The sequence below is a fragment of the Sinocyclocheilus grahami genome, unplaced genomic scaffold, assembly GCF_001515645.1.
Source record: "Sinocyclocheilus grahami isolate Dianchi unplaced genomic scaffold, SAMN03320097.WGS_v1.1 scaffold285.1, whole genome shotgun sequence".
Classification (NCBI taxonomy): domain Eukaryota; kingdom Metazoa; phylum Chordata; class Actinopteri; order Cypriniformes; family Cyprinidae; genus Sinocyclocheilus; species Sinocyclocheilus grahami.
This window is the reverse complement of record NW_015505464.1, coordinates 829967-902055: the sequence shown is the minus strand read 5'-3', so window position 1 is coordinate 902055 and position 72089 is coordinate 829967. Positions and strand designations below refer to the sequence as shown.

At 38.0% G+C, this 72089-nt stretch overlaps 1 protein-coding gene across 1 annotated transcript; it reads right to left on the bottom strand.

Annotated features, from left to right (window-relative positions):
• Window positions 1-13423: 13423 nt before the first annotated feature.
• On the bottom strand, window positions 13424-40007 carry LOC107600510 (uncharacterized). The gene is made up of 2 exons (XM_016292443.1): window positions 39114-40007; window positions 13424-13922 (listed from the first exon to the last, which is right to left on the bottom strand). Exons 1-2 carry the CDS (start codon window positions 39805-39807, stop codon window positions 13837-13839), a joined length of 780 nt encoding a protein of 259 aa, XP_016147929.1. The 5' UTR covers window positions 39808-40007; the 3' UTR covers window positions 13424-13836.
• Window positions 40008-72089: the final 32082 nt, after the last annotated feature.

Below are 72089 nucleotides of genomic sequence, written 5' to 3'. Positions count from 1 at the left end.
CTGGCCTGGATTCACCCCTCTGCAGGAAGGTGAGGAGCTTTTATGCTGCTCCTGTCAGTCTGTGGAGCCTCTCTGTCCTGTTTAGCCACAGCAGATCTCTCATCTCCCAGTCATGGATATTAACCTCCAGCTTCACGCCTATTTCTCACCCTAAAGAGTGAGTGACGTCCTGGGGCTGGAGGCTTTCAGTGCCCGGACTCAGACAGTCAGATCAATGATGGAGAGCAGAAAAGAGGGAAAAGAAAATAGTAAGGCTAATGGAATGCTGTTTAAGGGCCTGAGAAGGTGGACAGAAAGAGATGGATGGAAAAAGCTTGAGTCGGTTGCATCTGAAAATAAACAATCTGCTTTCTTTAATTAATTTATCAAAAGCAGAACAGGAAAGCGTGTTGTTAAATGACCCTACATGTTATAGGCATGCGTGTAATCCTGCAAGAATAACACTTTCGGTCCATCTGCTGTGATTCCAGACCAGCTGTGTGGCACATTGATGGGCAAGAGATTTTAAAGCAAATCCCAGAGGTGCCAGCCTCACCCTGGCAAACCGGATTACAGAGATTTGATTGGATTTGCCCTCATCCTGTTGAAACACCATTAATGCAACTCCAGATTTAATTCACCCCCTCTCAAATTAGACAAGGTTTTCATCTAAAGCCTTCCTGCTTACTAAAAAGCCAAAACTGGATATCCACAACAGCAATCTGTAGCTTTCTTTTGCGAGAATATATTACAATGATTATCTCACTACGTGCCTTTCTCCTGCTTTGACAGTTTGTTTACAGATATTCCACTGCTCGATATTATTCGGTTCCACACGCATCAATGTCTGAAGCAGACGAGAATATATTGGAATCGTCTGTCCCGAATACATTTCGCTGCCTATTTCAATAACAGCTCTCGCTGACGGCTTTTTTTCCCCTCTCTCTGCCGAGTGTTTGCTAAAAAGATCAATTTAACAGTCACTTGAAAGAATATTTTATCTAATTTAAAGCAGATTGCAGACCCATGCTTGTCTGTGCTTATTGATCTGAGTAAAAAGAAAGCGGCAAGGTGGAAAAGGCAACAAACATGCTCAGCTACACAGAATGTGACGTTACAATAATGTATTCACAAGGCTTTCCTTTTAAGTATACTTCACAAAGTTGTATTTATGTTACCTTGAAGGTGGTGCTGCATTCATTTATAGTGGCTAATTTAAAAACTCCTATTAACTGTAAAATTAGCTTAATGAATGGCAAAATGAAGCATTTATATAACAAAAATACATATATAAAATATAACAAAATATATGTATACATATACAAGTATAGCTAAATGAAAAGGTTATTTTATAAGCTAAAAATATATTAATATAAAAGCTTCATATATATATAATTTTTTTTTTTCTTTTTTTTAAAGCAACTTCCCAACACGGGTGCTATGAATAATGGGATTTTCTAAGGAAGCTGAAGCAGGATGGCATCCCGATAGAAAATGGTCATCAGCATGTTCTGTACTTACACATATACACACACAACATCAAGTGTTCAAGGAGAGAGAGAGAGAGAGAGAGAGAGAGAGAGAGAGAGAGAGAAGGATGGAAGTAAGGAAGGACAATAGTAGAGTGAATACCAGGACCAGAGCCCATAATGAGACATGGCCGTTAACCTGATTACTGTTATCAGCAATAAGACTAATTATTTCCTCTACCTCTTAAACATACAGAGTTAATCCTGTTACAAGGCCTGGTATTTTGGGTCTCAGCTTAATTGTCACTGGAAGGGGGTTACCAAACAGCAGCTGTAATTATTTAGGACAGTATTTATTTATTTATTTTCCCCCCTGGAGCAGATAGCGGAAGAGCATAAGCAGCTTTCCTCCCTAATTTTCGGTATTAAATCAATTAAACATGCAATCATAAATCCTTGTGTTTCAATGACACATGCTGCTGTGGTTAACAGGGGGTGCTGACTCGTGCTAGACATGTTTTTAGAGGAGAGAGAGACTAGTTTTGTTTGTTCAGGCTTTTTTGGCAATTTTTTGGCAGCATAATTGAATTCAAGCTTACGGATGGTTTATCAAATACACTGACTGTCTCTCTCTCTTGATGGAAAGGTCTGCCAAAAAATATGGGTTGAGGGGGTGAATAAAAGAAGGAAAGAAGCTCTACACAGGCAACATCTTAAATGAAACAGAACCTCAACTAAATTTAAAATTCAATTTCATCAGCAACCTCATGTGCAACACAAATAGCAAGACTTCACTCACAATTGATTTTTCCATTATCATATCACTAAAACAACGATACTCTCGTAAGTTTAAAAATACACTCCACAGATCAATAATGAATATGAGAGCTAGAAATTGAAGTAGATTTTACTATTCTTTATCTAACTATCACTATTTTAGACTACATATTTCTTTTGCATGATGCTTTTATAATAAAATGTAATATCTTAATACTTTTTAAAAACAATGTGTCCCAAAATGATAAAAAATTTAAAAGAAAAAGAAATACTAACTTCAAAAAATATTTTTAAAGTGTACATTCAAATACATTTTGTCCTAAAATCTTGATGTTGATTTAAAAAAAATACAAAAAATACATAGTGTCAATTACATTGCAATAGAATTCTGCCAAACAAGTAATCTTAAAAGACAACATGACATGTGGAACAGCTTACTTATAATGCCTTAAAATACTGTCTAGGTATGCAACTTTCCAGGTTTTGGAACAGACCCAGAAAGAGAATAATTTTTGAAGGTTCGTTTGTTTTCCCAACTCTCTGGTGGCAGCAGTGGCAGTCGCATCTCATTTTAATGAAGCCCTCTGTTTTCCTCATGGGGTCAGTCTCCTGAGTGCACTAACACTATAGCACACCTGGCTTTAACTTCCGGACACACACACACACACACACACACATTTCACCCGACTGACTGCTCTCTACCCTAAGGGCTTGACCACAGTCCTGATCTCATACCCTTTCTTCTCTTACTGGTCTCAAATAACAAACACGGCTTTGAGAGGCTTCTGATAATTAAAGCAGGGCTCTCTAATAAAGTTCACATGGCAGTTAATGTCCCCTCAGCGGGATGCAGGCGGCGACCGTCTGCCCGCTCTACTGATGTGTGCACGTGTGTATATGTAAGAGGATTGGATCAGACACTCTTTGGCCTTTGCTTGCGTTAGTTTGACTCTGTGATGTTAAAGGGGTCATATGATGCGATTTCAATTTTTCCTTTCTCTTTGGAGTGTTACAAGCTCTTGATGCATAAAGAAGATCTGTAAAGTTGCAAAGACTAAAGTCTCAAATCCAAAGAGATATTCTTTATAAAAGTTAAGAGTCAGCCACGCCTACCTAAAACGGCTCGTTCTAACACGCCCCCACATGTCTACGTCACTATGTGGGAATATTTGCATAACGCCGCCCAAATGTTCACGCAAAGAAAGGCGGCGTAACTTTTATTCTCGCTGTTGTATTGTTGTTGCCGTGTGTTTCGTTGTGAAAGGGAAAGAGCCTTTCAAAAGAGGACGATATAAGCTGAGTCCAGCCCGGAGTCGTCACATGTTGTTGCCGCAAGCCCTCCGGACGCTCCTTCGTCGAATCCGCCGGCCGCGCCATTCTCAAGCCCGCCGCCTCTGCTCACTCAAGGCCGCCGTGTGTGACGCTCTTTCTCGTTGTGAAAGCGAAACTACTTTGTATGGCCTTCCAAAAATGGACACGACTAGAAATCAGTGGTTAAGTTGTATTTACAACTCTGTTCCAACTATCGCTCCGGCCGGACAGGGCATCATCACAGTATGGTAGGGGCGTAACATTTCTGCCACACGCTTGAGGTATTCGGCCGATCATAACGCACTGGATAGCTGGCCAATCACAGCACACCTTGCTTTTCAGACCGATGAGATTTGTAAAAATCGATACATTTCAGAAAGGCAGGGCATAGAGGAGAAACAATAATGTACAGTATGTGGAAAATAATGTGTTTTTTTAACCTTAAACCGCATAAACACATTTCATTACACCAAATACACAAAATAATGTTATTTTTAGCAGCATCATATGACCCCTTTAAAACAGGAGCCCAGCTGCAAATCAGTAGATTTGAGCTAAACAGAAAGGTGAGCGAGATGGGTCAGAGCTGTGATGTCCAACTGTGCAACTTCAGATGGATCAGTTTCGGGTTTTATTTCACTTTTTATTATGCTTCTGTTGCATGTTTTAGGGATTTCTGATTGACTAGTGTCCTAAATCTGTCTGCTGAGGATGGCTGATCCTCGTGTAGATCAGGAATCGAAACACATGAAGTTTCAGCTTAAGTAAACCTCTCTAACAGGACAGATTGTTCTGAGGGAACTGGGTTGAAAGCTGAAGTGTGTAATCTTTTCTCCTATTTTAGCTTAATATACAAAGATAACTTTAAAGCAAGTCTTCTGTAGACTTACACTGTGGTTCTGTATAGAAAAAATTAGCAGAGCAACCCGACCAGTCTGACACAGCAACATTGGCATGAGTCTGTTTGTCTGGCCAATGGCAGGTCAGGATGTGTGTTTGGGACACCTGTTTAAAACCATCATTTTCCCCTCAGCACCACTTGTTAGCCAAAGTTAGGTCCTAAATTACCTCAACTAAATGCATAAAATAAATAAAAAAATTATGCCAAGTTGATTAAAAGGAGCAGACATATTGTACTTAAATATGAGAATGTGTTCATAGCTGTGACTTTAGTAAAACACAACTGCAACCTTTTTAAAAAAAAATATATATATATATATATATTAATTAATACTTTCATTGAGCAGAAATGCATTAAAATGATCAAATGTCAGTAAAGATGTAATATAACTATTTCTACAACTTTGGGAAAATTTTAACTATTTATTCAAATCAATTTGCTTATATAGAATAAATGTAATCAATTTTCAATGTATAAATAAAAAAGTAAATGTTGATGGAAAGTTCTCTCCATCATAAAAAAGAAAGATGTGTGGACCTGCGTATGTGGATGTGTATAGTGCTTGTGATAATGCTCTCGTGTTTGCATTGTCACAACAGCGTAAATTTTCGATTCTGAGAATCTGATTGGGTGAGACAGGAGCCACATTATGATGGCATGCACATTCTGGCTTGGCTTGACTAAAGAAAACATGCATGACATAAACACAATGTTGGAAGTGTGTAGCAGACGTCTGAAGTCTCTGTGAGGGTAAATGAAGGCTGTGTCAGTGGACACAGAAAGATCATGCTTTGATCATATAGAGTTCAATCCAAATTTAAATCATTTCAAATTCAGTCCCATTCATCCCTCATATGGCTCTCCTTCCCAACTCAATGTCTTTGTGTGTGTGTGTGTGTGTGTGTGTGTGTGTGTTAGCATTTGACCTCTAACTCTCTATGTCTGTTCCTTTCTTTTTCTCTCCATGCTCCAGTGTGTGTCCAGGCCCTGCAGTGCATCATGGGAGGTGGCAGAAACAGCACAGAATCTGAAAGAGCCTGTTAGGCCATAACATGTGTGTGTGCCTGTGTAAAAATGAGAGCAGAAAGTGTGTTTCTTCAAGGTCTCCATCGGTGTGTGCAAGTCTCTCTGGGCGGCACAACGGCCATGCCAGCTGGCCTCAAGTTCAGAGCGTATGGAACGCTCCAGATGCCTCTACACTGAGAGACAAGCCACAGCTCCAGGGAAGGAGAGAACGGGACCTCCATCATCCCCAAAAACCACACACACCAACACATACTTCAAACATGCATTGTGCATTCCTGCCTTCAGACATCAATCTAACACACACACACACACACACACACACACACACACACACACACACAAAGACATTGAGTTGGGAAGGAGAGCCATATGAGGGATGAATGGGACTGAATTTGAAATGATTTAAATTTGGATTGAACTCTATATGATCAAAGCATGATCTTTCTGTGTCCACTGACACAGCCTTCATTTACCCTCACAGAGACTTCAGACGTCTGCTACACACTTCCAACATTGTGTTTATGTCATGCATGTTTTCTTTAGTCAAGCCAAGCCAGAAGTGTCTACAGTGCAAAACAAACTTCAGTGGAAAACGTTCCTACCACTGTGAATTGAGGTTTAACGTCACATGCTTAGAACATGATGCAGACTTTGATCTTTCAGCATCCTGTCATGTGTCCCACTTCACACACATTTTGACACCAACAAACACAATCGGTGCTCAAAACCACCTCACCCAGATGCTGAGAGATGGGAAGTAGCCATACACACCTGTGAAACACAGCTGTCGATCATATTAAAAAAAAATCTGGACTGTTAAGTCATGGACTGACCTTCACTGATCCATTAAAGCCTGCCTTTAAACAGAACAGAAACTAGAATTTTAGATTCTTCTGAAGAAAAGTAACAGTATTTCTCTTCTCAACAAGCCACATGATTTGAGGTTTGCTTAATTTTAGGAGTAGAGTTTTTCTAAGGAATTATTCGCATTTACTTTAAATTAAAATCTAGTCCCATTCACACACAAAAGCAGAGCAGGATTTAGATCTCTATTCACAAACTGAAACGCATTTTAACTCCCTGCTGGAACGGTTTCAGACCAGAGATGAGACACATCATGGTTTTATTTCTCTAGAAAGGAGGCTTTGATTTTTCCACACTGTTCTGATGACAGCTCCAATCTCTGTTTGTTTAGCTCTCTGAACAAAGCCTGAGTGTCCTTCATCCTGGCTGCCAGCACCTGCGGTTTCTATGCCGCCTCTGTTTACTTAGCCTGGGAAATGGACTTCTCTGAATACCACACACAAATTCCTATGATGCATGTTCCTGACGACTGGCTTTCCGTAGCATATTGCCAAGGTTGGTTGGGTTGGTGCAATTTTTGGTTGAGAAGTTCGAGTTAAAGAATCATTCATGGTATCATTCATACAAAATATCAAAAGAAACTGTGAAAGAAATGCATTTTCATGGTATTTATAATAGAAGCCAATTGTACGTTTTGTTTCAAAGCTTTTTAAAATCCTACATTTAAAACTTAAAAACTGAATGGTAAAAATATTGTGTTCTATGGAAACAAGTCTTGATATCTTATTAAAAATGCTGAAATAAAGAATGTATATTTAGATGTCTGAATTTCAAGGGCTGTGCAAATGTAGACTGAGAAAGAGCGATTACTATCAACCATTGGCAAGGACAGAACAGGCTGTCATTTGTCCTTTGTTCACCCTCTTTGTTCTCCTTGTTTTAACAATGCATCCATATTTCAAGAGACATGGTATACAATGACATTAATAATAAGTAGCTTGCCACTTTTGATGCCTGTTCACAGCCAGCGTTTCTGTGCCCTTGCACCCTTGGAACAAATACCCACTTGTTCATATCTTCTTTCCAACTCTGATTCGATCTTGTCCCTTCTTCTCTTTCCATTTTTTTTTTTAAAAAGCTGACATGCTCAGTTGTTACATCCAGACCGGCAAAGCTGTCGCACCGCCTCAGTGCAACCCAGGTTATAACGCTACCGCCACTGGAGTCAGCAAGGCTAAAACGCATTAGCTCCAACAATAGGTCACTGCCGTGAAGGGATGCCCCCCTGAGGGGTGGCAGGTCAGGTGGAAGGAGGGCGACGCTGGTTACCGATCACCTGACAGTGGGAGCACAATGCACCTTGCCCTGTCTCACCCCTCTGAGGTTTTCTTGTCTACCTGTCAGTGAAGATTTGGGCCTGTCACCTGCCATCTCACACCCGCTTTCATACTCGACCACTGTTGCCCCCCGGGGGGACATCAGCGCTTGTCGGTGCACTGTGGAGTACCAGATAAAGTCCAAAACTTAACCAGAACGGGCAGTGGCTTTCAGACGTAAAAAGAAAGCCTCCAAAATTGCCTAGATCTACATTATGAGAGAAAAAAACAGGAGGTGAATTTGCTTGTAAAGCACAGACCTGCAAGAAATAGCTGACAGAGGGGAAAATACACAACTTAAATCTTTGAGAGAAAAGGAACGGATAGGACGAAAGGATGCAACCGAATGTCAGAGTGAAATATGACATCAATTAGCACAGCTTGGCGCGTAATAGGAGTCAAAATGGCGAACTCGGAGAACAAGAGCGGCTTCGAAGAAGGACGATTATGATAAATGCTGTGGTCTTTAAAGTGCTGACGACATCAACGGTCAAGACGAGAGGCTTGGGGAAGCTTGGTCCAAAAATCAGGGCATCTGAAATCACATGCTCTCTGAACAGGTACTGCATTTGACTAAGTATTTACCTTGCGACCATTAAAAAAAGTATGTTCTATGTAGTCTGAATGAGTGTAGTATGAATGCAATTTGGACATACTACATTAGTCATGTTGTCATTATCATGTGACCAACTAGTAAGTAGCTTCGCTTCACTTCACTGCCATTCAAAACTCAAAAAGGAAGCGTACTTGATGCTGGACTCAGATTCAAGTACGGACTTGAGTCCAATTATGAATGAACTCGGACTTGTTACTTGCTTGGGTAAATTTGTACTAAAACTTGACACGGACTCAGACATTTTGGACTCTAAGGAAATTTTATAATACAGTCGAGTCCATGTCACGTGATAACATAAAAAACAACAAAAAAAACATAAAATTAAGACAAGAAGGTATTAATAAATGACTCCCACTCAAACTTGATTGGTTAAGGAATTAAACCCAACTCGGACTTGAAAGTGGACTCGGACCTTGCACTACTATATAGCAGGGAATTATGTGATTTTGGACACAGCCCAGGCCTTTAAAACAACTTGTTTGGGATGAGATGTGCTGAAAGCGGATTGGTATCACTCAGCGCCACAGAGAATAGAGCTCATTCACACATACCCAGCCTGCCTCTAAAGTGCTTTGCTTTACAAGCAGATGGGTGACCCTGTTGACCCTTGGCTCGGGTGCTGATATGGGGCCCTCTTTGAAGAACAAGCACACATCCCATCCCTCCTTTTTTCATTATCCTCCCGGTTTCAGCTCAGTCAAGTGTGGTACAGCGTGTAAAAAAAAAAAAAAAACAAGAGCGGGATGGAATGAGAGCGGCTGGCAACTCTGTGTAATTTAATGAAGCCGAGAGAGAATGTTTACTCCACTCACTCAGAATGTCCTTTCACCGCTCTTTATAATTACAGATGAAATAAGCTGCCTCAAATAAGGAATTTCTTTTACTTCAGGGTTATTTTGCTATGCATTAAAAAAGGTGTTCCGCTGTATTATCTTCTGGAACGAAGAATGCAGAGAGAAAGATAATTGAGGGGATTGAGGTTAGAGTGACAAGAGGCGAAAGCAAATGAAAAATAGTGATTGAATGAGGAAGTAAATGAATGAGATGCTACTTTATGCAAATAAATGCAAGTGCTTTTGTTTGCATGAAGAATGTGTACACATTAGTGTGTGTTTGTGACACTGTGGGCACATGAAGTCGCTGTAAAGCGATCAGTGTATCCAGCAGTGAGAGAGGCTCTGTATTTGGTCAGAGCGTATCTCTGTCTCATCAAGGGAGTGCAACCACCCAACACACATACTCAGGGAAGGCACAGAGACCAAAGCTTCCTTGCTTTCTTTAGGACAGGGCTATAATGCAACCCTACCAAATTCCCCAATCTTAAGACGTACACAATCAACACTCTCTTTTCATATGCTGCTCATATTTCTCAAAAGAAATAAATCCATCTTGCTAAAAAGATTAGCATGGTTATGCTCACATCCAATTAAATGTTTGATGACTGATGAGGTGATATCCTGTCAACAAAAGTAATTCGATTTTTTATTCATGTCTAGATGTTTATCCCATGTAAATTCACTGTATTGTATTATATACTATAGGCACAACTGAAATGACACAAAAATAAATAAATAAATAAAAACCGGGAGGGGAAAAAACTTTAAAAGGGCATTCTGTAAGTTTCATGAATATTATAATGCACGTATTCTTCTAAACGCATTTGAAGTATCTAAAATGATTTATTTTAGCTTTTAGTGTTTTATTTATTTAGATAAAATAGTATGGAATTTTAATATCTGATATTTATCAGTTATTGGTTATAATATTGAAATATTATTGACTTACTGGTATCAGCCATAATATTGGTACATCCTGGTGCCTAATTTTCTGATGCCTAAATTTACTTACAGCACTTTTTAATCTGATTAGACAAAATAAAACTGAATTTAAATATTGGCAATAACATGAATGAAACATCAGGTTATCATATCAGCCACAATTTTAATATTAAAGATAATATGTGAAGATAGACATATAAAGTTAATGGAGAGTTTGTACATTTCTCTGTATTTTCACATTGTATTTCTTTGTATAGATGATGGTAAATGACAATGCTGATTAATGACACAATCCTGATGTGTTAGATTGCATCAATTGTTGTGACTTCATTTAAAGGATTGAGTAATTGAGTTAACTGAATTTAGAGCTTTAGAGCCAATTTATGGACACCTGAGAACACTAGCAAGCAACAAATAAATAGGGCCAAATGGGAAGTGATGCATCCAAACCTCAACACATACTGGTCTTTTTCAGCGAGGCTGCTAATTTATTCTCAAGTAAAACTTTAGAATGCAACTCTGCACTTAAGTGGAGCTGCATGGTTCAATGTTTAACACAAAACCCAAAGGACCCAATTTCATACTCGACCACAGTTGCCCCCCGGGGGAACATCAGCACTTGTCGGTGCGCCACGGCATGTAGTACTGGATAAAGTCCAAAGCTTAACCAGAATGGGCAGTGGCTTTCAGACATAATCGGGAGGCCTCCAAAATTGCCTAGATCTACATTATGGGGGGAAAAAACAGGTGAATTTGCTTGAAAAGCACAGACCTGCAGGAAATAGCTGACAAAGGGGAAAACACACAATTTAATGTTAAACTCACAATTTTGAGAGAAAAGGAACTGATAGGACGAAAGGATGCAACCGAATGTCAGAGTGAAATATGACATCAATTAGCACAGCGTGGCGCGTAATAGGAGTCGAAATGGTGAAATCTGAGAACAACAGTGGCTTCGAAGTAGGACAATTATGATAAATGCTGTGGTCTTTAAAGTGTTGACGAGATCTATGGATGAGATCAGACGAAAAGCTTGGGGAAGCTCAGTCCAGAAACCAGAGCTGCATCCGAAATCACATACTATCTAAATAGGTACTGCTTTTGGCTAAGCATTTACTTTGAGACCATTAAAAAGTATGATCTATATCAAGATTTTATTTTGCATTTGTGGTTAAAAAGTATATACATTTTTATTTTTTTTAAAGAAAATGACTGATCATTTCATTTAAAGAAAATGACTGAAAACCTTAATTTCTTTGCGACTGAAGACAGAAAGACATAAACATCTTGGATGACAAGGGGATGAGTAAATTATCAGGAAATTTTTATTCTGGAAGTGAACTAATCCTTTAAACTCTAGTCAACCTTGACACGGACCCAGACATTCTGGATTCTGATTAAATTTTTCCTCCGTGTGCAGTTGAATCCACATCATGCATAACATGAAAGATAAAAATATAAATAACAAAATTAAGATAACAAGAAGTTAAATTCAAACTCTATTGGTTAAGGACTTGAAATCAACTCAGACTCAACAAATGGACATGGACCCAACACTACTATATAGTAAGGAAGTATGTGATTTTGGATGTAGCCCAGGCTACAAATGGGAAACAACATGTTTGGGATGAGTTGTGCTGAGAGCGGATTCATATCACTCAGCGCCAGAGAGAATAGAGCTCATTCACACATACCCAGCCTGCCTCTAAAGTGCTTTGCTTTACAAGCAGATGGGTGACCCTGTTGACCCTTGGCTCGGGTGCTGATATGGGGCCCTCTTTGAAGAACAAGCACACATCCCATCCCTCCTTTTTTCATTATCCTCCCGGTTTCAGCTCAGTCAAGTGTGGTACAGCGTGTAAAAAAAAAAAAAAAACAAGAGCGGGATGGAATGAGAGCGGCTGGCAACTCTGTGTAATTTAATGAAGCCGAGAGAGAATGTTTACTCCACTCACTCAGAATGTCCTTTCACCGCTCTTTATAATTACAGATGAAATAAGCTGCCTCAAATAAGGAATTTCTTTTACTTCAGGGTTATTTTGCTATGCATTAAAAAAGGTGTTCCGCTGTATTATCTTCTGGAACGAAGAATGCAGAGAGAAAGATAATTGAGGGGATTGAGGTTAGAGTGACAAGAGGCGAAAGCAAATGAAAAATAGTGATTGAATGAGGAAGTAAATGAATGAGATGCTACTTTATGCAAATAAATGCAAGTGCTTTTGTTTGCATGAAGAATGTGTACACATTAGTGTGTGTTTGTGACACTGTGGGCACATGAAGTCGCTGTAAAGCGATCAGTGTATCCAGCAGTGAGAGAGGCTCTGTATTTGGTCAGAGCGTATCTCTGTCTCATCAAGGGAGTGCAACCACCCAACACACATACTCAGGGAAGGCACAGAGACCAAAGCTTCCTTGCTTTCTTTAGGACAGGGCTATAATGCAACCCTACCAAATTCCCCAATCTTAAGACGTACACAATCAACACTCTCTTTTCATATGCTGCTCATATTTCTCAAAAGAAATAAATCCATCTTGCTAAAAAGATTAGCATGGTTATGCTCACATCCAATTAAATGTTTGATGACTGATGAGGTGATATCCTGTCAACAAAAGTAATTCGATTTTTTATTCATGTCTAGATGTTTATCCCATGTAAATTCACTGTATTGTATTATATACTATAGGCACAACTGAAATGACACAAAAATAAATAAATAAATAAAAACCGGGAGGGGAAAAAACTTTAAAAGGGCATTCTGTAAGTTTCATGAATATTATAATGCACGTATTCTTCTAAACGCATTTGAAGTATCTAAAATGATTTATTTTAGCTTTTAGTGTTTTATTTATTTAGATAAAATAGTATGGAATTTTCATATCTGATATTTATCAGTTATTGGTTATAATATTGAAATATTATTGACTTACTGGTATCAGCCATAATATTGGTACATCCTGGTGCCTAATTTTCTGATGCCTAAATTTACTTACAGCACTTTTTAATCTGATTAGACAAAATAAAACTGAATTTAAATATTGGCAATAACATGAATGAAACATCAGGTTATCATATCAGCCACAATTTTAATATTAAAGATAATATGTGAAGATAGACATATAAAGTTAATGGAGAGTTTGTACATTTCTCTGTATTTTCACATTGTATTTCTTTGTATAGATGATGGTAAATGACAATGCTGATTAATGACACAATCCTGATGTGTTAGATTGCATCAATTGTTGTGACTTCATTTAAAGGATTGAGTAATTGAGTTAACTGAATTTAGAGCTGTCTGTTGGTTTACTATTAATTATGGACACCTGAGAACACTAGCAAGCAACAAATAAATAGGGCCAAATGGGAAGTGATGCATCCAAACCTCAACACATACTGGTCTTTTTCAGCGAGGCTGCTAATTTATTCTCAAGTAAAACTTTAGAATGCAACTCTGCACTTAAGTGGAGCTGCATGGTTCAATGTTTAACACAAAACCCAAAGGAAAGGAGACAGGAAGCAGGCATGAAGTTTTCCGTGAGGCCTGACACTACACTGAATGGAAGCATTAGGAGACACAGTGAGATGACGGAGCCTCCCAGGCCAGAACCTGTCTGATTCGACTCGCTCACTGAAGAGCAGATGCGAGATGGGAGCTGTCACGGGCTGACAAGGGCAGCGTGTTGTTCGGCAGGTTTTGGGGAGGGGGCGCTCGAGGGCCTTCGCTCTCTCTGCTGTGACGGTAATTTTGGAGCGCTTTTTAGAAGTATGGAGAAGGGTTTTGATCTGCCAGCTCTTTGGACACTACCCAAGTACTGACTGACGAGTCGTCCTGTAAAATGGAGATGTGCGAGCGAGTGCCCCTCGCTCTGTTGTTGCTGGGGTGTGCTCTGTCAGAACAAGAGAAAAGCATATACAAGTCTCTATAGCAGTGGTTCCCAACCAAGTTCCTGAAGCCCCCTCAACACAGTACATTTTGCATGTCTGACACATTCATTTCAGGTCTTGGAGTCTCTACTAATGAGTTGATGACCTGAATCAGGTGTGGTTGATTAAGGAGGCATGCAAAATGGGCAATTTTGAGGGGGCTCCAGGTAGTTGGGAATCACTGCTCTATAGTATGGGATAATTTGTGAGAATGAATGAGAGCAGCACAAACCCTACTTTCTACAATATCCATAAAACAACATACATGTTGCATGCGCCATCAACCCAAAACCTGAAAACCATTTCTCACACAAGGACATGACAAACCGGTCACATCCCATGTTCACTGAAATAGCCTGCTCATAAGAGTCGGTAAGTGCTCGGACCAATTAATTCAGTGGCACATTCATTAGACTGATTCAATCCAACTTCTGAATTTGTTAGTCATTTGGAACGATTAATTCAAAGAATCTGCTCATGTGATCAATAACTTCTCTGAATGATTTACTTGAAGGATTTGTAATACTAATTTAATGTGACTCTTCAGTTCATGAATGAATGAATCAATAAAAGGATTGGTCAGAGCAGATACTGAGCATGTGACTCATATGAGTTGGTCCACTGAACTGAAAACTCAAGAGTTAACCATTTGAACAAATTCTAACAAATTCATCACAGAATGAATAATTTAGAGTGGTTATTGAATTTTATGAGCAGCTTCTTTTAATTAATTTTTCATAAAGACTCACACAAAGTAATTATTGAATCAACATTTCAATTTGAAGTTTTTGATTTTGCAAACTTGCTGCAGTTTGGAACAGTTTCAAGCATTCCAGTCCTGCATGATGGGGACAATCAAATTCAGTATCTACTTAATGAAAAACTACCAAGTGCAAAAGTGAAAACACTAAATAGAAACTATGGTCATGGTTAAGTTGAAAGACAGCAGTCTGAAGGGTATAAGAAGGTGAGCACAATGGGAGCACTGGACTCCCTGGCCTGGCAGACTCTGGACGAACTCCATACAGCCCAGATGAAGGCAGCTGGATGCCCGGGCTGAGGCCCAGGGAGAACTCGCTCCAGCCTCATCCTCTTCCCATCACAGGGCTAGAGAGTCCAGATGGACTCCGGCGAGGGAAATCAGTGCTTCATCTGCTTTGGACGCAACTAGAAAAACCTCTGTCATAAACAGCGCCCCACGGGAAGACCGCCCAGTACAGAATCCAAAAGCCAATCCAAACTCCAGTTGCATTTCACTAGGACATTGAGGACATGCATTCTCTATAAAGTTTCATATAAAATGCTCTAAATTTATGGAAAAAGCAAGGACATTTTTTCTACCGGTGTGACATATTTACCAGAGTTTATGAGCCAGACAAAGTAGAGAGAGTGATAACTTGAGTTGGAGCCACTCTGGAATCAGTACTGAAAAGCTGTAAAGAATAGACAGACAGCTAAAGACAAAGAGACTCAGAACATGTAAGTGATTGCAAGGACTTCTCAATCCAGAAGATATGCTTTAAAAAACTAATTTGAAGTAGCATTTCTGACGTTCCTTTATTATGGGGGTAAAATCGTTGCATAATTCCAAATAAATACATTATGATCCACAAATAAATGTAAAGAGATTAACAAAAATAAAATGTATTGATAAATAAATAGAATGAGATCCACAAATAAATCTTAGAGTTTCACAAACAAGAATTAAATTCACACAAAAAATAAAATGAGATTTGCAAATAAAAATCATATTCACAGATATATTTTTATGTCACAAACACAACTTTGACTGGCATTCATTTGTGAATCGAGTCCTGTGCATTTGTAGATCGCTGCATGCATTTGTGGATAGCTCCCTGTGCATTTGTAAATCGTTGCGCTTATTTGTGGATTTTGAGACATTTCAAGCGTCAAGAGGCAAACCAATCCACAAATGGATGGACTCCACCCCCCTTCTACTTAAGCCAATCAGATACCGGTCACGTGGCGCCGACCAATCGTAGCGTGTTCTCGCTCCAACCAATCACGTTTTGCCTTACAATCAGTGTGGGTCCAGGCACCAAACACACTATTCTGGCTAATTAACCGCTTCAAAATGGACAATCAGGACAGTTTAAGACAGGTAAGTGGTGTTAAATTAACAACAATGAGCAAAAATTGAACATGGTTGTTGCTATGCTCATATTTATGGTGATGGCGAGGGGACCTGTTCGGTTCACTTAATTTTGTCGTGGCCACGTCATATTAACTCGTGGGAACATCATCATTTTGATCACAATGAACGAGATCATTTTGTCCAGGTAATCCTTATGTCGTGGCCACGAGATGCTATGTTGAGGGAACGAGATATTTTTCTCGTGGCCATGAGTTTAATGCGTAAACAAACCTGCATGACCATAGTAACCCGGGATTATCAGGTATGTATTTATTAATATTTTATTTGAAATTAATAAATTATTATATTATAGAAATTAATACATTATTAAAAGATTATATTAACAATAGGCGATGCTGTCTACGTGAATGTCTATGCGCGATGTAAACAGCATTCGAAAGAAGTTCATCAAATAAAATAGGCCTACAAGACACATGTTTATCCATCCCACAGTCTTGTAAGTCTATTAACTGAACGTTTTTTTTCCTGTATTATTATTATTGTTATTATTAGCCTGTTATTGATTATATTTCTATTTTCGTTTATTCGTTTTTTTCCTCTTCAATTTGATCACTTTACTCAACGTTCTATGATACTGTAAATGCTCGACATATGCTATATGACTGGGATTTTTACTGGAATGCAATTTAAAGGATGAATTTAACACATATTTTATTTTATTTCACTATCCACAAATGCATGCAGCGATCTACAAATGCACAGGACTCGATTCACAAATGAATGCCAGGCAAAGTTGAGTTTGTGACATAAAAATATATCTGTGAATATGTTTTTTATTTGCAAATCTCATTTTATTTTTTGTGTGAATTTAATTCTTGTTTGTGAAACTAAGATTTATTTGTGGATCTCATTCTATTTATTTATCAATACATTTTATTTTTGTTAATCTCTTTACATTTATTTGTGGATCATAATGTATTTATTTGGAATTATGCAACGATTCTACCCCCATACTTTATGCAGGTGGAGCGTCAGTAAGAAGACAAAGCGCATTCTATGCTGAGGGATCCAGGGACTTGGAGTAAACAAACCGAGATATAGGCCTATTAAACACGAGTGGAGTGCAAACCATATGACGAAACCCTGCATCTCCCCTACACCCAACGATGTTGGCCCACACTCCTACACTTCCTGTTTAGCCTGCTGTGACAGACAGCTGGTAGATTGACTTATTTAATCTAGAATGCTACATTTAATGAGCACATAACTAATGACTCATTGTGTTCTCACAGTCCAAAAATAAATTCTGCCAATATTAAGTGAACTGAGGAAATTTGCCAGCTATAAACATTTCTCAAAAGCCATGAAACCGCAATGTTTCATTAAGAAAAAAAAACTAGGCTTATGGGTGGACAATATTGAAATTCTGAATTATTACCAATATTCTAAAAAATAAACAAATAGACAGAAATAGTTAAATAACCAATTATCGGACAATGCATACTTAACACTGGCTGATACAGTGTATATATGTGACCCTGGACCACAAAACCAGTCTTAAGTCGCTGAGGTATATTTGTAGCAATAGCCAAAAATACATTGTATGGGTCAAAATTATTGATTTTTATTTTATGCCAAAAATCATTAGGATATTAAGTAAAGATCATGTTCCATGAAGATATTTTGTAAATTTCCTACTGTAAATATATTAAAACTTAATTTTTCAAGTTCCTAGTCGTCTGCAAACTTCAGGAGCTTGACAGAGGGGTCTTTAGATGTGCAGTCGTTGGTGTACAGGGAGAAGAGCAGTGGGGAGAGAACACAACCCTGAGGAGCTCCAGTGCTGATCGTATGGGTGCTGGATGTGTATTTTCCCAGCCTCACTAGCTGCTGCCTGTCTGTCAGGAAGCTGTTGATCCACTGACAGACGGAGGTGGGCACGGAGAGATCAAATATTTTGATTTTTAAATATTTGTATCTCGGCCAAATATAGTCCTATCCTAACAAACCATACACCAATGGAAAGATTATTTACTCAGCTTTCAGGTGATGTATAAATCTCAATTTCAAAAAATTGACCCTTATGACTGGTTTTGTGGTCCAGGGTCACATATAATAATAAAAAAAACTGCAGATTTAAACCCTTCACTATGTTCCAATTCCTACTGGCCAGTATTTTTAATTTACATGTCAAAACCAATTTTTACTCACATCTCATGCATGTCGAGTGTAAATTTTAGACTCTGTGAATAATGCTTTCAAGTTGTTTATTCAAGCATAATGGCTGAACAAATCTCTTGCTAACCGTGATACATCCGCACCTTAGCACCTCTCTCCCCGAAGGAGGTTGAGTTATTATCAAAGCAGTCTGGAAAAAAGGCAGGGATCATCTGAGAAGAGAATAAACGAGTTGAAAAAAAAGAAAAAAAGATTTGTGGGGTGATCTTTAGAGCTTTCTCACCCATCAAAGTAAAGAGTTGGACACGGTGGGTGTAGCGTTCCCCGGTTCAAGAGTTCAACTGTGTAAAATTCAGTCCTGGGAACCTCCATCTCATGCTACAGTGGGCACAGTCACAAAGTTCCCTGGCAATTTAATCCTGTCTTGCTGAACAGGAGGGTTTCGAAGATCAGCCAAAGTCAGGGAGACATGTCACACATCATTCAACCTAAATTTATGACTAAGAGGGACAAACCGTGACATAATCACTTGGAGTCATGGAAAAACAGAGAACGTAAAATGGTCTTTTGGCCGTTTCTCTCTCTCTCTCGCTGTCTTTTTGCCACCCTGCTTGTTCACCCTGCCACCAATTTCTATAGTCCTTAACTAAGTGAGGCATTTGCTAACTGTGTAAGATGACACAGTCTTTTATGTGAGCCCTTAGAGGCCAGGTAGTATCTGCAGATTCTCCGTCTCGCTCTCTTTCTGTCTCTGTCAGGACTCTCCCAGCAGAAACACACCAGGCAGAAAACATCAAAGGAGTCCCTCACACTCGCTAGGAGCACAACTTCAAAGCTTGGACTTGTTACTCACTGCAAATATGTGTGTTCAGCTAAAGCTCGCCCAAGATAACAGCCCCAAATACACTGTGGCAATTTCATACTGGATTCAAGCACCACTGCAACCTGAGAATTGACTTCTGTGGCATAATTAAAAGTGAACGTTTGGGACGGGGGAGGAAATTGTTTCACATATACAGTCTCCTTTGAGTTGCATCCTCATTGAAATGCACCTGGAGAAATTTGAGTTACTACTGAATGCTTCTGGAGAACTTTTGATTCATGCGAGTCTTGCAAAAAACACAACCGGTATTTACATTCGCACAGTGAACTAAATAGGGACCGGTCCCTGTTTACACCTGTATTCAGTGAGAGACCAAGTGAAACACATGCATCCAAAGTTCTTTAGATAATAAAATGTTCTTCATACTAGGAAATAAATGGTTATTTTAAGAACTGTTCACTGACAGGTTCTTTGGGGAACCCAAAATTAGGGCTGTCGCAATAACCGCTATATCGCAATACCGCGCTATTGATGAGCAAACCGCAGAGGAATGCAAGAACCGCAGCAACCGCGGTTTTTGCGTTTTCTTTTTTCATAGGGTTATGCCCTTCTCGTTTTACACTTTGTGCATGTGTACTGAATATTAAATAAGTTAATAATGATAACATAATGTGTACCATGCTGATTTGTACTGAGGCTCCATAGATTTGCTCTTAACAAGCCTAAACAGACAACGAATGAGAGAGAGATCGACTGAGCGCGTGCGATTACTTGCGAGTCATATATATTTGTGAAAATAGGTAGTCATGTCCAACGAAAGCCAAATCTCTGTTTTAGCATCGACGCATTGGTCAGCTGAGCCTTCTAACGTGCCGCTCAAAAGTTAAAATGATTTCAACAGCATTTTTCATTTTGTCTCTCTTTGAATGAATCAGCGTGAATGAACGGTTTAAAGACTCACTCAAACACAGTCCCTTTCCACCACCTTGTGGCACAACACTGTAACTGCACTGACAGCCTTCTAGAATGCGCGCAGGTATAAATATCAATAGAAAGTCTCTTGTCCAGTCAGATTCGAGGATCAGAACGAACTGTTATACATATAGGCTAACAATTGCCTAACAATCTTATTGTCAGGTTTATGTTCTGTTATGTGGATCGTTATTTTGTCATTCTCTTCTGTTTACTTCACTTCCTGTTTCAACGCTATTTGGTTTCGGTTTCATTGGTTTCTGAATATGACCTCGTTATATCGTAACACATACACACACATATATAAATACACAGGGGTGCACATACGTTTTTCAGCCTGGTTCTCATATGAGAACCTGGAGATTTGGTTTGGTCCTCACACGGCGGCACATGGTGTGACCCATCAAATATAACTATAAAAATAAATTAATAATAGTGATAATATTATTGCACTTTATTTAGTTTTCTTAAAGTTTTTTTCAATAAAATAATAAACTTAATAATAAAGTGTGATAATACCATTTTATTTTAAAATAAAAAGGGAGTATTAAATAATAATAAAAATTATTTTATAGTAAACGCTAATATTTTTATTATTTTAATTTGAACCTTAATTATTATTTTTTATTTGAATTATTGTAATTTTTCATTTTCAAACTTAAAATAAGCAAGCTTTTATTTTGGCGGGTTGCCGGCAAGTAAGTATATGCGCTTCCGGGTTTAGCGATGCTGATTGTAGTGATGGGAAGTTCGGATCATTTTACAGACTCGGACCTTTGAGTCTCGTTCAGCAAAATGAACGAATCTTTTTTCGAGTCATTTCGTTCATTATAAGTGGAAAATAAATGACCCTTTTCTTTCTACTATTATTAATAAGGGCCGGTATTAATACGTTTCTGTTACCTAACAAGATGAAAGAACTTTACTATAAGATTCTTCACATGTACTATCTCTGTAATTCTTTACTCAAAATTCTCAAAATTTAAGTTGGACATCTCTTCACAATGCACATTCTGTAATTCTAATTTGGAAACAATATCACACTTATTTTTTAATGTGAGTATGCAAACATGCATGAGTATGCAAGCGACAGCTCTTCTCTTTTGAAGCTACTTGACTTCATCATCATAAAATAAAGATCTCTCTTCATTTATTCCTTCTCTCTCTAGCTTGTACTTATTTGAACAATGTCTAGAAACTTGGTATTACAAGCACTTCCTGTATCGGTTTGCCTCTTTAAGAAGAATCGCTAAATGTATCCCACAATTGTAAGTCGCTTTGGATAAAAGCATCTGCAAAATGACTAAATGTAAATGTAAACGCAAAGGATTTTTGGAAAGAAATATCTTGGCTTGTTTTTTAGCTTACAACAAACTTTTTAGTTTTGAGGTAATTAATGCACTATTTTTAATTTGGGATTCAGGATCAAAGGAGCTGGATGATATCTTAAAACTGTTAACTCTTTTTGGCCTATTTCATCTTCACAAATGTAAAGTTACTGATTGTATGCCCAATTTTAGGATTTTTTTGTATTGTATTTAGGATTTTTTGTATCTTTCTGCTCATCACTTAATAAGAAAGCTGCTAAAACTACTGTACTGATGGAAAAAATATGTTTAAGTGGTGTGAGAGCGCAACGATGCTCTAAATGTGTTGGCATAGCAACGTGATACTTCCGGTTTCCTTTTCCACCCATCCTACGAAGGCCGTCTCGTTTAATTCTTGGTTGAGGACACTTCGTACATGCATCCTACAGAGGATGCGACCTCCAGAGGATTCGACCTCCGGAGGGTGCAGCCTTCTAAATGAGACACAGCTACAGTCACGCGAGTGACTCGAAAAACCCAAAAACTCGAGTTGAACTAATCAATTCTCTTTCCGGCTCAGACTGCATTGGTTAAAGCGTATGGGGCTGTCACGTGATGAACGAGTGACTCGGAAAAACCCGAAGACTCGAACCAGGTGAACTACTCGACTAATTCCAGTGCAGAACCTATATGATGTTGCGCATGCGCGACTGAACGAATCACCCCCCGAGACGACTCGTTCCTCCCGAGTCACATTAAAGACTCATTCAAAATGAACGAATCGTTCAAGAACGACCCAACACTAGCTGATTGTAGAGCGTCAGTGAATGAAATGTCACAGTTTTGCATTGTGCTTTGAAAACGTTAGCCTAGATTTATGCTTTCAGTTTGAATAGAAATCTTATACAGTACAGTTTGTCAATCTAAAATGGTAATTGTGCATTAACAGCTGTCAACCATGGCTGCGTTTCCCAAAAGCATCGTAAGCCTAAATTGATAGTAGCTCCATAGGTGGCAATGGGTCTATGATGTACTTAGGCTTACGATGATTTTGGGAAACACAGCCCATGTCGGTACGCAAACGCGCGCACTCATTTACACAGCGCATTTCTTATTTTGGTTGCGCATGCGGACCACTTATGTGCACCCCTGTATGTATATATGTATATATATATGGCGATAATACCACATACCGCGCTATTGAGCCACTCAAAATTACTGCAAGGGAAATTCCTTCACCACGACAGCCCTACCCAAAATCAATATCAGAGTTCAAAGAGTTCAATATCATATACAGTCTCCCACAGAATCATAATGTGCCAAAAATCTAAGATTGTCAAAAAAGTAAAAAAGAGGAGGATGTTGCACTAAGTTCCATTCACATCTAGCATGATTTCAAGTCAATAATAGAATTCACCAAAGAGCAAAAAACTAAATTCTTGAAATTATTTTGTTATGTATCCAAATAAAAGGATTACATGGCAAGATTCTAGCAATCTTTTTTATTCCTATAAAGTGCTAAAAGGTGCTCAGTGCATGTTAAAATAAACAGACATTTCAGTCATGCATGACCTTCCTCCACTGAGCTCTTTGGTGGATTCTAAAAATGTAAGATTGCACACTATTTAAATTTTGACCAATACTGCTATAATTCTTTTGGCTGACATTATAAATCTATGCTACTTTGTTTAAAAAAAAAAGTAAAACACTAAAGATTAAAAGAAATGTTTCAGCTACATAAAGTGCCTACAAATGATAAAATCTTTAAATCTTGAAGACAGACAGACTGTCTTGATTCTATCCACTGGGAATTAATTGGATTGTGAAAAGTACTTAAATGGAGCTGAAAAAGGAAGGTTGTACAAACAAAGACTACAAAGACATTGTTTAGAATAACATGCAACGATGAATCATTCACAACATACTTTAAGGTCAGTTTTGATTTCATGTTGGCTTAGGTGTAAAAACGAAAGACACAAAGAAAGGATGTTTTGATAAGGAATACACTGAAATCAGTGCCATTCATCAGGCCTTTGTATGCCGCCTTTTCTCTTTTTCGTGTCTTGGTACCACAGCAGTGTGAAAAGTTGTTTGGGGCTGAAAATAAGCATAGCAGATATTTCTGACTCCAGCACGCCAGCACCTCTTTGTTCCCTTTCTCTCTCTGATCCCAGACAAAAAACAACAAGACAGACGTGCGACGCACAGCACAATTTACACATCCACATCAGTGCACACAGCAGGGGCAAACACAGGCACACTGCTTAAACAGAGCATCGCTTTTAACCCTTCAGGGTGTGCATGTGTGTGTTTGTGGGGTAGAAGACACACACACACATGATTACACAGATGTTCATCACGTCACATACAAACGTTATATTTATACAGAGCAAGTATGTGTGTGTGTTAAATGGGTGAAGGTTTCTTAAGCAGACAGCTTAAACACCTTGCAATGCTGGGTTTACAGTCTACCACCTCATTACAAAAACAATCGCAGTCTCGACCCGCTACACTCTGCACCGACACACTGTGAAATGTTTTGCTCTTTCCTCACCCTCTTAAAATACTAAAAACATTTCATTTTCAAACCATCCACACCTTTTAATGGAGGTTGACGTACTACACCCTAGAGAACAGAGGTGAGACATCCAAAAACTCTCACATTCTCAGCTTCAGAAGATCCATTTTTTTTAACTTTTTCTCTCATCACAGGTAATAAATAGATGACTGGAGTCTTGCCCAGCATTGCTATAGAGGTTGCCATGGGGCTCTGAGTTTTCTTAATGTGCTATAGGTGGTTGCTAGGGTCTTCTGGGTGGTTGCTGGTTCAAAAGTGATGAATGCAATCTAATGTAGGTCGCTTTTGCAATGTATAACATAGAAAAATCTTTTGATGTGACCATGCATCTGTGATCTCTGTGTCATCTTGGTTTGTTACTGTCACATTCTATGTCATTATGGGATTCTCAAGGATTCTCCTTTGAGCAGTCCATCATTGGGCTCTTATTTTTTACAGTATAATCTGTTGAGTTAGAGGAGTGCATTAAATCCAAGACTTATGGAAGTAGGTCTCTGTATCCCATGGTGGGCACAGAGTGCAGGATCTGGAAACACTGGCTGGATGCTCTCCACATGTCCACTGTCTGTTTGAGACTGCTTGTCACTGACCTCTGGGTCAGAGCATCTGGGGGGAAGGGGACAGTGGGTGTCAGAGATGCAACGGTTCACCCTTCCTGCAGGGAAAATCTGAAACACATGTCTCTTTAGGAGCTGTGGGGTCATTTCTTTATCTGTAGGTCTATATATATATATATATATATATATATATATATATATATATATATATATATATATATATATATATACACATACATATAATATAATAAATATTATGCAATATTATTTTATTTACTTATTTGTTTTTGATGGGGCCAGTGAAAAAATTGGCAAAGCTAGTAAAAATTTCCAAACTACTGGCTTGACTAGGCCTGCCGAACAAAGTGAACTGCTTTTTTTTTTTAATTAAAAACGGTGCTTCTTTCCAAATAATAAAAATGTGAGGTGCTCTGTATGACAAAGATTTCAACAAACTGAACAAATCATACAAGGGAGAAGTGAAATTAGTGGTCGACCGATATATCGCCATGGCTGATATATCGGCCGATAAGTTTTCCTGTTTGGCCGATGCATTTGATGCGGGACTTTTATTTTGACGGCACTGAGAACAGCAGCCTGAGCACACAGGGCTCACATTCTCCCTCTTGTTCGCTGTTGTCCTTAACAGTTCTGTCTAAATACGGATAGAAGTCTATCTAATAATCAGATAGAACGGTTAAACAAAGGAATTAAAATGTATACAAAAACTATTATAACGATTGCTTTTATATTATTAGTAATAGAAAGGCAAACATTATAATCCTTTCTTGTTTGCCGTTTGCCGTCAGCATTCAGCAAATACACATTTATATAATTTAAACAAATCTTTGAATGACTAATGAACATTTAATTTCACAAACTTTGCAAACTTAGTCGAATCCAGCTGTGAGATCTTGTGAAGTGTGCAAATGTCATTTCCACTGTGTGCTGTATGTAAAATGAGTGCTACCATGGCTTTATTTGAAAAAATGTGATTAATGCACAAACTTCCCAGAATACTGAGTGCCCTGTTGGTTACAGTGTTTACTTCCTTTTTAATTATATATTTACTTATTTGTGAAAAATACTTTGTCATCTAAAGTATAAGTATGTTTATTTAACACATTTATTTTTTTAATCCATTTTCAAATTATTTTAAATGTCTTATATATAAATTAAAATACATAAAATTATATCGGCTTAATATCGGCCACCCTGCTTTCCAAGATATCGGCATCAGAAGTCAAAAAAACAATATCGGTCGACATTTGTGGCATAAGTGAAATGCCACAAATTAACATGCTCAAAAAGATATCTCCTGTAGTCGCTTTCCTCTCCTTCTCACTTTATCAGGGCTAAGAAAGAAAACCTGCTGGTCCGGTCACACTGATAGAGGGTTTAGAGAAGCCGTACTATGCAAATTAGCCTCTAGCCTGGGCAACACAAAAGGTAAACAGGTCACGGGGAACTCCTGTGAAGCTCAAGTGAGGACAGAACCTTCCCTGATATTCTAAGCACGGGAGAAAGACGGTTAAAACTTCACACAGTCTGCTCATTAAGAGGACCTTCTGTTTAACTGAGTTTCCTCTGCCTGTTCATAAATCAACAAACACTCCACAAGCTGCAGCTAAAGCCTTAATACCCTGTGTGGTGAACAGGCATCTTAAATAGCCTATAAGACTCACACAAAACAGACCCCTGTAGTCACCTCCATTAATCTTTGAAAATCGCATCTGCTCAGTGCAAAATATGTGCATACATGTTTCCAACGACAGGGTGTTGGTGCCCGACCTGGAACCAAGTCAAGTTTTCAAAGCAACAAATCAGTCTAGCAAGACTGATGCAATTTTATTCTTTTTAACTTCTGACTGCTGCATTATAAGCAGGTTGTGGTATCATAAAGATTGTAATTAATTACTCTGGATGTTAAATATGTTTTCAGAACTTATGAAAGAACCAGTGCCATTTTGTAGGGAAAAGTGCCATAGGATCTTCTGACATAAAGCCACTTAAATTTAGACTGAATGCTGTTGGTCTTCAGTGCTTTGTTTTAAGCAGTAAGCTGGAACGTGTTGTTTAAGATCATAAATAGTACATGAGATCAAACCTTTAATAATTAATTCCATCTGCTAAGGTGCTGGACTGTAAAATGATGTAACAACAGCATCAAATAGAGAAATTAGGCAGCCAAAACTAGCAAGACAGTGTGATATAATTAGGAACAGCCTTTGGTTATGTTTTTGTTGCGCGATATTTGCCCGTGGATGCGGAAATGCCTTGTGGACATGTTGCCCTCGTTTCTGGAGGAGCGTTTGGTTCTGACTGTCGTTTGGACTCGGCTTTGAATCTGACATGGCTCAGGGCAACACAATGCAGCTTTCATGTTTCCAATCACATCCTGGTTATGCAATCTGGCTCCACGGGACGTGCCGGAGAACGGGTGCACATAAAATGTCAACATGCTGACCGGACAGGCCTAATTTTCTGGTTAGGGTAGCTCTTCCTGTCTGTGCTGGGCAGATTTCATGAGCTGATTGAAGCGGGATGCTGTTGTTAGCACTCCATTATGGAGAGATGATTGGAGAAACATCTGTTTTGTAAGGGAAAAAAGAGACTTCTTCCAAAGTGGCTTCAAAGTTTTAAGCTGTGTGGTTTGGTAAAACAGCATAAAAGCACACAACCCCTCTTAAGAAATAAAATATGATCAGCCAAATCACATCAAGAATCAGGCTTCATGGGCATATGGAGAGAGAACGAAGAAACAATGTCAGACACTGTCGCCAGACAGTGAAATGAACTGAAAATTTTAAGACTAGAGAAAAAATGAAGGTCTACAAGAATGAGTATTGTAAACTGTGCCTGTCAACAACCTAAACGCAAATTCAGTTTAAAGTAGGTGCAATTTATATTATATTATAAGAAGCCCAGTTATGGGAAAAGAATAGAGTATCCTCAAAAATCAAATATCACTTGACCCCATACATGATCAGGACCTACAGTTGCACACATCATATTTAACTAAACATTTTAGATCTGAATCTCTCTTATTTTGCAGTTCAAAACCTGTTCCAAATTAAAACGCCAGTTTTTTTCCTAAAATAAAGTCAACAGACAAGATGTTCTTTAAAATGTGGCCCTAGGGTTAACTGCCCTCCATTAAGTTTTCACCTGACGGGAATGTCAGAGGTAAATTACCTGTCTTCCCACACAGTGAAGATAGTTTTAGCTTCCAACAGCACTGACCTACTGGGCCTCAGAGCATAAAGTGTGGCAAAACAGAGTAGTGTAGTCTTCCAAAGCTTTAACGTGAGAAACTCCGCTTATGTACAGTATTTCCTTATTGACAGGGAAACTAAACACAATGATTGATGTCATTACTGATATCATTGTCTATTGAGGCAAGCATCACTGTTGCTCATACCAAGGGTTATGCTTATGAACAAACCCCTAACCTAAAATATTAAACCCTAAGCGCATAACTTGCTATTGTCATTTGTGTGTGATTGGTCTTACAGTTTTGCACTTGTGGACAATATGACTAGCAAAAAATATTCTCATATATATATACAGTATAATCAGGGGGGAAAAAATCTAGTTTTCATTCACTTTTCTTGCCTTTTAATTTTTATTGCCACTGAGACCCATTTGTAATAAAAAAAAAAAAAACTGGAGCATATTCTGTGTTTTAAGTCAATCTTGGAATAAAATGCTTTGCTTTCTAAAATCGCTCATTTGGGTGCGACTTTTGATATACGTTTCCTGTTAAGATATTAAACCAGAAAAAAATATCAAACATTTCAGTTTATTTATCTTCTTCTCAGTTTCCTATAATGACATCTGTGTGCCAAAAACAAAAACCAAACGAATCCCAGGAATACAGCTCAATGTGCGCAATCAATAGTTCACCCCTTAAATCCTACGTAGGTATTTATTTTCCCCCACACAGTCATTTTTTACTCAGATTCATGCAGTCAACAAACCTGTCATATGAAATTGAATAAATAATGCCTTTTGAGAGTCACACCTCACCAAGTGAGCAATAGTTCTATAAAACTATACCCATGGGGCCGAGCATCAGTGCTGAAGGGTATGTGTTTATTTCACAAGGCTAGTTTACTCGCAGACGTCTCAGAGACGGCCTCCAATTGAACACGAAATCTTAAACTAACTGTGTTTGTTTGTTGATTTTCTGCTGTGTACAGACCTACGAAATCTTTGCGTATTTGCTTAATTGATTTCTGCAGCTTTTAAATCTTTAAACGAGTCCCTCTTTCTGTCAGTTTATTTTTGCTCTTTGAAGTTGGCATTTCAAAAGAGGGAGCTGCAAAGCAATATGCAAATGATGATCCAGGACTGCGGCGCGGCCCCGTATGAAATCGACAGTAACACTGGAGAGATTTTCGACTGTGTGCTTACATAATATTGATTTCCCATCACAGTTTATTGGCTCATGGACCTTCAAACACATGTTGATGTGTTTTCCTCATCAAAATGATCTGTCTCCTCTGACAACCAGAGCAGAACATACAGCTACATGCTTCCACTAGCTTTACTCCAAGAACACAGGCCAGGAACAGCTGGTGTCGGACTGCTTGAGACTATGGGATGAGCAAGTGTGTGGCACAGGTGTTCCTCCAGTTGTGGGCTAAAAGCCTCGCAGGCCCAGGTGTTCATTCACAACATGCTGCATATTTGGGTCATAGTACTGCGACAGGGAGAAAGAGAGGAATACAGATCAGGATAATTCTTTGCCACCAGGTCTCAAGACCAAATGCAAGCCAAGCTTGAACATATTGAATGATCTAATTAGGTCTCCATGTACTTAAAGGCACAGTTCACCAAAAATTAACATTCTGTCATCATTTATCCATCCATCCTTTCTCCAAACCACTTGTCCTCTGTAGGGTCATGGGTGTCATTATTTACTCACCCTAATTTAGTTCCAAATCTGTATGAGGGGAACATTTTAATAGCTTAAATGTGAAAATGATGACAGAATTTTAATTTTTGAGTGAAATATTCTTTTAACCATGTATGAAATGGGTCCGTTTTCCTTCAGTTTGTGTTCTAGCGGTGACATCAGACAATTGCCAAGATTCAGCAGACGCAGGCAAACCGTAGAAATAAGAGAGGGAGAGAGAGAGAGAGAGAGAGAGAGAGAGAGAGAGACAGATGCTCGCCACAAACAGAGTTCACATAATTACTGTGTGTCAGGGCTTTGGAGAGCTCTCATTTCCACCGTACAAAGGAAGAGAATACAGGAAGAAAACATGCTGATCCCACAAACTGTATCGAAATGCTTGGCACACAAACCGGTCGGTGGATACAATTTTCATGTTAATGGCTCTAACTGTCAAATGACTAACAAAGTATCTGCATTCCTTTCAAATCAACTTCATGCCATGGAATAACGAAGATTGTTATTTCTAGACAGAGTGCAGGACTCAATGAGTCACCAACATTTTTCTCAGCTGAACCCCTCTGACTTAAATTGTTAACTTGAAATACCCCCAATAAGTGTCACCATACCTTCATATCGTTATTGCAAATTACTTGAGCTAATTTAATAATTTTTTTATACGATAATGCTCTATTTTAAACTTTTTTTAAATAATTGATTTTAATTTAATGTATGCTTTTTTATTTATTTACTTTGGAATTTTATCATTTTATATATTTTTTAAATTATATTATTTTATATTACAAATCTCACAAACCACTAGTTGAGGAACCCTGGTCTAAATAAAAGTGGCAAAAAACAAGCTGCACTGTTCTCAGGTGGACAATCACAGTGGCAAACATCCCACCTTATATTTCCAAGGGCTATTACACAATGATAAGCACTGTGCAATTCTTTCCAGTGGCTGCACTTTCCACACAAAAGGGAACAGTTCGTCCTCATTGATCTCTTAATGGAAGCGTGTTCAGCTAGATTGAAAGACGAATCAAAACCGCTCATTGGCAGAATGGGATTTTTTCATCTCTTTGTTTTTTTTCCCCCAGCTTACTGATATCAGTTCAATCAGCCGAAACTCTGATCGTCAACTTTGATAAATACATTTGTGACTGAAATCCCACAGTGGAAGGTTTAAACTGAATGCACTTCAAGAGCAATTTCTTTTGCCGTGAAAGTGAGGGATTTCCAAAAGGGAGGGAGGAAAGAGGAGTGACAGCGTTCTTCTCCAGGAATTAAAATAAATCCAAGCCAGCATGACCAATTTAACAATTAAGATCAAAAACCGAGGTTGAAACGGGAGCCCCGTGTGGCTGAGGCTTGGTGCAGTTTACCACGGGGCGAGAGGACGGGGGTTCTGATGACCTTGCCCTAATTCATCTTTAAAAAACAACATGGCTCTGGGCCACTCTACATATCCTGTCAATAAACTATTATAGCACAACGGACAGGCGGCCTGCCATGCTGGCACGAAGTTCAATTAACTCTGAGGACAGGGTACTGATAGAAAGATCAAAACAGGAACAAACAACTGAGAAACTGAGCAATAGACTATACTAGGGAGAGACAGAAAAAGTAGTAGTTTGAAAGAATATCCATAATCCAGGATTCCAAATCTAGATATTTACCATGCATTTAATATTTGTATAATTAATTAATAAATCCATTTATTTAAAAAAAAATAGGTAATTTTTTTATTCATTTATTTACTTCACTTGTCCTCTGTAGGGTCATGGGTGTCATTATTTACTCACCCTAATTTAGTTCCAAATCTGTATGAGGGGAACATTTTAATAGCTTAAATGTGAAAATGATGACAGAATTTTAATTTTTGAGTGAAATATTCTTTTAACCATGTATGAAATGGGTCCGTTTTCCTTCAGTTTGTGTTCTAGCGGTGACATCAGACAATTGCCAAGATTCAGCAGACGCAGGCAAACCGTAGAAATAAGAGAGGGAGAGAGAGAGAGAGAGAGAGAGAGAGAGAGACAGATGCTCGCCACAAACAGAGTTCACATAATTACTGTGTGTCAGGGCTTTGGAGAGCTCTCATTTCCACCGTACAAAGGAAGAGAATACAGGAAGAAAACATGCTGATCCCACAAACTGTATCGAAATGCTTGGCACACAAACCGGTCGGTGGATACAATTTTCATGTTAATGGCTCTAACTGTCAAATGACTAACAAAGTATCTGCATTCCTTTCAAATCAACTTCATGCCATGGAATAACGAAGATTGTTATTTCTAGACAGAGTGCAGGACTCAATGAGTCACCAACATTTTTCTCAGCTGAACCCCTCTGACTTAAATTGTTAACTTGAAATACCCCCAATAAGTGTCACCATACCTTCATATCGTTATTGCAAATTACTTGAGCTAATTTAATAATTTTTTTATACGATAATGCTCTATTTTAAACTTTTTTTAAATAATTGATTTTAATTTAATGTATGCTTTTTTATTTATTTACTTTGGAATTTTATCATTTTATATATTTTTTAAATTATATTATTTTATATTACAAATCTCACAAACCACTAGTTGAGGAACCCTGGTCTAAATAAAAGTGGCAAAAAACAAGCTGCACTGTTCTCAGGTGGACAATCACAGTGGCAAACATCCCACCTTATATTTCCAAGGGCTATTACACAATGATAAGCACTGTGCAATTCTTTCCAGTGGCTGCACTTTCCACACAAAAGGGAACAGTTCGTCCTCATTGATCTCTTAATGGAAGCGTGTTCAGCTAGATTGAAAGACGAATCAAAACCGCTCATTGGCAGAATGGGATTTTTTCATCTCTTTGTTTTTTTTCCCCCAGCTTACTGATATCAGTTCAATCAGCCGAAACTCTGATCGTCAACTTTGATAAATACATTTGTGACTGAAATCCCACAGTGGAAGGTTTAAACTGAATGCACTTCAAGAGCAATTTCTTTTGCCGTGAAAGTGAGGGATTTCCAAAAGGGAGGGAGGAAAGAGGAGTGACAGCGTTCTTCTCCAGGAATTAAAATAAATCCAAGCCAGCATGACCAATTTAACAATTAAGATCAAAAACCGAGGTTGAAACGGGAGCCCCGTGTGGCTGAGGCTTGGTGCAGTTTACCACGGGGCGAGAGGACGGGGGTTCTGATGACCTTGCCCTAATTCATCTTTAAAAAACAACATGGCTCTGGGCCACTCTACATATCCTGTCAATAAACTATTATAGCACAACGGACAGGCGGCCTGCCATGCTGGCACGAAGTTCAATTAACTCTGAGGACAGGGTACTGATAGAAAGATCAAAACAGGAACAAACAACTGAGAAACTGAGCAATAGACTATACTAGGGAGAGACAGAAAAAGTAGTAGTTTGAAAGAATATCCATAATCCAGGATTCCAAATCTAGATATTTACCATGCATTTAATATTTGTATAATTAATTAATAAATCCATTTATTTAAAAAAAAATAGGTAATTTTTTTATTCATTTATTTACTTATTTCCTGTTACCATGATGTAAACTCCCCTTTAAAATATTATTCTGTCCTCCAGTAGCAGACTTGACAAAAACCCACAGCTTTGACTTTACTAGCGTTGATCTCACACGCCAAAAACCACATAAACATATGTGTGCAATGAGCACAGGCTCTCAAAGTACACACAAATCCTCTTTTCTCACCAGCCTTGTCCGGCCCTCAGTAACACTGATTCAAACTGACCCAGACAGCTCTCCAGGGCTTCATTTACAACCAAAAAAGATCATTCTGTAAACCTTTGGCTTCCTCACAATAGTATATCCTGCAGCGGTCTCTGAACTTCTCTGAATGCATACACACACGCTCACTTCACAACAGCATGAATTTAAAAGCACAATTAAAATCACTTTGCCTCAAACAGCCGCCCATCACCCCACGCGCAATGTGTGATCTTCAGAATAACTCAGCGCAGGGTGAAATCTCCTGTGCACATTGCTATAATAGTCCTTCTCTAGAGCAGGGGATCATGGTCAGGTCCTTAGGCTAACCACAGCAGATGGGGAAAGGACTAATTGTACAAAGCAAACGAACGGGTCAGAAACGGGTGGTCTGAGATGCCTCTGAGCATTTGAATTCCTTCTGCTGGTTGAATGCGTCACTGAAGGGCACGGGGACAAGAAGATTCCAGAAAACAACTTTCTTCAGAATTATAATCTAAAGGCAGGGGATTGCTGAAATATTTAAAGAGTTATATTTAGATTTAGATTAGATTGGATTACAGTAGGTCATTTTTCTCTTGTGGATTTATTGTCAGTGCATAAGCGATGAAGAGGTAATTAATGGACAACTACAGATAAACAAACCTCCTCAAACTGATAGTACGTCTAAGTGAGCATCTCTTCAGATGACTAATGAGTGACATCTCTAATCACCTGCCCAGGGCGGCCATCAAAACCATCTGCAACATTCCTATTTCTCATTCTACAGTAAATCTCCCATACAATAACAACACCCTATCTTTTATTGTTCCAATATGGTGTCATGGGCTTATTACAGAAACAATCCCCCTGAAGTAACCTATAGGTTAAGTGCTTTGCAATGGTGATGGTTCATGGCTCAGTTCTTGTAAGGACCAAGGTAACAATCTGCCAGTTACCAGCCATCTCTTGTTTACACTACGCTGCAAGGTTTACACTAAAGTGTATCCCAACTTGATGCATTAATAATGATTTTGTCTTATGAGTCATGTGCATATATTCGCTATCTTTTTTACATATTTTGTGTTACATGATTGTTCAAACATTTGGGGACAGTAAGACGAATGACTCTTTCTGACCTGGGTGTGCACAGAGCTCAAGCTAGGCTGGTGTGTGATAGAAGAGGCAATCCTTAGAACAAATCAAGTGCATGTGGCAGACAAAAGGGCAAACTGTCCCTAATCACAACTAAAGTACACTCAACGTTTCTGAGCCCGAAGGGAGAAGAAGGACGATTGGAATATAATGGGTCTTCAGCCAAAAGGAAGCCACTAAACTCCACTGTCTCAGAGCTGTGAATATCACAGTGAAGCACACAAGGTCACCAATCTATGCTCTTGCACTTTGCTGCCCCCTTTTTGATTCGCTTTTATTGACATGAATGAGGTGACTGAGGGTGACAATGTCCAATGGAAGCCGGATAGAAACTCCATGGTTAATGGTTGAGGTTCATTAATGCACAGCCGTTAGTAACCAGGATTCACAATGACAGAGATTTCTCAGACATTTGTCGGACAGTGAACAGACATCATACATTTTCAATGAGAGTTGATAACTTGTGGCGACATAAAAGACACAATGAAGTGACTACCAGTGGAAAAGCAAACCGTAACCCTACAAAATACAGTAGTTTAAAATATATTTTATACAACAAAAATATGCTCTTTCTGACTTGGAAAAAGTGTATCTAAACTAAAATCACAAGTGTCAATATTGATTTTTTTTTAAATGCTAGAAAAAAACACACACTTTGAACACAATGTCAGATGCTTGAGCATTTTCATTTTTCCAAATTAGGTAAACTTGAACCCTTCCCATTAAACTGACCCTATAAGTGAAACTTATCTTGATCATTACATTTGGAATTAAATTCTAAATCTAAAGAACAAGAATATGCAAAATGTTCATGTACATGCACCTTGAAATGCACTCGAGATCAGTTTTTGTTTCAAGGAACTAGGACTATCCTGATCTGATATTCTGAGGTTTTTGAAAATGTCCATATAACCAAAATTTGTTGTGGGCCATGACAAAAAGACAGCAACTGTGGTTAAACTAAGTAAAATTTAAATATTAATTTTGCAATAGTAATGCAGATAATCACTCAAAAAAAATTTAAATTTGATTTTTGGACCACTTGTGGTGGACTGACCCAGATGCTATAGTGTTTGCAATAACTTTACTTGTTATTTGAAAAAATCTAAATATATACATGCATTTCAGTACATATGCTGGGAACTGGAAGTAACATCAACTGACTTCCGACTGTTACTTGTCATCTTTTTTGAATGCATTGTACATCCAATCATTCACCCTTGCTTCCTCTTTTGACCCACTAGACAAGCTCTTCAAACAGACTACACAGTGTTGAAAGACAGATAAAGTTCTTCATAAGGATATTTTAAACTTTCATGGGTGTATGGATTCTTTAAGGGTGGAAAAGAAGAGAATGCGTACAACACGCAAGCCATTATCAGTGTTTACCAAGCCAATGAAGGCACCACAGGGATGGTCTTTATGAGGATTAGAAAGCTGCCCCGCGGTCCCTGACTGTGTGTGCTGCATAGTAATACTAATGCTAATTGTGCAGGACAAACTGTTAAGCCTCTCTGCTCTATGAGTGGCTTCTTGATGAAATGGCAAGTGACATTGGGGTGAGTCAACCATACTGGTGTCTCTCATCCAGTACTGCTGTAATACAAATGTGACAGGCCAATAATATAACAGATATTCTGATGGCAAATGCTAGAGCATGGAGCTACCAGTGCCAAAGTCATAGGTTTGATTCCCAGGAAGATGGATAGATCAATAAATTGTTTAATGCATACATAAATAAAAAAAATATCAAAAGGTGATCTTAAGTATCTAAATGAAATATCAGGGTAAACAGAATCACAATATACTGATATTGTATGAGCACAGCCCTAATTTTTATGTGCATGATAATATCTTGTTTTTGCTGGAAACGAGAACAAATAAACTGCTAATTCTGATTAGATCCCAATTGCAACAAAAGGAAAATCTCAAATGAAATATGTCTGGCATATAACAGATCTAAATCTATCCAACTGTGCAGTTGTTACCTGGAGAAGCAACATTACGAGTCAGATATCAAAGACTACGGGGACTATGTCTGAGTATGTCTTCACTCTGTTAACACAGATGGGACTTTCTCATCCAAACTTCACACATAAACGGGACAAAACAAACAGTGCAGTTCCAAAAGCACTCAAACGGACTGTGTTAGCATGATGCTTCACAATGGATTCAAAAATAATTGTCTCCCAGAAGACCCTGCATTGGCTTGACTTCACCATACAAGCGTTTGGAGAGAAGAAGTCCTTCAAACTGCCTCCGAAAATGAGATACAAAGCTCTTCTGCTGCCAACAGGACTGTGTTCCCATTGTGCTGAATTCTCACAGAAGAGTGAAGAGGACACTCCACTGTGTTGTAGTGTTTTAAAGAGAGAGCTGTGCTGGAATGACAGAAAGGCTAAAACACAATGAGTTCAGGTCTTTGTAGACCAGACTAGGATAGAAAATGCAGACCAGACAGTAGCCTATATGTATGGTGAAATGACAGAAATGGACGGCATGACAAACTAACAACGCAACATTTTTTAGTAAACTACACAATCAATCAAATCAAAACTACACAAACAGTTAAAAACGACAAGTTTCCAGTTTAAATCAGCCTGAAACACTGAGAAATCACAATCAAATAAAAAAAAATCTAACGGAGAGCTTGTGAATTGGAATTAAATCAGCACAACACTGAATAAATAACAGAAAATAATATCTTATAAGTATCTTTCAAGTACACTGTATTATCTGACAAAATAGGCTTTACAGTGTTTATTTAATATATAAGCATTTTTTTCATAGTTTTCCAGCATAAACAATTATATCATGATGTATATGAGTAATAAAATTGTGCATATACATATATAGGCCTATATATATATATATATATATATATATATACACACACATATACACATACATACATACATACATACGAGCTTGGCCATACCGCCCACCCAAAGTCCAGACATGTGTTCGGCAGACGCTACACAGATTCTTAAGTGTAGGAAAAACCTCTTGTTTAATTTTAAAAAGGCCACATCTGTTCTGCTCACTGCTGATGATAGAGCTTTCTAACAAGCTCTCATCCCAACTTAAATTATCCTGTAATTCTCCAATCAGTGAATGCAAGATCATTACAACAGACAAGACATTCCTCAGCAGATCTGCTTGGGATACTTTACAGAAATGCACATAATAACTCTTATTTCTCTTTTCAAGGGAACACGTGGCACCCTTATTTCAGAGGAGCAATTTCAGTAAACATGTCAAGAGGTATATTCATCCGATCGCTGAATTTACTCTGTCAAACAATCACTGAGACTACCTCAATCAGAGTCACAAACAACCCCAATGGCGTATTCAGGTGATGGACGGGGACCTTCGCTTGCAAAAACAAACATTTATATCCCCCAACGTCAACTACACATCCTGCCCCAGCGAAGGTATTTGAGACCATATGTGCTGTCTGGTGACTTCCAGGTGAATAAATATCACTAATTATCCCAAACAAACAGTTGAATAAAGGTTTGCTTTTAGAGCTCTGATTAGCGAAATCAGACCTGCATGACCTCAACCACTTAAGCTGAACTCAGTCATAATTAGAAGACTTTCTCCATAACATTTATGTTCACTTGAACCCAGTTACTTGATGATACCGAGTGAGCTCATTTGAGTTTAGTCAACATGTCCTAATGTATCTGTTTCACAATAATTTAAGCTGAGTTACCCAGCAAAGTGCATTAGTGTATTACAGTCAGAGATGTACCAATCACAGATTGTTTCTTTGCTCCAGTTTCACCATTTCTTTGATGATTTCAGTACGATTTGTTTTAAGAAAACATTAATGGGATCTGAACATACTTCTGAAGCTTGAGCTAGTCACTTAAACCTAGCCACTACTCTAATATTTGTTTACCTGATTGCCAAACCATGAGGACAAACATCTCACAAGTGGAACTAAACAAACTTGACAACCCAAACAAATTCTCTCAATGAATTTATATGGTTCCTGAAGCTCAATTAGTAGTGCATGGCACTAGCATTGCCAGTGTCATGGGTTTGATTCCAAAGAAATGCATAAATTAATAAAAAGTGTATCTTGAATACAATATAAATTGCTTCAGATAAAGGTGTCGGCCAAATACATACACGTCATTAATATCAAAAGAAGGCATAATATTGCATTAAACATCACATATGCTGCCTCTCATGAACAAAAAAAAAAAACATTATGACGGTGCTTTTTTTTTCTTTTTCTTTTTGAGTGTGGTATTGTATTAAGTTGACCCCCCCCCCACACACACACACACACACATTAAACCTCAGGTGAAGCTTCAGTGTAAAATTAACAGTACATGTCTCCAAATGAAGTAAATGAAATAAAACTATCAAATATCGGAAATGTGCGCTGTGATTTCAGTAAAACTGTGAGGCGGAATGGAAATGCAAATGACAACTTTTGATAGAAATATCGAGATGATAGCTACTTACTCCTTAGCGCTCAGTTTTCAAATCATAACTGCAGATTAATATGCGAACTTAAAGGACTAGCTCACCAAAAATGCAAATTCTGTCATCAATTGACATCATTTCACCTGCAGAACACTAACGGAGACGTTGGGGAGACTCAGTCACCATTTACGTTCATTGTACGGAAAAAGATGCAATGAAAGTGAATGGTGACTGAGGCTGTTAGTCTCTATTCACGTCATTCTGTGTTATACAGCAGAGAGAAAGTCAGTACAGCTTTTGAGCAATAGTGAGTGAACGACGGCAGATTTAGCATTTTGGGGGGAACTAGGCTATCCCTTTAAAACATACAATTAAACTGTGAATTTAAAAAGGCAGTATATATAAAATACCTCTCATGTTGTGGATTTTGACCATGACCTCGGCTGTTGACATCAAACGATACGCTAAGTACACGCGTCCGGAGTCTCTTTCCATCTGGACCGGTGAGTTCCCGTCCGACACCACCTCGAACCATTTCTTCTCGAACTTCTGGTCCGGTACCGTAAAGATCAAGTCTCCGACTTTCACATCTTCAGAAACTGTAACGGTGTAGGATACTTCTTCAGAAACGGTTCTTGGCTTCCTAACTCGGCTTTTAACATCGGTAAGAATCTCTATCCTGTCAGTTGTTACGTTAAATTGTCGCGTATTGTTGTTTTTATCAAGTATCTCGATCTTAACTGACACTTCTTCGTCTGTCTTACTGCAGCGCGGCAAGCGCGCGCTCACTGAATAGCTCGATTTGGATTCCCTGTCAAAAGTTTTGGTGGTTTTTAAAACGAATCCAGCGTTGTCCAGATATTCAAGTGAAAAATCCGACGAGTCCTCCCCTGTCAAAACTGTTTTAAGTCCAGCCAAGTTTAATTCTTTGCATTTGTCTCCCAGAGGAAAAAGAAAGCCAGCGACAAGAGTTCCAGGAGGTGCGCCTTCCTCAATTTGTCCATAAAAAGCAGCCGAATGCACATTAGAAATGGCAAGAAAAAGAATAAAAAAACATGCGGTGGGAAATATGAAAAAACTCGGATTCCGTAAATGCGCCCTCATTATTCCATCAATTCTGTCACTCTTGTCTATCCTTAAAATCTGACTTTTATCACTTATGCATCAATAACATGCTACAAATGTAGCCCAGACCACCATTGAATAAGATAAATAAACTATTTGCACGCTATCTGCACTTTAAGTTTTCAATGCAAGATGTCAGTGTTTTGTGTGTAGCTCCTCGACCAGCATCATTCAACCATAGGCTACTCTCACTCATTCCCGCATCCACCGATACACAGCATCTCCATGTGGTACCCGAGGCCCCGCCTTCAAAATGATAGCCAATCAAAGTGACGGAAGGGTTGGACTAGAGGTATAGACCCTCCTACTAAATTTAAATAAATATGCAGCTTTCACCAGTCACCAAGTGTGTAACGTGTGCAAGGATGCGGTTTAAATTGTTGAAAGGTTTTTGAATAATTTCAGACTGAGATTTTTACTTTTGGCAGTTTTTAAACGACTGCACTACCGTTCAAATTTTGGGGCGAGGAAGGTTTTTGAAAAAGAGACTAGAAATGTTATCCTGAAAAAGTAAGAATCCTGAAAAACATGTATCACAGTTTCCACAAAAGTAGTTGTTTTTTAACACTGAAAATATGAAGACATATTTCTTCAATATTAAATTAGTATATTAGAATGATTTCTGAAGAAGCATGTGACACTGAAGACAGGAGTAATGGTGCTGAAAATTCAGCTCTGGCATCACAGGAATAAATTAGCATTTTAAAACATATTCAAATAGAAAACAGTTAGTTTGAATTGTAATAATATTTCACAGTAGTACCGTTTTTACTTTATTTTTACTCAAATAAATGCAGCCTTGATAGAAGACATTTTTAAAATCTTACCAATATATTGCTTACAAATACATCACACATATATACAATTTATGTATGGTGCACACATGATGTACTCGTAAAGTTTGTTATTAAAGAGCACATTATTTTAAAATAGTGTATATCACAAATCAGTGCATTTCAATCTTTTGAGATTGACAAAAGCAGAAATGCAATCAATTGACTGGACTGCAACATGTGACAGAGTAATGCTTAATTTAATAATATAATAAAATACATTTCCCAGAACACTACCGACATGCAGTACTTTTTTTATTTTATAACTGAGAACATTTTCCAAATTCCTCCTTCACTCAAAGATTGATGTGCAAAACACAACCTTAACCCATGCAGGGTAACTCACTGCCCTACAAAAGGCAAAATGTTGCAACTACACATTTTCTACAAGTGAATTATGATGAAATCACAGCTGTTGCATAAACACAGCTACTCTGCTTTGTCTTAATGCTGGGTTCAGACTACACACTATTTTTGTCGGTCACAATGGTCACCATGTCAGATTACACGATTTTGACTCCTAAAATCTTGTCGTGTCATGGACATGTCAGACTACACATTGCTTCCCGACCATTCATCGCGTGCCGTCTTTAACGACGTGCATGATGTCATCGAGAAGGCGGTACTAGCGACTGACTTCCGAAAACAAGAGTGTAAACATTGCTGAAGCGCTTCCGCTATAGTTCGCTAGCATTTTTCTTTCTTTATTCTGTCGTGGTAGTCCCTTGATGACACATTATACAGGCAGGAGTACTGTTGCCACAGCTCCACAAACCTTTTCTCCATCTCATAATTCCACCTAGCAGCACCATCATCTCTCTTTCGTTTTGCCATGTTTGAAACCATGAAAGAGCTTCTGTGCTGCTATTGGTCAACGTCACCAATGTGACAGAACTCACTAAAAAAAAAATTAAACAGTCTTTGTCGTGAAGCATCGCAAACGTGGAATCGGTTGTCGTCCACTATGACACACTACACGTGCTGAAACGATGGAATCTTGCATCCCGACGTCCATTGTCGTTTACGAATCCCCACGACACCCTACGTCAAGCAAATCTTGGCAAAATCGGGCTAAAATAGTGTAGTCTGAACCGAGCATTAGACCGTTCACACCAAGCACGATAACTATAAAGATAACGATAAAGATATAGTTCTAAAAATCGTTCTCAATATTAAAGAATAGCAGAGTCCACACCACAGCTATAAAGGCACAGAGAAACAATATAGTTGGGATCACTTCCAGAACAATTTTTTCCAGCTGATGAACGATACAAACATTGACAGCCAATCAGAATCCATCCTTATAACGAGATCGAGAATTTAAAGCGGCAGATACGCGTGCGCTTAGTATAAACAGACAATATCGTTCGCTGGTGTGGACGCTATCGTTATCTTTATAGTTATCGTTCTTGGTGTGAACGGGGCTTTAGGCAGGGGATCTTATACTTTTTGGATTCAAATTAGGCCATTTTATGTTTTATGTAAAAAGTTTAAAAAAGTTATGACCAGTCTTATCAAAATTATATGACTTGTGAGACTAGTCTATGCAGTTTATGTAACTGGCCAGAGCAGGTCTTTTAGACCATAATCTGTCCTGTGATAGACCGCTTTAGCTCAACTGTTCTCAGATCCAAAGATAATGGAGTGTGAAATTTGATATGAAATGAATCAAAATGTAATAAAAAACTTTAAAGCCAGTTTTCTTTCTTCAGTGTTGGCATAGTTACTGCATTTTGCCTTTGCTAGGTGGCATATTGCCTCTGAAAGACAGGGGATCAAGGTTTGGTTGGTTAGCTTTAGCAGCCTTGCTGGTAGAATCCATTGCTACATCACACTTCACTCAGTGTCATCTGGCTGATGGATTCGGTTTGAGGCACAATGAACACACACAGACAGGTGAGATCAAAACAAACAGCCAGTGACATCAAACATCCTAGAACCGAGCTAGAGAATATTTTATTCCTTATGTTAATAAATGGAACCATTTTGTATTTCAAACAAAATGCTCTCTTTTTTTGGCATGAGGTCAGTTTGCGATTGCACACTGCTGATCATAATTATTTTCCTATTAAACCAAATTTAAAAAAAAAAAAATTTCACTCCTTTTCAGTTTGTTAATTAGCGCTAGTCTGTAAGTGCTGGGTATTCCGTCATGTTCCATCATAGAAATGCATAATGGGCACATACTGCATGTATTGTCCATATTGTCAAGGTAAGGAGATTAATAGGATGGGCCCGATTCCATTCTCTTTCTTTTGTTATGTATGAATGTTTTTCAAATCGAAACTCTTTTCAAATGGAAATGAAATTAACTGATATGAGTGCTATTATGGACTCTGTAGTGGGGGATTCATTACAGAGTATTTGTTCCCTCAGCTCTGTGTGGATCTGTGAACGTACATTGGGCATCGGTAAATGGGCACAAAGAAATTTGTTGTCAATTTCAGCGCTTTAAAATCATTTTCAGTTAATTGTTGCTGCAGAAATATAAAATTGTCAAGACTTTTCTTTATTGAAAGCACATTTACATATACAATTCTCTCATTATTTACTACTATGTTGTTCCAAACCTGTATGATTTTCTTTGTTCTGTTGAACACAAAAGGAGAAGTTTTGGAGAATCTTTGACTCTTATAGGCTGAATCTTTTTGGGGTATCATTTATCCAGATACATTTGAAAACATAGGTTTTGTATAAAAATGCTCTCTGTCCATACTAGCGTTTTAAAGCATTTTACTAAATGAAAACCCTTAAATAACTTTGCTTCGAATGTGTAAAATGTCATAAACTATCAATGAGATGATACTGAGAGACCTGACATAATAAAGTTCTTATGCTATATTCTTCTGGCACAATCATTTTATTATCAAATATCCCACCAATATTATTCAGCAACATTATGAGAGTGAATAGCAGGCACAACAATGATGGTACAACCATAGATATTTACAGGCACAATATGCATCACATGACCAAAAATGAGTCATCGTTTTGAACCTACGTTTTCACAGTCCACACTACAATGCAAAAACCATTTTAAAGGGGTCATATGATGCGATTTCAAGTTTTCCTTTCTCTTTGGAGTGTTACAAGCTGATTGTGCATAGATAAGGTCCCTGAAGTTGCAAAGACTAAAGTCTCAAAACCAAAGAGATATTCTTTATCAAAGTTAAGACTCTGCCACGCCCCCCTAAAATGGCTCGTTCTAACACGCCCCCACATATCTACCTCACTATGTGGAAATATTAGCATAATGCGCCCAAATGTGCACGCAAAGAAAGAAGGCGTGGTTTCTGTAACCGCAGTTAGTGTTGAAGCAGCCATGTCAGGGAGACGCTGTGTGTTTCTAGGTGAAAGCAAAAGCCCTTTATTTGGCCTTCCAAAAGTAGATGCATTTAGGAATCTTTAAGATTACTTATAACAGAACAGCAATCACAATGCACTGGGTCAGCTGGCCAATCAGAGCAGACTGCGCTTGTCGGAAGGAGGGACTTTGTAGAAAACGAAGCGTTTGAGAGAGGCGGGGCATAGAGGACCTACAATAATGTACAGTATTTGAAAAATTAATTTCATTTAATTAATTACAATCAATAATTTTACCAATCAAGTAACCCCAGGTGGAAAAAAGTGCACTTCCAGAATGTGCTTAAAGTGCTCTATTTTCACACACTAATTTTGTACGTAATATACTAAAAATTATCCTTTAGTACTTCTTAAGATAAACTTAAGCTCATCAAGTGTATACTCAACTATTTTGGGACACCATTTAAAACATTTATTTAGTTACCACTTGTAGTACACTTGAGTGTGCGTGTATGAAAATGGTTTCAATTGCTCTACAAGTGGCAAGTAAATAAATTTTTTAAATGCAGAGATAGTATGTTGAATTGGGAAATGTGTATCGATACCCAGCCCTACTTCTCTTTTCCACACAATGAAAGTGGGTTTGAAATTATACGATGAAGAATAAACAATGACCAAATTCTCACTTTTGGGTGAACTAGTAATGCCTTTAATGTCTCTTGAGAGACAATCTCGTATGATGGTACAGTGCTGTGCACGTGTCCATATTGCACTCAGATGTGCGCTCAACCTTTGTCAACTGTGATGAATGAGCGCAGTGCCAAAGATGAGGCAAGGTGGAAAAACAAAAGATCCACACATGGAAATATTTATCCTCATTCCCATCAGCTCAACATATGCCTCACCGGTAACGCTTTAGATTACAACCCACAAAGAACTATGTAAGTATACTGAATTTACGGTGTACGTTTCTGTAATTATAGTGTACCTATAAAGAACATACGTGTAGGTATAAGGGAACAATGTGTTACGTTTGGGTAATAAGGGGGTAACAGCCAGATATGCAACCTGCAAAGAACTGCGCAAGTAAACTGAAGTTACAGTGTAACTTTTTTGTAATTATAGTGTACCTATTCAGTACCTCCGTGTAGGTATAAGGGAATAATATGCGAAGTTTGGGGAATAAAAGGGTAACAACCAGTAAAATTACAAATCATTTATACTTAGTTTGAAACTAAGAGGTGCTTATTCTAATATTACGTGGTATGTATGGCCTAAACAACAATCTTATGTTTGGGAATGATTAAGCAAGACGATACATACTTTTTATAATTTTATATTGGTATTTTATTAGAGGCGTATAGGTATTTTTTAACCAAATTCAAATATTGTTTACAATTTACTATAGGCCTACTGCTGGGTTAAATGAACCCAAAATGGGTTTTAAAACTAAAATCACACACAATATGACAACAGTAACAACACAGACAACAGATAGCCTAATAAAAGATTAAAATTTATTACACCAGTTCAGAAAAAAAGCAAAGCAACTCCATACTTATACAGATTATACAGTTAAACCAAATTCTTTTGAAAAGCTTGTTTAAGGATAGATTTTGTTCAATTTGTACATTCACTGCTGCAGTTTTAAAGGAACACACTCCAGACAGTTTCAAAGTTGTCCCTCATCTGCGCTTCGATTCGTTTTCTCCTATTTTTCACACGTTCCCGTCTTAAGCACCGCAGTCATGGATTTTTTCGCACACAGAGCCATTCACGTTTGAACTCACGTGACTTACTGCATGCTCTCATTCATGTCCTCCACATCCATAACCCAGCAACATCGGGTTATTACTGATATCAACCCAAATTGGGTCACATCAAGCAAGCTTCCTAACCCACAGTCTCAACCGAGCATTTGGATTGAAACAATTACTAGCGTGTTTTATATGTGTAGGCTATAAAAAAAGTGCACAGTGTATGTTTTTGCTTAATCGTTTGCAAATATAAGAGGTCATACATACCCTGTAATATTAGAATAGGTACCCCTTAGTTTCAAAATACTTACAGTAGAAATAATTTGTAATTTTACAGTTTATTACTCCTTTATTCTCCAAACTTCGCATATTGTTACCTTATACCTACACGGAGGTACTGAATAGGTATACTGTAATTACAAAAAAGTTACGCTGTAAATTCTGTTTACTTGCGCAGTACATTGCGGGTTGTAATCTAAAGCGTTACCTCACTTTGTCATACCTCTACCGTAATCATTCCCACAATATGGAATACTTTATATACAAGATATGACATGACATAACCTCTCAGAAATATGTTAATACTACCTCAATTTCCCTATTTGAAATGTCTTTGCTTGATTTGGGGAGAAGGAACCATCTGAATGCTGCGGTGCGCTCGGAAAGCTACAGCTGAAAGATGTGCGCACGCTTTAAATGGATTAAAGCAATCACCTGCACATTTCTCTAAAGTCAAATAGACTTGTTTAAGCATGAAAGCCCCCGCAGCAGCCCGCCTCCTCACTACCTCTCTTTGAGAAGCATAACACAAATTGCAGCAATTTACCCCAAGAGGCAGTGTGTGCGTGTGACAGCAGAATGGGTTTCGAGTTGACGGTGTCGAATGTCGTGTCACAGCCACTCACGCCAGTCTTTCATCATATTTTGGCATGCCTCTCTGTGGAAAAAGTGACAGGAATGGAGAGGGAAAGACGGCAATCTCGCAAACCTTGAGTTTCTCCCTCAAAGGTCACCAGAACTGACAGGAATTCTCTCTCTCGCCATCACTGGCTTGTTTCCTTCTCATTTCCATCTGTACTCTCTTTCTCTCTCCTCTTTCCATCCCTCATGCACTCTCTCTTTAATCTGAGAACTGACAGTCAAATGAATGCCAGGTGGATTTCTTTAGCCTCCGCCCCTGTTGTATCACAGACAGAGAAAGAATTATTCAACAGCGAGAGTAGCCCTGCTCGTCCATCTCCTCTCTGTGTGCACAGAATCGGTCTCTGTTCTCCTGTCTGGTGTATCAGATTGCTGACTGGTTCCTCATATGCTCGCTGACAGAAAGGCAGGCGTGTGGGACGGTCCCCGGGCCTGTTCTCGCAACTCTAGTGATAACATCTTAAATCAGAGTCTGTAGAACTGCTTCTCTCTGTCACATCGTCCTCCTACCAGCACTTCTCTGTCATTTCCAAATCCATCTCCTGCCTTTTTTTCCTCCTCCGGTTTCATCCCATCCTTACTGCATCTGCATTCTTCTCTCTTGTGGATATGTGTGCTCATAACAACTTTCTACACTTTTACCTTACAGTTGGCTCATTTTTTTTTAAAGGTTCTAGATCATTATGTGCAAATTACAGGCAATTAAAATATAAGGAATGAAAATTAGCCTGTATTAAAATCTACCAGCAGGGGCTAACCAGCCAAAACTTGTTTTGAGCATCCAAACCAGTTACATTGGGAAACCAAAAATCCAAAAATTTTACAAGTTTGGGTCAAGACGCCTTGTTTGTCTGGTCAATGGAAGACTGGAGGGAATGTTTGGGAAATATATTTGAAAACAATCGTTATTTTGCTATCTAAAAATTATACAGAAGATCATTTGCTCTACATTAAACAAGTGATACTGTATATTAAGGAGATCCACTGTGCTCTTTGAGGACTAGGACTGACAGGTAGATATGTTTGTGTGAAAGATGATGCTTAGTTGAACAGAAAGAGAGAAGCACGATAGAGAAAGTGCGTCAGAAACAGAGAGAGAGAGAGAATGACACTGTTCTTGTGACCTATGCAATTGCTAGAGTAGAGACAGCTCATCAATCTCCCATGGTTGAACATTACTCTCTGTCTCCATCCCCCCCAATGGAGGGACAGCCTGTCTTGTCCTAATGCATGTGTCCTTACCTCTCAGCTCCTCTCAACAGATTTACACTCCAGCCCTCTGCCTGTGACAGCAGCTTTCCTTTCACTCCAATCAACATCACTTTGGACCAAACGTTTCTGGAATTCAGCCTTAGGAGAGCAGAGCCCCTTACCTTTATCCTTATACCCTCATATGAGCTGTTGGGGCTGAGTGGAATATTTCTCGCTTTCATAGTGAGGGGTTTTAATCTTGTTCGACTGAGATCCTATTTGTCAGTAGTAAGCCCTAAAAAGTATTTAGTCTGAATTCTTTGTATATGAGAAGTTTTTCTCATAAAGTGTGTTTGGACTACATTTCTTTAAATGATACAAACACTACCATTCAAAAGTTTACTCAGTAAAAACATATAATGATATACAGAAGATTTCGGTTTCAAATAAATGCTGTTCTTTTGCAGGAGTATATATCCAAATATACACATATACATACATGCACACGTATATACATACACACACACACACATATGTGTGTGTGTGCGCATGTATATATGTGTGCATGCATACATGTATGTCTGCATGCATGCGCGGGCGCGTGTGTGTGTGTGTGTATATATATAAGAAACGTTTCTAGAACACCAAATCAGCATTAGAAGGATTTCTGAAGGATTATGTGAAACTGAAGAAAAACAATTGTCATCAGAGGAATAAATTACATTTAAAATATATTCAAATAGAATACAGTAGATAATAGAAAATTCACAATATTACTGTTTTTCCTATATATTGGATTCAATAAATGCAGCCTTGTGAGCATAAGAGAAAAATCTCACTAATCCCAAACTTTAGAACGGTAGTGTACATGCATTACATTTCATGCTTCTGTCGTGCATCTGACAGATAATTGTATTCAAAGCAGCCTGCATGGCTGTAATATGTAATTTTATCATTTGGTTTCACCTTAAAAGGAATGATTTAGAGCGAAAAACTCACACTGTATCTGTATCATACCAACATTAAGAAGGATGGTTTAAAATGGTCTCCAAGTTTGGACAAGCTGATGTTTAACAGTTTTTCCACTCTAAAACAAGTCAACAAACCAACTTGATCAGATTGGGAGACCATCAAACCAACTTCCAGTTCCATCGATGGCCAGAAGTGGTTGATGTGCTGAGCCACGCACATTCTAAACTCTAAACGTGCCACCTGTGCCCAGCATGCACCTCCATCTCTTTGGCCGCCAGCCACGTAAATCACTCAATCAGGCCTCCGGCAGCTCCACCATCAGCACCCTGCCTCACGTCTTATGGATAATCAGTGTTGTTTTTCTCTCCGCGCCACACGCACGCTGTTCTCAGTACAGCGCCTTACCCTTCCTGAACCTCCAAACCATTTCTCCGCAGTGTCTCCTCCACTTAGAGTGCCAGCAATCTCCCCCCAAGTCCCTCTGATTGCAATCAATAAAAGCACCTTCTAATTCTGTCTGCTTCATTTAGAAGCCCCCTTGAAACCAGTTAATGCTTAACCATTTGTGACAGAGTGTATCATCTGAGACAAATGATCATCTGTTGTACCTGTGGCGGATCCCAGGCAATTCCCCTCATCGGCTCAGACCCTCAGCTCTGAGGCGTCACTTAAAAAATGAAAAACTTTCACTATTGTTGGAAGGAATGTGACAATTAGCAGAGGTGTATAAAAATGCATTCATGCCTTATTCAAAATCACAGACATATCTGAATAGCATTTGCATTAATGACAAAGTGAGGGACTTATTTCTCTCTTCTCTTTTTAATCGCCTCTCTTTTTAATGATGCACTTCTCTTCTTTGGTGTATGTTAGCATGCTAAAAAATTACACTTTTAAGCAATCACAGTGACATTTAAATACATTTATAATGTTACAAAATATTTCCATTTTAAATAAATGCTGTTCTTTTGAACTTTCTATTCATAAAAGAATCCTGGAAAATGTATTACAGTTTCCACAAAAAAGTATTTTTGGAATTAATAATATATTAAAATATGAAACAAATTAATATTACGGTTTTTACTGTATTTTTATATAAAATAAATGTGTCCTTGGCGAGCATAAGAGACCTCTTTCAAAAACATTAAAACAATCTTTCTGAACTTTTGAATAGTAGTGTTTAACCAACATTTCTCTTAAATTCATCCACAATCATTAATTTTTTGTTTTTGAAATGTTTTTCAGAATTGCCAAAACTGGGTATTTTGGACCATTTTCTTGTCTTGAAGGTGGCTTTGATGCTATGATGAAGTAAATTTTAAGAAAAATCATAAAAGAAAAATCATAATGAAAACTACACACTTGATAACCATCCTTTTATGCTGAATATTTTGCAAAAATGGAAACAATCTTTCTGAACTTTTGAATAGTAGTGTTTAACCAACATTTCTCTTAAATTCATCCACAATCATAAATTTTTTGTTTTTGAAATGTTTTTCAGAATTGCCAAAACTGGGTATTTTGGACCATTTTCTTGTCTTGAAGGTGGCTTTGATGCTATGATGAAGTAAATTTTAAGAAAAATCATAAAAGAAAAATCATAATGAAAACTACACACTTGATAACCATCTTTTTATGCTGAATATTTTGCAAAAATGTAATAAATTATGGCTGACTGAAGAGAATTTTTAACCATATCAAACAAAAAAATAATAATTACTGAGTGTATTTTTAAAATACCATCTAGGCAGGCAGTTCACTAGGTTTTTGAACAAAGCTATAAAATGTATGCGCAGATTAATGAACATAACACCAGGTTTTATTTAGAGCTGACTTTATGATATACCGGGGGTTTTACAATCTGAAGTAGGACTGATGTTATTGTGGTCTAATGAATGAAAAGGATGTGCTTGCATGTAACCTAGATAACAGAGCAGGGTCCTTCTCCGAGCTCTGAAAGGAAGAGCCACATTAGCCACTGTTTTGGAGCGAACTGATGTCCTCCATTTGTTTTTATTTTTTGTCAGTCTGAAATGCAACAGCACAGAAAAAACTCTTGACAAGTGCTATGACAACAGCAACCTGAAAAAAAAAAAGGTCGGGGGAAAAAACAAGAACGGCTCGCTTTTTGACTTGGAGGAACAGGCTAATTATAAAACCTCATGACTATGTGGGTTTAACAAAGCATCGCAGAGAGCCTGGAGTCGTGTACGGTTTGGTGTTCGTAGAATGTGGGTAGTCTCATTTTCGGTTCACAAACAAGCTGTCTCTGTGCATCCCTGTATGCCTGAATACGCTCAGCGTGGCCGCATTGTTGCTGCGACATCCACAAACAAGCTTTTGTGTGACTCACTCGCTCTTCTCACACTTCTCAAGCAGACACGTGCTCTCTGCCCCTTTTTCAGGGCACCATCATCTCCTCTTTGCATCTACGACAAAAATGGAGCACCTGACTATTTTCCAACACTATCAAAGAGGGATTTGTATGCTCTATGGGTTTTGTACCCTCTATTTCTCCGTTACTCGCGAGTCCACATCTTCCCTTGATTATAATATTGTTTAAAAAGATGACAAAAACAGTTCACAGTACAGAGATGGCTGCAGAAAACAAAGCCGGCACAAATAATGGAGGCCACTGCAATAAAAGCACATTAATGCAGGAACACCAATAACAAGGTATAACCTTGTACGATACAAACACAAAGCAGCAAATACAAACACAGACATCAACTATGAGTTTTAATATTGCTGTGAAGCACAATTAAAGTGGTGATGCCTGTAGAGATGCAAAACACAGTGAATGGAGATTAGATTTAACTCATCTCATAATGAGATTTCATGAATGACCCTAGGTTAAAAGCTGTGGTTGAGGATATGGTTTAAGGCATAGGTGTAAAATCATCATGAGTTTTTTTTTTTTTTTTTGGTTGCAGTTTGGGGTTGAAGTAGTGCAATTTTAAGGTTATAGTAAGGAATTAGGAATAGTTCACTCAAATATTAAGATAATGACATTATGTGCTCATTGTCATGTTGTTGAATAAGCCACCAAAATGGTACCACAAAAATCATCCACAGAAATTGCTCTTCTGCAGTCATATGATAGATTTATATGAGGAACAGACCCAAACTGAATTAAAAATGCAATAACAATTATGCTTTGGTGTTTTATACTACCATTCAAAAGTTTAGGGTCAGTGAGATTTTTAATAAATTAGCTCTTTCTCTTATCAAGGACGCATTAACTTGGTCAAAAAATGACATTTATAATGTGTTTTATATATATAATTTTATTTTACTTGGTATTTTGTTTTTATAAATGCTGCTCTTTTGATTTTTCTGTTCATCTAACAATCCAGAAAAACATATTTCTGCAGGATCGAGTGACACTCGAGACTGAAGTAATGGCTGCTGTAAATTCAGCTTTGCCTTCACATGAATAAATAGCATTTTAAAATGTATTAAAAATAGAAAATAGTTATTTTAAGTTGTAATAATGTTTCAAAATACTACTATTTTTACTGTTCATTTTTGATCAAATAAATACAGCCTGGGTGTGCATAAGAGACATCTTTTAAAAACAGTAAATTATCTTATATCACTTATAAATATCTTATCGACCACAAATTTTTGAACAGTAGTGTATATGCAGTATAAATAAACAAACTTCAGAGATATACAAACATTATCTGTTGCTGTATGGAAAACACGTCAATAATAATAGTATTTTCATTTTGGGGTGAACTCTTCCTTCAAAAGAAAAGTGTCAGACCCATGTCAACCACATGTGACTATGACCTTTTTGAAAAGAAAATAGCCAACATCTGTAAACCTATGAACCCCAGACACACAAAGAATCCTCAGAGAGAAATCTCTGGAAAGCTATCCTGAGAACAAGGTTGAGTTAGTTGTGTGATAAGTTTTCAAGCTCTTTCTGCTGTAGCACACTCACTGGTACTATATTAAGCCCGAAAGGACAGAGGAGGGGGGAAAAAAAGTTCAGGTTCATAAGACAACCTGGCTTAAGTAGTATTAAAGTTGACTTCTCTCCCTGTTTGTCAGTCAGAGTCCCGATGAGGGAGTCTGGGAATAATCCAAGTAAATCACCTTTAGCCTGTGGTCAGCTCACTGAATAAATCCATCCAAATGCATGCCATTGGAAGTAAACAAACAATAACAATTCTCCCCCTTCTTTACGTCTCCCTGCACTGCAAAGCCATCTTCATCTGACTCCCTGGCACCCAGCAACACACTTGACTGACGTTTCTGCGGAGTTCCATTAAGGCCAATGAGATTAAATGACCGAGGACCTGTGTGAGTGTTAGTGGAAAAACACGGTAGTGAAGGACAGAGATATTAAAGCTTCGTGCTGGCACCTCACTCATTGTGAGTAATTATTTCCAAGGACTGGCATTATTTAGCCCTGAGGAAAAGAAAAACCTGGAGGAAGCTGGCTAATCAGGTAGCGTTTGTGGCTGTCAGCGTGTACCTGCAACAGGAAGACAAGCGCAGCCCTGGTGCTCAAGGAGAACATGTGGCCTTCACTGGGTCTGATTGCTCTCAGATTGCCATGTGACAGTTTGGACAGAGGGTTGAGGGGGGCTTGTGTCTCTGTGCGGCCTTAATGTGAAACATCAGCTGACACTCAGAGCCCGGCTCGACCCACACACACATACACACACACACTCGTGAATGCTGCTCGGCTTACCGCAGTTCACTTCAGCTGGGTTTGTCTGTGACAAGCATACAGCTTGTTAGTCCAAAGTTGCACAGTTGCCATGACGTGCCTGTTGGTCTACTGGCCTCCAGCATGAGCCTCAGGCCTTCTCATTAGAGAAGAGAAGAGAAGAGACAGAAACAGATAAAAAGAGAGGAGAACAGATTAAAAGAACTGATGAGATGAGATGACATCAGGAGAGGAAAGAGTTGAGGTGGGAAGAGAAGAGAAGAGACAAAAGGAGAGCTGTTGAGATGAGAAGTCATGAGAAGACAGAGAGATCAGATGAGAAGAGCACAAACACATTGAGAGAGACATTAAACAATACAAGTTGAAAGAAAAGAGCAGTTAAAATAATATGAATTGAATCAAGATGAGTAAAAGAGAGATACGAAGAGATGCTAAGAGATGTGAAGATATGGGGAGGAGGATAGTTAAGACAAGAGAAGAGTCAAGAAGAATAGATGGGTCAAGACAAGATGAGAAAAGATGAGACTGGATGAAATGATACATCAAGAGACAAAAAAAGAACAGATGACACTGAGACAAGAAGAGTCATGGTGAGATGGAACGAGAAAAGAATAAACAGAACATAGAAGAGAGGAAATGAGACAATATTATGATTAACAAACTGTTTTTATTTTAACATCTCTTTGGTTTCCATTGGGTCCTGGACTAATCCCTGTAAAATGATGTACTCAAATGCTTCACTCAATAGCCCTTTTGTGTCCACTTAAGATTTATATCAGAGCAAATATTGCTAAAGTTAGAAAACGTACTGTAAATTAGAGGCAATGATTTGGTGAAGTGGAGCATGTCTCATCACTGAGATCCCAGTTTGACCTACCAGGGATAACAAACTCTGGTCGATCGTCTTGAGAAACACAGCTGGCAGTGCTTAAATGTGGATGAATCAGAATGCTTGACTTAAGTCTCCATCCTTTCAGCTGCACTTTGCATTGCAATGGGGTGATAGATCACGAAAATACCTATAGATACCAGGTGTGCAAATATCTCATGGCTGACTTTATGTACTCCAGGAATTTATGGAGAACACCAAAACAGCTCTGAAAGTTTCTCACAGCACATGCTAGCACAGTTAACCTTCCACATATACACCATAAAGATTTAGAAGTTCTCATAATGATTTTGCTATCTTCTCTCGCTCACTCCCCCTGACAACCTCTATAACCTCATCCCCGTATTCATCTTTATCTGCTATTGCTTCAGACGTCCTGCCGAAATGGGATGAATCAAAAGGCAGGGGCGAGGAACGGCATCAGGGGCCCACACCAGTTGCTGCGAAATCAGTGCTTCATAAGTGAAAGGTACATGTGGTGAAGAGTGACAATAGTGGCTGTGTAATCCCTTTATGAAAAGCAAATTGAAGTTCATGCTTGAATACAGCTTGCAAAATGGCCCGAATTCAAGACATCAAGTGCTGCGGGCGAACGCGGGAAGGGGTAATTTATGACAAGCAGTTTTAAGGCACAATACCGCGATGGCCGCTCATCTGCAGAGACGTACGCGGTAGGCATATCTTTTTTAAAGCTAGTCATTAAGGCTGACACCTAGAGACACAGAGTGAGGGGGAAAGGATTTCGGAATTATTAATTTATATCAGAGAGCCATCCAAGCCTTTTCATGTTTAATCGCTCGTTCCCTTAATAGGAATGTTTTATATTCCGTTTTACATGACAGCGTGTCATTGGGTAACAAAAGAAAACAACCAACCCTGGTGCTCTTGAACACCACGCTAAATGGGAAACCCGGGAAAATGTATCACATCTGGTGCATGATTGATCTCTTCCATCAATGCCAGGAAGAAATCTCTCAGAGTGTCTCTAAATCCCACGTTAAAAGATGGCCATTACATAGACATTAACCGCTTTGTTGGACATGTTTGACAGTGTCAGAGTGTGTATATGCAGAGCGTATATCTGAAAGACACATAATTATGTCATGAGAAGCTGGCTTGTTTCCAAGCTAAACATGTCAGTGTATGTCTAGCACCCAAGATCTCCTCAACAAAACACAAAAGAGTTTCCATTCAGGGGCTCAGATTGGACAAAACAGGCCATGAATTTTTAAAATGACAGCTTTGAGTAGAGTATGGCTGGAATGGGATTGGGTGTAGACGTAACGGTCACCGTGTCGGTGAATAGAAAGTTTGTCTTTGATGGTTAAAGACAAAAGCCTCCTATATCTCCTCCTCCCTGACGTAAAGCCACAGAATGACATGAGACACCACTGTTAACCTTTAGCAGTTGAGGCAGAAAGCATGTGTGATCTTTGTGCTGATGGGTAATGACTGGGTAATGACAGAACGGTCTCTAAGGGATTTCACATGTCCTGTGTGTGGAGGTACAGACATTCATCCAACGGTTCCTGATAATTGGACAACATATGGAGGCTTTTTTACCATCGCTGAGATCAATGCAGTCACAGATTGCACACTCATCTCATGATAACAGCACTGACCTCTTCACTTAAAGGGAGAGTTCAACCAAAAATGAAAAATCTGTTATCATATGCTCACCTTCGAGTTGTTCAAGCTTCACAAAAAAAGATATTTTCCAGAATGTCCAAGTTATTCTCATTGCCTATGTAACTGAATAAAGACTGAAGCTTTTAAGCTCCAAAATGATGAAAAAGAACCATAAAAATACTTTTTACATACAGTGTAGAGATTTTAAACATGTAAATCTGGTTGTTAAAATATTAACTTAAAACGTAATGTGTAAATAATTTCAGTAAAATGGTTAGACTGACAAAAAAAAAAAAAGAAGAAGATTTTTGGAAACCATGCAACAGATTTGTCTGAGGAATAGACTAATGATTATATAATTATTGAAAATCTTTCCCTCTGCAGTAGCTTTCAAATACCATTCAAATATGAAAAAAGTTTGACTATTTCAGTTTTTCTAATGTCAAAATTTCAAGCTTAATTCAATGTGTTACTTGCCATTTCCTTGTAAATTATTTGTGAAATTTTCTTGCAAGTTCAGAGTGAAAATTCTTTCAAAGTAAATTGTACTCCTTTTTTTCCACAGTTTATAATACTATTTCAGACTTTCTACTTCATTTCTGCTCCAGTTCATTGTGTTACTTACTGTTTCTTTGTGATTATTTATCAAATTTACTAGCAATTTCTGAGTAAAAACTGTTTTTAAGTAAATCCAATTTTTCTCAGTGTATGCCTTCAGAAGACTTAATACTGCTCCAATATATGGCAAATAAGTTGTATGGATAACTTTATTTATTTATGCTCCAGTTCGCATTAATTCCTAAACTTATATCATTTAAGCAGGTTTGCACCTGAAATCTTGTTCATCTTTGTGACTGTGACCTCTTTCTCTGGTGACCTTACTCTAATTCAGTGTACCTTCCTTCTCTCTCTCCTGCCTTCCAAATCACCATACCAGCTCATGACCTATGACCTAAAGAAGAACATTGTTCACCAATAAAAAATAATATGAGATCCCAACAAACCGAACTTGTGCTGGACTTGTGTTTGTGCCTTCAGAAGACTTAATACTGCTCCAATATATGGCAAATAAGTTGTATGGATAACTTTATTTATTTATTTATTTATGCTCCAGTTCGCATTCATTCCTAAACTTATATAATTTAAGCAGGTTTGCACCTGAAATCTTGTTCATCTTTGTGACTGTGACCTCTTTCTCTAGTGACCTTACTCTAATCCAGTGTACCTTCCTTCTCTCTCTCCTGCCTTCCAAATCACCATACCAGCTCATGACCTATGACCTAAAGAAGAACACTGTTCACCAATAAAAAATAATATGAGATCCCAACAAACCGAACTTGTGCTGGACTTGTGTTTGCGAGGCATAACCTCGGCTCCACACAGTCCTAAATCCTCCATGCAAAGTGGTAGGTCATTGATATCAAGGTGACACCAGCCTTCACGAACACTCTCGTGATGTGATGGGAGGGACAGACAGGAGAGAAGCTCAGGGCCACTTTCTTTAAGCTCCATTAAGCTCAGTGGCAAATCATACCCTAATACCTGTTGTCACGACGGATTCACTGGAGTGAAAATGCTTTTCCAGGCCACCGGGTGAGACACACACACAGCACCCTCGCTCACACGCTGTTATTCACTTACTTAAATTTATAAGCAGCCGATACTACGTGACAGGCATGCAATCTCCCTGAGTAACCACAACACCTCTGATGCTTGAAGACATGATACTGACAGCAGTGGCGTGTGCTGGACTTCTGAAATGAGGGTTTGGTTATCTTTGCTTTAGTTTTATTTGATGTTTACACAGGGAAATGGAACATCATTTACCTTACATATAGATAATCAACAAGTAACCAATATTCAGTTATTTAGAATCAAGCAATATCACACAAGAGTGCTGATGTTTTTGGACCCTTCTCACATTTATAGTTTTGGAACATAAAAGTATAGACCAGCAGGTACATGGAAAATCACAGCAAATATTTATTATTATTATTAATTTATTTATTTAATAATCGTTTTGTAAATTAATGTCAGGGTAATACAAGGTATAGTGTTATAAATGTACATATCACATTTTAAAAAAACACAACAAAAAAAAAACGAATTTTATGCGCAGTTAAAGTACAATAATAATAATCGTGGTTATGTGTGATATATTGCTTTTATACAGCACTTTAATAATTGAGTAACTTACTTTTTAGACATTAGTGTAAATTAGTTTATTTATTTTTGCTCAGCCAACATAATTACATCCAAAAGCCACAGCAACAAACAGTGGGAAATGAATCAGAGTCAAATGTCTGGCTGCATCTGAATATGTACAATCATATAGTAGACAAAAAAGCAGTATGTGAAAAGAGTAGTATGTCTATAGTATAAAACAGTAGGCGAAAAGTACCCAAATTACTTATTACCTTCAGTGAGATTTCAAAGTGGTCATCCGGACACTTTACTATCCCATGAGGCCACTTTTTCACTATATAAGTACTTTTTTTTTTTAAAGTACCTATTCAGAGAGTATGTGATTCTGGTGCATTGGTTTTAAACAAATCGGTTGAGTAAACAATTCAACGACTCACTCATAAACACTTGTTTTGATGCTGAATGAATCATTGTTTTTAAATTAATGGGTTGAGCAAATGATTCAATGACTTGTTCATTAATGAATTGATTCAGTAAAATTATTTTTACTTACAGGCAGTGGTTTACAATTAATCAGAAAAAAAATTTGGGTTTTTTTTCTTGCTTGCTAACTGATGCATAAACATTAGTAGGCCATCCAATGTAGTGCAGATTTAATTATATTCTAAGAAATCATATTTGTGAAGACCCACCTCCCTTTCCTCTGTGTGTGTTCTGTAAAAGCACAAAGCCACAAACTCTGAAGCACAAAAGCAGAAAGGCAGCTAAATAATGTCATTCTCACAGTAGCAATCTCACTGAATGGCTGAATGCGTTCGGCGGTCTTGCCAATCTTTTCGGCCTCAACATTACAATTTTCTCAGCCCACTGTTTCTAAGCAACCGGACACAAAACCACCTCCCTCATGATTTGAGAGATGCCATGGGCACTGGGACATGATTACCACTGCCTCTTATCTCACATCAAACCGATACCCAATTTCTGAGCGATTTTCACCAACCGGCCCAAGTTGGCCCAAATGAGAACGTTTACTATACTGTAAAGTCGAGATAGCGTGAACTCAAAACGAAACAATGAATTTTGAAATGTGCTTGGCTTAATATTTGATATGGGGACTTGCTCGGCTGGTGTGCGCTGGGAGAGAGAAAGCAGAGGGAAAAGCAAACGCATCTGCCACCAAAGTCGGAGATCTTAGCATGACGCTGTTGTGAGGCCGCCACACTGCCAGTCTCTTCATCAGCCAATCAATCTTTCATCTCGGGGCAGGAGAAGGGAGCAGATTCCCAGCTAAACCTGCTTTGAGAGAAGGCCGCACATCCTTCTCACCAGGTCCCACTGAGAGTATTAATGTGCCCATGTACACATACACAATTTACCATAAACACCCAGTCCAGTGCATCATTCTCCTGAAAGCTCATACCAGTAAAGGCTGTTTCTATTTGACAGTGTTGCGGGTGATGTGGAACAAGCAGCATGCTTTTGTTTTTTTAAAGGGATAGTTCACATTTACTCCAAACCTGTATGAGTTTCTTTCTTCAGTGGAACATAACAGAATATATTTTGAAGAATGTGGGTATAACCAAACATTTTGACCTATGGAGGTCAATAGGGAACCGAAAAAATCTTTTGTGTGTGTGTTCAACAGAAGAAAGAAATTGATACAGGTTTAGAACACAGGTTTGGATGACTGAACTTTTCTATTTGGGTGAACTGCCCCTTTAAAAAAAAAACTGTGTCACTTACTCTTTTTTTTGTGTGTGTGTCAAAGTTTTTGACACCATGTCTATAATACTAGATGTGAAAACTGCAATACAACTGCTACCATTAAAATCAAGAAATCTGATTATTTATCAACAAAGAGATCTGATTTTTTTCCCATCATTTTTTGCCTGAAAATTAAGGAAATTTAAGGTTAATAAATGAAATAAAATAAATGTTCGAAAGTGTTAAAAAAAGGAAAATAAATGAATTAATAACTACTACCATAAATGTAAATAACATATTAATTTTAATAAAAATCTATGATGTAACATTCAATTTAGATATATTAAAACTAAATAACACAACAATGTAAAACTTTATCCATCTATGCATTTTCCAAACCACAGAAAGGCTGGAGTAGAAAGGCTAACGTAATGTTCCTCAGCACTGTTAATTGGACTTCTACAGAAAGCAACAACAAAAGAAACTTCAAAACAGAAGCCTTGAAATGAACAAGAGAAAAAAAGAACAGTTAATGAAGTTAACTGGTTACACCAGAAACATTTCTCATCATCTCTTTCTGTTTGTATTTGGAAAGAGGCTCAACAGATCCCTCAGTTTCAGCTCACGTGAATGTATGTTCAGGTAAGCATGTGTAAAGTTCACTCATAACCTCTTAGATCACAATATAGTCATATTCCAAAGCTCTCCTAATCTCCAACCTTTAAAAGACTTCCAGCCCAATGTTGTTATTGTTAACTAAATCTAAAACTATTAAAAATAGTTTCTGGTAAATTAAATTAAATACAAAAATACGAACAGCAGATGAAAAACTAAGAAAATTAGAAATGTTGTCACAGCAATTAACTGAAATAAAACTGAATTAAAGCTATAAAAAACGACAAAATAAGCTAATAAAAATGACAACAAATTTACTAAAATTAAAATGAAATCTATTTCTAATTATAAAAATGAAATCTGATTCAAAACATCAATAAATACTATAATAGTATATAAATAATACTAAAACAGCACTACTCCAACCACATTCTCAACACTAAAAACCTCAGGCACTCAAACGTCTTTAGACTGTAGAAGAAACAAACTCTCTCGATACTCTGTACACTGAACGCAGCCGTGTGTCTGGGCACCAGAAGATGCTCTACAGCTAGCCGACAGAAGCGGTTCCTCTGTGGAAATGAAAAATTACAAAGATACTCCCAAAGAGCGCAACACACAAGCCTTATTATTATTCTAAAGGCAATTTAATTCTCGCCGAAGAATTATGAGGAATGAATTGGCAATTTAATCTGGTGCATTTCCATAGAACATGTACTCAATACAGTGGAACAAGATAAACAAAAAAAATGAACGTCGGCTGATAATGGGGGAGCAGACGTTTCATATTTTATCTCATCTAGGCAAAACAATAGAGATTTTAAAGAGATTAAAAGATTTGTGAGTTCTCTTCTTGCAATATTGCGAGAAAAATCCAAACAAACGAGAGAAATTGCAGGCTCAGATGAAAAATCTAAAGCTCACTTTATGCTTATTGATTTCTTCTCATCTTTTATTTGAGAAGGGGATGTTGATCTTTTGATTTTACTTCTCATGGCTTCTTTTATGTTTTCTTTCTTTATTTTTGGTGGGTCTGATGTGGGCCTGAGAGGAGAGCGTGTGTGTGTTTTTGTTTGTTTGCATGCATCTGTTTTTGCGCCATAATGAGCGCCTCATATGAATAATTATTTTTAATCAATACTTTCGCTTCATTTATATTGTATGATTTTTTTATTTTTGACTCCATTTATAATTTCTAAAGGGAAAAAAACCCTAAAACTCAACAACAAAGCAGTCCTCAGCCAGCAAAACTACAGATCCCGTGATGTTAAGGGACACAGTTTCAGCCAATGTCAGCACCACATGTATCTTTCATGGATAAGGCAGTCCCAGAATGCAGTGCAACAAATTTAGTAAAGAAATGAATGCAAGAGAAATGCTGATTAAATATATGCTCTGTCTGTTTACACAAAGTGCAAATATAGCTAACCTTGTTGGCAAAGGCTACTTGCATGAAAAATGCTAACACTTAAGCTAGACAGCCGTCTGGGTAGACAGTAGACAATGAGGCTGTTTGTTGTACAGTATTGCAGCACAAGGAAACTATTTTTCTATATAATTTTTGTAAAATATGTATATTTTTTTAGGTTTAAAATACATTGTTTAACCTTCAAGCGCAAATGTATTACAAAATGTATTTAAAGGGGCAAGAAAACTAGAAAAATACATTCTAGTTAAATGCAAATTGTTAAATATAATGTTAAAATATATTTTTGAGAATCAATCATGATTAATGCAGTAAACTAAGGGTTATCATCTCTATTTAAGTAAATATATAAATGTAAATATAGACAAAAAATGTGTACAAAAATTACAAAAACACAACAAAATTACTAAATCTTTAAATAAACATTAAATATAAAATATAAAAAGTGATTCAAAACATTAATAAAAACTCTTAATCTTGAAACTAAAATAACACTCATTTAAATTTGATGGAAATATAAGTAACTAATTTTTGTATGTGACCCTGAACCACAAAACTTAAGTCTTAAGTAGCATTGGTATATTTGTAGCAATAGCCAACAATACATTGTATGGGTCAAAATTATCGATTTTTCTTTTATGCCAAAAATCATTAGGATATTAAGTAAAGATCATGTTCCATGAAGATATTTTGTAAATTTCCTACCGTAAATGTATCAAAACTTTAGTAATTAGTAATATGCATTGCTAAGGACTTAATTTGGACAAATTTAAAGGTGATTTTTTCAATATTTTGATTTTATTTTTTGCACTCTAAGATTCCAGATTTTCAAATGTTGGGTCTCGGACAAATATTGTCTTATCCTAACTAACCATGCATCAATGGAAATTTATTCAGCTTCCAGATGATGTATAAATCTCAATTTAAAAAAAATCGACCTTTATGACCCTTATGTTTTGTTGTCCATGGTTACATATATTTATGTAAACAGTAAAATCTATATAGCAATTCATGTTTTTCCACAGACTACAAACACAGGAATGTCAGCATCAGTCACTGTCTGACTTTATTGAACTCTAAAGGTAAAGACACACACACACCACAACTCCACACAGCTCACCTGCCAGAGCATGAGAAGAGATATCCTCCAGAAAGACAGAAAGTACAGATGTAATATAAGAAAAAAAGAGTCAGTCTGGCAATGGCCTTCTCAATGGGCTGTTATCATCAGAGGAACGCCTGGCCTCACCACTAAACTTTAAACAATGCACATCTCACATGCTCTTTCCCCAGCGCAAATCTCCACTGACAGCTCGGCATGTGAGCTCCCTGTGAACAACACCAGTCCTGCTCTTCACACACGCGCTAACCTTGCCTGTCTTTATTCTAAAACTGAAAACATCTGTCAAGGAACGCCATCAAGGCCCACTTAGTGGAGATCCGCTTTCCGTGAGAAGTCGTTTTTCTCCAACACACACTCGCTAATCTCATTATTACTGCAACTATCATCCTCCAGCTTCGCCACTTTTTTTAACTCTGCTCAACTCTTAACTCGAAGGAAATCCCAGACTGCTTTGCTGGGCCCGCCCCAAGCGGCAGAACTGGACTGGAGGAGCTTAGAGAGGCAGAGAGGATTTCAATACATGCACACACACACTGTATTCCCTGCAGCCGTTAAGTGGCGTCTCCCCACTCTGGGGATAATCTGCGGGAGAGATGCTAAATCAGCTTCCCTTACACTGCCTCAGGACCGCAGATCCTCTTGTGGTGTCTGTGCCTTAAACTGTGTTCATAAAGCACAATCAAGGGCTGGCACTGGAAGTCGTGTGAGATACGGGCATTAGGATAGCGGGCCGGTTCCCAGAGTTCTTCAGTTCTTAAGGACGGTCATGTGATGCTAATACCAGTCAGTAGTCATGCTTCCGAACTTATGAATAACTTATGAGGAACTTTAAACCGTTTTTAGCAGCATCAATTCTCCATATTTCTGCAGCACAAACCCTCACATCGGCTTCATCACATTTGAACACTTTATCAGTTTTGCTAAGCGATTATTGCTCTGCTGAGCTGTACAGTGTTGCAAATGCTACATAAAAGGTCAAAACATCCTGTTCTGACAACCTCATCACTTATCAGACGGAGGTCAAAACCTTTAAATGCACAAAAATCTTTGCCAATGTCTGATTTTACTGAATTCAAATAGTTCAATTCAACCTTGTTGGCAAAGGCCCTTTTCAATAGTTTCAATCACAACTGCTCAAATATTTTACTGTTAGTACAAGTAGCATATTCATTTTATAGCACCTATTATTTTTTACTCTGCGCAAACAAGGTATTATTTGTTTTTTTATGTATATTTAGATACTATTTACATATTATAAAAAAAACTGTAAAAAATATAAATAGATAGTATAAATAACAGTATAAATATATGCTTCCAAAATATTTCACATAAACTTTAAACAATGTAACACCAATTAAATATGTACATTTAAACTGAAACCAGCTTTTTTAAATGAAGGGAAACTCACCATCTACCACTTCCTCCTATGAACTACTTTTTCTTTTGATTTTTTTTCCTATGAACTTTGACCTTGGAAGAACTTTTCCACTACCTTTTGTACTGTCAAAATACAAGTTTGAAAAAAAAGGGACTTTTAAAGTTTTAAATATTTGTATTTATTTATTTAATTACATTTTGTCTTTTTAATCCTTATTAGGCATTGCGTAAAATAAATAAACAAATAAAATAAATACATTATAGTTAAACAATTATTTAAACCTTTTCATTCAAAATATATACAAACACAAATTATTTTAACATTCTATCAAATTGTTTCATACAATTGAAAAAAGTATGGCATTTACATGTTTTAATTACTAAACAGTCACCTTTGAACAGACACATTTGTAACATTTATAATTATGAAAAATAATTCATTTAATCTTTCTTTTGTTTTGTTTGTTTTCTCTCTCTCTCTCTCTCTATTTGGTCTGCTTCATATTCTGATCCATAGAAGGTTTTTTAAATTATTATTTTGGTTTGGTTTAGGTTTATTGTTGGGGATGGGTTTAGTACCTCTAAACCTTGGCATAATGTGGAACTGCTGGTAACCCAGGATGCTTTGCGGCTGGGGTCAAATCAGACCAAGTTTGATCTGATTTCTTGCTGAGTCTGTAAAAGTGTGTGAAAGAGGTTTAGAAGGGTATTCATCGTTGAATGTAGGTTTACAGTTCAGTTCACTGTAATATTGCACATTGTGTATGTGTTACCGTTGTTGTGCTGTATAGTGAGCAACTGATTTGTTATTGATCTCTTTTTCTTTTTTTTTATACTTGTGCTCTGTTTGCTTCTTCTCATATATCACATTGCTGTCCTGCATGTGTGTGTGTCAGTAGGGAGCTGTGCTGGCGCTTACGAACAGACGATGTGTCCAACTCAGGACTTTTAAAACTACTTGAGTGACTGAGATCTGGCCAGCTGTTCGCCCCATTTAGACACCACAGCCGTCCCAACTTAGCGATTAAATATAGCACATCTGCAGTGCCACTGAAAACTGCAGCCTCATCCAGTGATGAAGCAGATCCTCAGCACCAGTCACCCGAGGTGAGGAGTGATGTTCTACTCTACAGACACTAACCGAGACAGCAGGTGCTGCTCACATCACCTATTTGGAGCTCCCAGATTTGGAGGCCGATTCTGATGCGGGAGATAATGGGTAAATCTAACTTTAGCCTGCGAGTGAAAGCTGTGGCGGTGTGTTTCACCTTGGTGCATGGACATAATGAGGGGAGTGGGGACAGAAGCAGGGGAGGGAGAACTCCAATTCTCTAATGGCATCTACTGCTCAGGAAAGAAAGAGAGAGAGAGACATCGAGGCAGATGTGTTTTCAGCAATGCTATAAAAAATGCATTTTTATGCGTAGGTAAAAAAAAAAAAAAGACATTTCCAAAAGCAGCTGAGGTGCATAATAAGGAGCTGCGATCTTAGATTGCTGTGGCTGCCAGTATGAGGCCAGCTTTAAAAATGTGACCTTACCTGCTAAGCTGACAAAGGAAATTGAGGGTCCACACACACACACACACACACACACACACACAGAGAGAGCCCGTCAGTATTCATTATTCATGTGACCTCCTTCATTTTGGGCATTCTATCCACATTTTAAACACCACTGGATCTCATTTGGATGTTGGCAGTTGGTGAGGTTACATCTCTCTGAGCTGCATCTTTAATATTGTTTGCTGTTTTGTTTAGTTATCCATCTCTCCACCCTCTCCTCTCCCTCATGCCTCCAGTCCGTTTCGTTTGAGGTGCTGAAGGCTGACGAGGCCTCTGGCGACAGATCCTGTGCAAGCTGCTAATCATGGACTCTCTTCTCTGATCTCAATTGATGTAAAGATATCGCATAGGGTGCCTTTCACAACATTATGAGTCTAGTCTAGTTAAAAAATATATTGAAAATAACTCTATTCAGTATAGAAGCTGCATCTAAGCACTAAAAAAAAGCACTGGGGTCTGTAAACTTTTTTTAATGTTTTGCAAAGAAGTCTCTAATGCTCATCAAGACTGCTTTTATGTGACCAAAAATACAGCTAAAACAGTATTATTGTGAAGTAAGATTACAGTTTTTAAAAAACTATTTTCTATATTAGAATAGATTTTAAAATGTAATTTATACCTGTGATGCAAAGCTAACGGCCATTACTCCAGTCTTCAGTCACATGATCCTTCAGAAATCAGTCTATTTTGCTGATTTGCTGCTCAGGAAACATTTGTTGAATGTTGAATCAATGTTAAAAACAGTTGTGCTTCTTAATATTTTTGGGGAAACATTTTCTCAGCATTCTTCAATGAACAGTAAGCTCAAAAAACTGTATTTGTTTGAAAAAGAAATCTTAATATATGTGTAATGTATATGTCTTTATAATAATAAAATAATCTGCAAATAGACCTAAACACAACCCTAGACCAATTATTTAGATGAAGGAAGAAATTTTTGGATATGTAGCTACAATTTACGTGTTAATCACTATTTAACAAGCTTCATTAATAAGTTCTAAGTACTTAATGGTTTAATAATTGTTTGAACCAAGAAATTAAAATTTTAATAAAATTTATTATGTGGAAACATTAGATAATGTTGTTACATTAATAGCATCTGGTGTGGTCATTTTAATGCTTTATGAAGTAGGCATCCTTTCAAGTGTAGTGAGTGTGTTTAATAGTTAGTGTATCTTGTAGTGGGAGTGTTTAGTAATCTTCTGGGATGCTTCTCTCTGTTAATAACTTCAGATTTTTCAAGCGTCGGTCATTGGCCGGTCTAGATGAAGTCGGAAAAGCAGGTTGAACTGTGAAACTTGCAGTCTGTAGTGCAAAAAAACTGATGAAATGATGAAATGGAGCAGTAATGATTCCACTATAATTCCTCTGCCCTTCACATTTTGCCACCAGTCTGACAAAGCAGAGTGCAGAAATGAGGTGGGCCGCATTGACTATGCAGGGCTGATCAAAGACAATGTGTTGTTTTGAAAAAGCGAGAACAGAAGGAAACGCAGCACAAAGGAGGACGAGAGAGCGTGGCGGAGGAGATGGGAAAGAGTGGGAAAAGTTTTAATAATGCAGCCTCGAATCTGCCGTCCAATTAAGTATAAAATATTCATTCTGTGCACCCTTCGCCGTGGTGTGGCACAAACGACAGCGGACCAAAGATGATGTATAAGCGAGCACGTGTGTGTTTGCGCTTGTGATGGGCGTGTGGAACGGCAGACTCCATCAGGAGCAGTTACACCGAGCCAGTGATCACAGAACCCAAAGATGGATAAATCCTCTTGTGACGTCAACTCAACAATTTAGGCCTGTGACACTCGCAGTCTGGGAAACGTCCACAAGAAGTCGTGTTGAAACATGCATCAGATGGTTTTATTCTCTCATGGCTAGATTGGTCCAGTGTTGGTTCCAGCCCCTGAGTCTGCTCCTGAAAGGGCTCCAGTTCCCACGTCCAGCCCAGGGAAGGCTCCTGTTCCCATGTCAAGCCCAGGGAGGGCCACAGTTCCTGAGTCAGGCCCACGGAGAGCCTCAGGGGCAGATATTTTCCTCAATGCCTGCTCTGCCATGGCTCCCTGAACTGTCTGCTCTGCCATGGCCCCCTGAGTTCCCTGCTCCGCCATGGCTCCCTAGTCTGCCTGCTCCACCATGGGTCCCGGAACGGGGACCGCCCTGGAGGTTGTCCGATCCATGTAAGCCTGTCCCTAGAGGCCTCCAGAGTGCCCGCCCCCCCCTCCCTGATGGAATTGTTACGGCGCAGGAAGCGCCTTTTGGAAGGGGGGAGTAATGTGACACCCATGGACTGTTGTGTGTTTGTTTTCCTCCCCCACGTGTTCCATGTTCCCCCCGTGACCTAGTTTCTCCCTTGTGTTAATTATGTTTATAGGTTTCAGGTGTCCCTCATTTAGTCCCTTGTTAGTTCTGTATATAAAGTGTGTTCTGCCCCTTGTTTCCTGTCCGGTATTGTTCGTCAATCCCCTGTGCTATGTGTACGTTCCTTTTTGTAAAATAAACACTTTCTTCACAGATTCCCCCTACGTCTCCTCGCTTCTTTGCTCCTCGCTCCTTCACAATAGCAGCAGCAGCGTGAGTTATGTGATTGTCATTTTTATTTGCTTATATATACTTTCCAGTAATTTATGTGCTTCACCCTAAATGTATTTCAGTTAATTTACCGAGGCAACATTTCTCATTTTCATTCAGTTTAGGTTTTTTATCTAATATTTATTTTATTTATTATATTGTATATTTATTTGATTTCTATATTATTATTATTATTACTATTATTTATTTTATTATTTGATTTCAGCTGTATTTAAATTAACCAAAACTTATATATTTTATTTACAGCAGTTTTTATACAAACATAAAACAAATCAAAGTCTCACAAAATGTGCACAAAAAGTATGCTATAGGCGTACATAAAATAAACACACACACACAAAATGCAAAAGAGGCCCCCCACCCCAACACACACCACATACAGTGAAAAATATACACCTTAAACAACAAAAATGTTTTTAATACCCTGATCCAATTCAGTTCAGTTTAATTCATGTTTAGTTTAGTGAACGAAGAAAACTAAACACAATCTCTCACAAATGCATATCTATAGGATTCAGAATCATTTGAAGGAAAACACACATGCAGTCTTTATGCTTCAGCTCCTTGTAGAATTAAAGTCAAATAAAGGTGAAACTCTCTCAGCAGTACCCATCAATGACATCATTCTTCACGGGCACATTTTAGGGCCCCACCACGGCACTGTGCCATTTTCTAAACATCATGAGCAGAAAGCAGAAGAGCGAGTTAGAGAGAGCGCACAGTTTGCAGTGGATCAGCATTCAGCTCGAGCCGCCCGATTCACTACGTCGCTCGTCTGCTGGCAGTGACAGATCTTCTGCTGCTCGTGAGGGCCCGCTTCATTTTGCCCCGCTTGTTTTCCGTGCACTCCTGCCTCATTGTTTCTGAACCCTGACAGAACTTTACAAGGAAGATGACTTGTGTCAGAGTTAAAGTCTTCCATCAGTGGAAGGCAAATACATTGAAAATATGATGAAAGCATAATCAAGGTTTTTATCACCGCTGATTAAGCCCAAAAAGATTTTGATTTAAAATTTCTATTTGTATTTGAATTACCCTCAATAGGCATTTTCTGCATCTATTTCCATTCTGCACAACCCAGTGCAACTAAAAACTATCGAAAAGAACACTTTTTTTCTGGTTAAGGTGCATTTACACTTACAGCAATTAAAGAGATGGAGGTCACTGAGACACTGTACTATTTGCTGCTACAGTAGTTCTTACTTGACTGCTGTATCTATCTGTTTAGTGATGTTTTAACAAGAACAAAAATATGGCAAAGGGGTAAAAATAATATTAATTTTAATAAAATGCAACATTTACTCTCAGAAAAACATTACTTTACAAAAATATATTACTGTTTCATATTAAGCAGCACAACTGTTTTCAATATTGATAATAATAAGGAATGTTTCTTTAGCAGTGAATACATTTTACAATAATATAATATTTTCTGGAAAACGTGACACTAAAGACTGGAGTAGTGGCTGGTAAAAATTCAGCTTTGACATCAGAAGAATAAATTACATTTTAAAATGTAATAAAATAGAAAAATTATTTAAAAAATCCATATACATATATATATATGTGTGTGCGTGTGTGTGTGTGTACTGTTGTTCAACAGTTTTGAGTTGGTAAGATTTGTTTAAAAGAGGTCTGTTCATCACCAAGGCTGCATTTATTTGATCAAAAATCTGATTTTAAAAATACGATTACAATTTACAATAACTATTTTCTATTTTATTATATTTTAAAATGTTATTTATTCCTCTGATGTCAAAGCTGCATTTTCAGCAGTCTTTAGTGTCACATTTTCCAGGAATTATTCTATTATTGTAAAATATATTCATATGGCCAAAGAGCAATTGTAAGGGGTCTTGTAAGGGGTCTCCCTCTTTGTTCCATATGAGTCTTAAAGGGGTCATATGATGCTGCTAAAAAGAACATTATTTTGTGTATTTGGTGTAATGAAATATGTTTATGTGGTTTAAGGTTCAAAAAACACATTATTTTCCACATACTGTACATTTTTGTTTCTCCTCTATGCCCTGCCTTTCTGAAACGCGTAGATTTTTACAAAGCTCATCGGTCTGAAAAAGCGAGGTGTGCTCTGATTGGCCAGCTATCCAGTGCATTGTGATTGGCCGAATACCTCAAGCGTGTGACGGAAATGTTACGCCCCTTACCATACTGTGATGATGCCTTGTAAGGCCGGAGCGATGATTCAAAAACATGAAAAACCATTATAAACGAGGCATTCGTTGCATGAAGTGAGGACATAATTATGGATTATAATGACTTATACTGTCTTTTTACGTGTTGCGTTCTATCGCGCCGCGTAAACATAAAACCATGTCTGCATTTGTGATCAGAGAAATGACAAACAACAAGTGCTACTCTACACTGCCCAAAACACTCGCTTTAAATATATAAAATATAAAAACTCTTTAAATATAAAAAACTTACTTACAGACTTTGAGTCAGAACAGCCGGCATTGTAGTCCAGAATAAAAGTTACGCCTTCTTTCTTTGCGTGAACATTTGGGCGGCATTATGCAAATCTTCCCACATAGTGACGTAGGTATGTGGGGCCGTGTTAGAACGAGCCATTTTAGGTAGGCGTGGCTGATTCTTAACTTGTATAAAGAATATCTCTTTGGATTTGAGACTTTAGTCTTTGCAACTTTACAGATCTTCTTTTTGCACCAAGAGCTTATAACACTACAAAGATAAAGGAAAAATTGAAATCGCATCATATGACCCCTTTAAGAGCCAGTCTTCTTTCTGGCTCCTCCCAGCTGTTTCATCACTTCCACTGACCCAAATCTGCTCCAGGACAGTCCGGAAACCCTCCTCACCTGCAGCCTGCAGCCTGCAACCCCACAACCTCTCTCTCTCTCCCTCTCTCTCTCTCTCTCTCTCCCTCTCTCTCTCGCCCTCTCTCTCTCTCTCTCTCCCTTTCTATCTCTCTCGCTCTCTCCACTGCAGTGCCTCTGTCCCTGTAGCAGCTCCACAAAGTCAAAAGATCCTGGGAGTGTGTGGAAGTATTTAGAGTGTACCAACATGTTTACATTAGTGTGATATGTAAGATTAATATGCAGATTAACGGAGTCAAGGAGGAATTCCAATGCTATTGTGAGTTGTAGAAGGAAAACACAGGAAAGTAAATCACCTCAGTCATTCATTGAGGATGATGGCCAGATGCTTGGCTGGGGGCAGTTTACTCACCATCGTATTGTCCCAAACCTGTAAGATTGTCAAAGTTCATAATTATTTTCAATTTGAAAATTCTGTCATTAACTACTTACCCTCATGTCATTCCAATCCTGTAAGACCTTCGTTAATCTTCGGAACACAAATTAACACAATATTTTTGATTAAATGTAGTGAGCTTTTCTGACCCTGCATAGACAGAAAGGGAACTACCCAGAAAGAGAGTAAGGACATTGTTAAACTAGTCCATGTGACATCAGTGGTTCAACCGTAATTTTATGAAGCTTATGTTGTTGAATAAAGTTGTTATTTTTGTTTTCTTTGCACACAAAAAGTATTCTCGTTAG

Coding starts and splice junctions, on each gene's coding strand:
- LOC107600510 (XM_016292443.1), bottom strand. CDS start 39,807: ATGAGGGCGCATTTACGGAATCCGAGTTTTTTCATATTTCCCACCGCA. Junction 13,923..39,113: donor CAAAATCCACAACATGAGAG/GTATTTTATATA, acceptor TTGTTCTGACAG/AGCACACCCCAGCAACAACA.